The sequence below is a fragment of the Jaculus jaculus genome, chromosome 6 (genome assembly GCF_020740685.1).
Source record: "Jaculus jaculus isolate mJacJac1 chromosome 6, mJacJac1.mat.Y.cur, whole genome shotgun sequence".
Taxonomy (NCBI): domain Eukaryota; kingdom Metazoa; phylum Chordata; class Mammalia; order Rodentia; family Dipodidae; genus Jaculus; species Jaculus jaculus.
In genome coordinates this window covers 28340022-28411283 of record NC_059107.1, presented here as the reverse complement: position 1 = coordinate 28411283, position 71262 = coordinate 28340022, and the positions used below count along the sequence as shown (strand labels likewise).

The window sequence follows — 71262 nt, the reverse complement described above, 5'->3', positions numbered from 1 at the left end:
TGGGATAGAGTGAGACCTTACCTCAGAAGAAAGAGAAAGAGGGAGGGAGGGAGGAAGGAAGGAAAGGAGGAAAAAATGGAATGTTTTGAAGCTGGAAATAAGTGTCACCTGAACATCTCTGTTCAGTGAAAGAAGAAAACAGCATCCTGAGCTCCAAAATGTCTTCCCTTATCAAGGGCCTGAAATTTGGGCATGGCGCATGTATATCAGTGTGTCACTGAGAGCATATGAAAGAGTATGGAGGGAAAATGTGTGAGAGGGAATGTGTGTGAGCATGGAGCATATGTGTAAGGATACAAAAGTGCTAAGGGTGGGCTGGAGAGATGGCTTAGCGGTTAGGGTACTTGCCTGCAAAGCCAAGGGACTCAGGTTCGATTCCTCAGTACCTACATAAAGCCAGAGGCGCAGGGTGGCACGTGCGTGTGGAATTCATTTGCAATGGCTAGTGGCCCTGGCATGCCCATTCTCTCCTTCTCTCTCTCTTTCAAATAAATAAAAACGAAGCATTTTAAAAGTGACTATGAAAGTATGCATGTGTGCAAGTGACTGAGATTATATGACTGATTATGGTGACTATGCGTGTAGTGACTGGGTGTGTATATGTGAGTACAGAATGCGTGTGCGTGTGTGTGTGTGTGTGTGTGTGCCCAATGGTACATAAGTGAGTATATAATGTGTATACAAATTTGAGTTGGAAATTTGATTCCTCCAACCCCACCAACCCTCCAGCAAATTCTGTTGTCTCTGCCTCAAAATGTACCTGCCCAGCAATGGTCTAAATGCCTCTATTCCTCTTAACCCAGCTCATAAACTGAAACGCTACCATGGGTCATAGGGCCTTTGTGGGGTAATCATATAGTGAAGATGGACCCTTCACAAATAGAATTAAAGTATTTACTAAAGGAATGAGAGAGAGAAAGAGATTCATGTCCCTTCCAGCATGTGAGATCAGAGTAAGAAAATCTGCTACCACCTTATCTTCCTAGCCCAGAGCTATGTGAAGCCAGTCTCTGTTGCTGATGAGCTTCCTGTCACACTCCAATGGTCCCTTAGTGTCTGTGGAGTGATGGTTCCAGGAGGAGGCGCTCAAATCCCCTATGTAAATAGTGAGGTATTTGCATACGACCTACCCTCGTCCTCCTGAACACATCACCTCCCATCACTCGTCCCTCCTAATGCAATGCAAATGGTATTTAAATAGTTGTTATGCTGCATTATTTAGGGAATAATGACTAGAAAATTCATGTGTGTTCGGTACAGATGAATTTTTTTTCAAATATCTTCAGGTTGTGCTTCATTGAATCCATAGACACAGGATCTGTGGATATGGAGAAGGTCCAACCTTATTCCATCACAGGAACCAAACCAACTAAGATGCTTCCTCTATCCACTCGAGTCTGTGGGGCTCCTACCCTCTGTCTGTGCTGGGACTGCTGTGAGATGAGCGCCGTGGACCAGGTTCTAGGAATGAGAAGTGGATGAGATACACCATTCTGCCTTCCCTCATCTTCCAGCTGGGCAGGCGAGACGGCAGTCCAGAGAAATGTGATAAATGCTGTGAACAGACCCGAGGCTGCCTAGTGTGGACATGAGGCGTCATTCTGACTAAACAATATCTAGACTGCGGTTTAACGCAGATCATGCGGGCTTTGCAGAGCCTGACGTGGACCTTTTAGTATGAGACTCTTTAAAGGATTCTAAGCCTAGGAATTATGTAATCTGTTTTACACTTGATGACGGTCCCCAACACCCCCAGTTGCTGAGTGGACAGTGACTTGGGGCAGGGTAGGGTCTAGTGGAGGCAGGAAGCAGTGGCTGGCACAGCTGTTGGCCCAGGGAGCTGAGCTGTCTGTCTGATCCACAGGGAGATATGGGGTGAGGCGGCTGCCCTGGAGAAAACTGAGGTACTGTTTTCAAAACCAGGGGAAGGGCTGGAGAGATGGCTTAGTGGTTAAGTGCTTGCCTGTGAAGCCTAAAGACCCTGGTTCAAGGCCCAATTCCCCAGGACCCACATTAGCCAGATGCACAAGGGGGCACATGCATCTGGAGTGTGTTTGCAGTGGCTGGAGGCCCTGGCATGCCCATTCTCTCTCTCTCCCCCTCCCTCCCTCTCTCTCTCTCTCTCTCTCTCTCTCTCTCTCTCTCTCTCTATCTCTATCTGCCTCTTTCTCTTTATAGCTCTCAAATAAATAAAAAATAAACCAGGGGAATGACAGCCTGGCAGGAAAGAGAGATCTGCGGTTGTCCACTTCAGGGCCTAAGGTGAATATGTGTCAAAGAGAATAGAGGTGGTCCTTTTACTACTCATGGGTCAAGCAACTAAAGGTCAAAAACATCTTTTTATTTTAAACTGTGCCTGACCTGAACATGGGCAGGCTTTCCTATCTTTCTTCTCTAAGTAATGCTATGAGGCAGCTGTTTCCACAGCCAGCAGAGTGTATCAAGTGATCCCCTAACATGGGGCACCTTCCAAGACCCCCAAATGGAGGATGAGATTAACTGTCAATATCTGTCCTGGTTTTCCCCTGTGCCCTGTAGTACTTGCACAGAGCACCAGAGCTCACGTCTCTTGTCATGGCTAAGGCCTAGGGCCTCCTTTCCCTCATGACTCTCATTCCTTGAAGCCATGACTAAGTAAAATAAGAGTTACCTAAAGATAAGCACTGAGGGGAGATATGGCAAGGGCTTAGCTGATAAGCAAGATGGCTCCTAAAGTGATTAAGGGGCAGGCAGCACATAGTGTGGACACTCTGGAGAAAGACGCATCACATCTAGGCAGGAGGGAATGGGACACCTCAAGCATTCACCCCCATAGACTCACATTTAACTCAGTTAGTGGCACTTGTCAATGCAAAATACAATTCTCATCTCAAAGGGGATAAAAAGAGATCGTTTACTTTGGAGCCAAATATGAGTGACTGTGGCCCAGGAACACAGATATAGGTTACCCCAAAATTCATGTTTCAACATGTTAACCATTCCATGAAGGTTTTATAGTTACAGAACAGAAGAAAGTCAGAAATCGGGATACTTTCAAATATATTGGCTGACCATCAGGTAGGCAGGGTATAGCAAAACGGGGAAATCTTCACCATAGACCTCAGATGCTCTCTGATGACATTCTTAGCCTTTCCATGGTGGAATCCAGTGGTCTGTTTGTACATTTCAAAAGTGTAGCCAGGCATGGTGGCACATGCCTTTAATCCCAGCACTCAGGAGGCAGAGGTAGGAAAATCGCCATGAGTTCAAGGCCACCCTGAAACTACATAGTGAATTCCAGGTAAGCCTGGACTAGACTGAAACCCTACCTCAAACAAACAAAAAGAAGTGTTTAGCCTTGTGAACTGATAGTCACCAGGATGTTAGTTCAAACACAGAGGTGGGCAATAAATGGCTATTAAGGGGCTAAAGGCAGACCAAGGTAATCGTCCTTTGATCTTGCAACATTCCATCTCTCTGTGATCACAGGAGCTTTATCAGTCCATTCAGCCTTGTTCAAAGTAGATGTATAGCTTTTAGGGCAGGGGGGCTTCAGTTCCCACATTGTTTAGGAAGATTGTAGAATAGTTAAGAGGTAGAACTGTACTGGAGGAAGAGTTTCACTGAGGAAGGTCTTTGAGGTATTACAGCCCAAGCTCCACTGGATTGTTGCTTCCTCCCTGATGATGTGAAGATGTGATGCTTGCTGCCTGCTCCCTCCGTGTTTTCCCCACTGTGATGTAATTTTCCCCTTGAAACTTTAAGCTGAAATAAGCCCTTCCCTTCCATCAGCTGCTTCTGGGCAGGTACTTTGTTCCAGCAATGAGAAGGTAACTAATACACTCATCCACTGGGTACCCACTTGCTTAAGTGAAGAATTAATTGTAGAATGTGTCGCGGGCACTGTTCTGAGCATTAGGGGTTCAGTAGTAGCAAACTAGATATTGTTCTTGCCCTTGAGCTAATGGTTTACTGGAAGAGACAGAGGAGAAATTAAATGATTACAAGTTAACCCAGCCTGATGTGGTAGGTGTTTGCTGGAGCCTTCTAGGGAGGACTTCTAGAGTGAGTCATATGGAAAACTGGCCAATGGTGAGCAGTGAGCAGAAGAGACCCAGGTAGTATGTGTGTGAGCATGCACACACACACGTACATGTGGGCAGCAGGTATGACTCGATCCATCAAGCCAGGCATGCGTGACATTAGCTTCTCTCCCCAGCAGCTTAATTTGTATTTAGAGTCTCCATTCCACTGGGGCTCTCCCCTTTTCCACAAGGTCACAGCCAAGGGCTTGGATAGTACTGTGGGCTGACAGAGAGTAGGCAGAGAACCCAAGAGCCCCTTCCATTGCATCTGTTGTCACAGTAACCCAGACTGGTCGCAGGACATCAGTCCTGCTGTGAGTCCTGTCTTCCTGTTTGCTTTCTGTCCTGGGGTGTCTTTCCATGGAGTTGGGAGGAAGGAAGATATTCTAGATAACTACATGGAAACACCAGTGGTCACAGAGTTCAGTTAATGTTGAAAACACAGGAGCCTTCCACATCTGCAGACTTGTCCTGGCTGGGGCGTAGCAAGGTGTAGCATGGCTGTGGGAGCCAAGGAGGAGTGTGGGGGAGTGGGGAAAGTCAAAGGGTCAGGCCTTATGCATGGGAACGTGGACTTGACCTTGACTCCAAAGTCTACACTATCCAAATGCCATGGGGGAGTTCTGCTTTACAGAGTGGACTTGGGCCCCTCATGTCCTGTCTTCCTCTTTACTCATGAAGCTGGGGCTGGGCTGTTCTCTCCAGCACAGGTGAGCTCTTCCCCACTATCTAAGGCCCTCACCATTGTGAAGTGACGTACTGAAAGGCGTTCTCAGCGAATCGCTGCTCTACTGCTAGAGAATCCAAGGTTAGCGTGTGCCCATGACCACAGGGCTGGTAGAGCATCCAAAGCCTGCATCTTACCCACAGCCCAGGGCATGCTCCGTGTCTTACAGACAAGCAGGGAATTATGAACGGCCCTTGGAGACTCTTTTGGTTTAATTTGACTTAACTTCTTACCGTAAGCAGGTCAGCTTTGCAATTTATCAGGCAAGTTACAGCTCTGGGGAAAAGCCCAGCAGATGAGCCTGAGATGGAAGAATTTTCTGATTCATGTTAAGGAGGAGGGGCAATTAAAAGGGATTATTAAAAAAAAAAAAGACTTCAAAAGCAGCCTACAAAAGCCATTCCCCAAGATGGGTTTCGAAACCTCTCTAAGTCAGTCCTCTTCCAGATCACTGCATGGGCCGTTCCATCCATCTGCCAGGCCCCTCCTCCTTGACTACTGGAAAACATGCATTCACACTCTGAAAGGCTTCTCAAGGTTCCCTCTTCTAGAAGCCTCTCTAGACACACTCAGGATAGGCCAGGGCTCCCTCACTGTCCTGGGCTTACCCTGGCCACAACACTGACCTCCATTGTGGCATCTGGGTTTATTTCAGTCCTTGCTTCCCTGACAATGAAGGTGGAGGTGGAGGTCTGTTAGTTAATCACCTGACTCACTGTTGTTTGTGGTCCTGGGGATTGACTCTAGAGCCTGGTACAAGCTCGGCGAACACTCTATCCCCAAGCTCCCACTTGAATATCTTCCTTTAGAAGATGTCTTCTCTTGGGGTTGGGACTTAGCTCAGTGAGAGCCAAGTACAAGGCCCTGGTTTCTGTCCCCAGCATTTAAAATAAAAGAGAAGACAGCTCTTCTCTTCTTGTCAACCATTTCTTTAGGCCTATGTCCAGATCCTTCTTACATTAAGTAATAATAATTTTATTATGACAGCAGTATGTGCTCATAATAGAATTATACATCATACACACACACACATACACACATACATATATAGAGAGAGAAGAAACTAAGACAAGTCCTCATTCGCTTCCACCATCCCTCTTTCACTACCACTTTTGTTAACACTTCAGTGCTTTTGCTCCCCCCAAACCTATTACCCATGTATTTTTATGAATACGTGTATTTGTTTTACTTTTGCAATGCCAAGGATTGAACTCAGGGCTTCCAACATTTCATCCCTGGGCTACATCTCCAGCCCTATATTTATTTTACTTTGTATTTTATGAATATATTTATTTTAATGTATCATGTTACAATGTGCTTTTGTTAACCTTTTTTTTTTCTGTACTTAAACAACTTGTCAGGGACATTTATCTCATGCTACAGCTAGTCCGATAAGATTCCAACCTGAGTCATTTACTGTAAGAATCAGAGAGAAGCCCTTGACTTTAAGCTGGGAGGACATGGCCCAGCGAGGTGAGGGCACCATGCGAGGGCCATTGAGAGAGATCAGGATGGCCCGTCACTGTTCAGTCCCCACCTGTTTGGTCCCAGGAGTTTCCCAGCCCTAAGCTCACTGGGACACATCTTCCCCTGAGGCCAAGATACAGGCCAGTGGGTTACCATCCTCGAAAGACACTGGCTTTGCAATCCACAGAACTCTCACACGCCCAGACCAGACTGAGTCACAGATACCTCCAGTGCTAGGGATTCATTTATTCTGATGGCCAAAGCTACAGTTTCAGCATCCTCACCATTGCTATCTGTCTGTCTGCTTTTGCCTTTTCATGTTACCTCTTCTATTTTTTTAAACTAATTTAGTTATTTATTTATTTGACAGAGAAGAAAGGGTGGGGGAGAGAATGGGCATGCCAGGGCCTCCAGCCACTGCAGACAAACTCCAGATGCATGCATCTCCTGGTACATCTGGCTAACATGGGTCCTGGGGAATTGAACCTGGGTCCTTTGGCTTTACAGGCAAACGCCTTAACCGTTAAGCCATCCCTCCAGCCCTGCTTCTATTTTGATCACCACAGGGTTGGTAGTATGAGTTAAACCAGTCTGAGGTTGGGGACCAGATTCAGGTAGCATGGCAGACTGGGATTCTGGGATCTTGTTCCTAGCCACAGCTCACCCCAGTAGGTCCCCGCCCCAGCTCTAGGCCACCCCAACCTCAGATATAACCCCGGCCTCAGTGGGCACTCACACTTCAAACTTATGCAGACCCACAAAGTCACTCATAGGATCCTGCTCCACAGGCCTGGTGACTGCTGGAGAGGGGATCCAGAAACACTTGGACCTGGACTGCCAGGAGGTACTTTTTTATTTTTATTTTTTGGAGGGAGGATGTTTGTTCTTGTAGTTACCTTCTTGTTGCCAGGACAAGACACTGGACCACAAGTATTATATGGGAGGAAAAGATTCATTTGGGCTTACGGTTTCGGGGGGGAAAGTCTCATCATGGGGGAGAAAGTGCGGCAGAGCAGAGGCTGGGCATCACATCTTGTCACATTAGCTGGGAGATAGCAGGAAGAGGGATTCAGGTAAAGAACACCAATAGGGCTGGGCTAAGAAAACCTCAAGGTACCTCCGGCCAGTGACATGCCTCTCCCAGTGGCATGCCTCCTCCAGCAAGGTTCCATCTCCCAATGGCTCCACCAGCCAGGCATTGAGGGTGAGGCTTAGCCACAAACACATGAGGCCGTGGGGGGCGTTTCACACTCACACCACCACAGGTAGGTGTCTTTGCCATTTCCTCACCACGGCTGCAAGACAGTGATTATGTCACATCTCCTGGAAGGAAATCAGTAACACCTGCCCGGGCCAGAGAATCTCAAAAAGTCTCTTCTGAACTTCAGGTTCATTGCTTTCTTGTGATGTCCGGAGGGAAAAGGAGCTCACCCAGCGTCACCCAGGGTGGAAACCTGCTCAGGAGTCACCAGACAGCTGTGCCTGGGAGACTCTTGGAGGCGCAAAGCTCGGTGTGGGCTGAGAACGTCCACCAGGACCTTGGTCCCCCACCTCAGCACCTCTGCCCCCATATTTCTCCTTGGCCCAGGAGCTCCTTGCTGCAAGAAGTCCTCAGGCCTGTCTCCCTGGGGGCCAACAGCTGCTCTGCCCCAAGGCCAGGCTCCCCTGGTCTCAGAGAAGGCTTCATCAGCCTTGGGCCTTCCTGAACCGGCAGCTCAGCAACTAACGCAAATGCAGCGTAAGAAGATGACAACGTGGCCTACTTGTCAGAGAACAGCGGCAGAAAAAAAGGACCAGATAGTCTCAGAGCCTCTGTGAAGGGTAGAGTGACCCAGAGAGGGACATGTGAGTGAGAAGGGGAATGGCTGGAAAGGCTGGCTGCGGAAGGTTGATGAATGCCTTTGGGGAAACTTCGGTTCGTCTGTCTGCTGCTGGCAATAGGAATCTCCCCACACCACCTCCCCCCAGGTTGGCGCTATCCCTGAGGTAGTCTCCCGGGGGAGGGGGTGGTCCCAAAATAGATGTGGGCTAACTGCAGAGGCTGTAGGTGGATGGCGGGCTGCAGGCAGCTCCCCACTGGCTGAGCCGGGGAAGGCCTGGCCCTTCCCACGCCTCTCCTGGAATGCAGAGCTGCTTCTGGGAGTTGAGCAAAAAGTGTGACTTTCCCTCTGGAGTCAGAGGTCAGCCTCCCAGGCCTGGACACGCATTCTTGACAGGGAGCCAAAGCAAACAAGGGGCAAGGGGCCCGGGAAAGCTCAGAGACAAGCCTTGAAAGCCCCTACATCTCAGCACCCCCATTTTCATGGCTTTTTTTCCTCCGGGGGCAGGAGAAGGAGGTATCACTAGTGCAAGAGGTTCCATGTTGGATGCAATAGAATTATCAAGTCCTATGGTGTGGCGGACACCACGCTGGGAGCCAGGGATGTGGACACAGCTTGAGCAGTCAAGCCATCCAGGTTTTGCTGAAGGGAGGCCCAGAAAGCTGTGGTAGGCAGAGCCACTCCTCTGGCGGGCACAGGGGAGGGCATGGGCTGAGGGAAGACAGGGTAGGGTGTGGTCAGTGATAACTGCATAGTCTGCCTTATCCATGAGGACCTTCCAAGCCCTCTCGTGGGCCCATACTCCAAGTCTCTGCCCTGTGGCGCCTCCATGACAGTTTGCTCCCTGGGGTCCCTCTTCTGACTCACTGGTCTCGCGTTTGGGGCGACTGTGAAGTGCTCAAGATCGAGTCCTATATGACCACCACTGAGAAACTGCTGCCACACGACTGCCCAGTGACCAGAGACCAGGTAGCACACACGTGGCGTGGACATGGTACCCGACAATGGACTCACTGAGTAAGGGGGGGAGGTGGGTATGAGATTTCATCAAGCCACTCAAAAGAATGCACAAGTTAATACTTTTGTCATTACCTGAATGATTCATTTCCATTGAGTATTCAGACCGAGGTTGGCTATGAGCATCTAAAACCACAGAGAGGGCCACTGGAGACAAAGGGGACCACTGGACTTAGCACCGGGTGAATGACAGCTTCTCACTGACCCGTTTCATGCAGACTTAACCCACGGGGTGGCAGACACCCTCTGACCTTGGAGATCCAGGCGTTGGCGCTCCGAGGGAAGTGACTGGTTCAGGGGCGCCCCCACCCAGAGGCAAGGCTACACCCATCTGCACGTCAGCAGGAGGAACCTTTCTCCACTAAACTCTGGACTGGCTGAGGCGCCAGGATGCCAGGAGCCCTGATCTTAGACCATGGAGAGGTGAGCACATGCTTCTCCCCACTGCTCTGCTTCTGGGGCTCCGTCATAGGGAGAGTGATCTCTGAGGCCCCTTGGGAGGCCACACCTCACTGTGAGGAGACAGACTTATCTAAGGGCTCCAGAGTCAGCCCACTGTGCTGCCCAGGGCCTTTGCTGGGCAAATTGGTGAGGAGGAAGGAAAAAGGCAGGAAGGGACTCAGGCTCAATCTTAGGAGCAAGTTCCAGGCCTGGGTAGGCCAGAGCTGGGAGAGCAGGCAGAGGAAGGGGTCCAAGCTGCCACAGCCTCCTCCAGGCTTCTGGAAACTTCTCCCTGGTGCATTTAGCAGCCAAGGTCAGGTTCTGTTCCCATTGCGGGATGCCTGGAATACTCGTGTTCTCCAAATCCCTGTGTGGGAGCCAAAACCAGCTAGCTTCCTGGAGTCAGGCTGAGGCTGCAAGCAATGGAGATGAGGACCCCCCCCCCCACACACACACACCCCGTCTCCAGACGGGCACAACGGCATTGTGCGGTCCAGGAAGCAGCCAGCCGCTGTGCTCTGCCCACTGCATGCTAAGAGTTTGAGGTCCTTTTTCTCCTATCCCTTCCTTCCTCTTCCTCCTCTTCCTCTCTACAGGAGATTTATTCCCAGACAGACTGTGGTTCCAACCCTTCTGCACAGCTCAGACAAACAACATGATTAAGGCAGCAACTGTCCCCTCTGAGCCTCCCTTCCTTCAGCTGGAATAGGGGGCAACAACACCTGCAGAGGGGTGGTTTGTGATGAAATGCCACGTGCAAACAGTCCAGGCCTCTTTGCCCTTGGAAACCACCCAGAGAAGAAACCCTTTGGTCTTGAGAGGTCTTACCGTGTAAGGTAGTTACTGACTGTGAGTCTTGGCTTGCTCTCCTATAAAATGCAAGTGAGGAGGAGGAGCTTCTTCAGAGAAGCCTCTGGAAAGACCTGAGGATGTACTGGGCATCTTTCATGAGCAGTAAATGCTTATTAAATGACCTGTTATGACTATCTATCGCTATGCGAGATTGTTTGGCCTGCAGGACTGGAAGGGAGGGAGGGAGGGAGAAAGGGAGAGAAGAAGGGAAGAAGGAAAGGAGGGAGGGAGGAAAGGAAGCCTGTGTACTCATACTAGGGCCAAACTCCTGTGAGGCTGGCTCAGCTTCAGGCTGACAGGTGCTGGAGGCCAGGACACTGACTTTGCACACTGCTGTAGTAGAGGAGAAATGGGAGAGGCCAGAGAGCACGTGGCCATGAGAAATAAGGACACTAATAACCTCACGAAATTATCCATAGGCTTCCTACGTTGAATCTGTCCCGGCATCCTTAGAACTGTCTAAACACGTGTGTTTAGGGGGTGTGCCTTCCCCTTGAGGTGGGTTGGCTCTTGAGGGTAAGGTCCATGTCTGACCTGGTTTTGTGGCAGGTGTAAGCATGTGACAGAGATTGGGTCAGGCATTGGGTTTATGGTCCATGGTGTCAAAGGAAAGAAAGCCCTGAGACCTTTCCTGAAACTTCAGTACAGGATTACTAAGCTAACATGATGCACATTAGGAAACTGGGGCCTTCTTGGTTACCCCAAAAGAAGGACCTACCTGACAGTGACACCAACCTAGAGGGAAGTAGAAACAAGAGAAGCAGATGCATGACTGATGTCACACAAGACACCTGGAGCCAGCCACTCCAAAGCCAGTGGGAACTGACCTGTTCAGGTATGTGAGTCTGCCTCCCTTCATTTTGTCTGAGTTTTCCCTCCCTCCCTTCCTTTCTTATTCCCTTCTTCCCTAAATGCATATGTATTAGAAAGGGGCTGGAGAAACGGCTTAGCGGTTAAGCACTTGCCTGTGAAGCCTAAGGACCCCGGTTCAAGGCTCGGTTCCCCAGGTCCCACGTCAGCCAGATGCACAAGGGGGTGCACGCATCTGGAGTTCGTTTGCAGAGGCTGGAAGCCCTGGCGCGCCCATTCTCTCTCTCTCCCTCTATCTGTCTTTCTCTCTATGTCTGTCACTCTCAAATAAATAAATTTTAAAAAAATGAAAATTGAAAGGGAGAAAGTCTCACTGTGTAATCCAGGCTCAAAGAACCTAGATTAATATGGTCACTTTTTCTTTTCTTTCTTTTACCTATTTTTTTTTTTCAAGGTAAGGTCTCACTCTAGCCCAGGCTAACCTGGAATTCACTATGTAGTCTCAGGCTGGCCTCACACTCACGACTGTGCTCCTACCTCTGCCTCCCAAGTGCTGGGATTAAAGGTATGCGCCACCACGCCCAACAGGTCACTTTTTCTTTATTAAAATGTTCCCCGGATCCAAAGAAACAGGTGGCATTCAGCCTGGGTTCTGAAAGGACAGCAAAACATGTCTCTAAGAGTAGGTCCAACTCCACTTCTCTCCCAGGGGACCCTGGTCTCTTCTCTGGCAGGTGAGAACATTGTGAAGGTTTGCCGTCGAGAACACATGATAAGTGTTGCTTGATAAAGGTTGGTTCTGGTTTCTCTTAGCCCAAGTCTCCCAACACTTAGGGTCACAAGCCCAGCTGTTTTGCCAAATCAGGAAGAGCAAGCCTGGAGAGTTCACTCACCTTCTCCATCCCACTGCTAGTGTGTCTGCAAACTCCACCTGTCATCTGGACCCTAAGCCCTGGCCCTGGCCTGCAGGAAGCCCCAGGGAGCAGGAGCAGGTCAGCCTAGCCTGGTCTTATCTCCACCATGACAGAATACGGATCTTAGGCTCACAGACCATCCTCCTGGGAATTTCTGACAAATTCCAGCTGGGACCAGCTGTTCTCTTCCGATCTTACAGAGTGGTAAGATTTTTTTTTTCTTTCCAGACATAAGTTTAAATAGAAGTTCATTCTTGATCACTATAGGAAAACACAGAAACCGCAGAGTAGTCACTATATATCACTCAGGCCCAGTAGGCATATTGTACAACTTTTCTGTGGTGGTCCCAATACATAGACAGGCTGTTTACCTACTCCAGGTTAGACCATAGGTGACTTCATACCTTGTTTTTTCCATGGCTAGCCTGGAACTTACTATTTATGCCAGGGTAGCTTTGAATTTGTGGTGATCTGCCTGCCTCTGTTCCCATCATTTAAAAAAGCTATTTTTATTTATTTGAAAGAGAGACAGAGAGTGAGTATGGGTACGCCAAGGTCTTCTGCCACCATATAAGAACTCCAGATGCATGTGTCACTTTGTGCATCTGGCTTTATGTGGGTACTGGGGAATCGAACCTGGGCTTCCAGGCTTTGCAAGTAACCACCCTTTACCGCTGAGTCATCGTTCCAGTCCCCACCATTTTTCTAATATAAACATGCTTCCAGGTTATGAATGCTTCTACCAATTGTTCTCTGTTGGCCATAGCACATCTCCAGCATGAGCGCAGTAGTATTCACACCCACCCTAACTAAAATCAGGAGCTAGTGTGACTTGCTTACAGACGAAGAAACTGAGGCACAACGAGGTTCAGCCTCACCCAGTGTCACAGTGAGGCTGCCTGGCTTCACAACATACCTCCACAATATTGTTCCTCTCATGATGTGCCCACCCTTTCCCTGAGGAGCTATCTGTTGTTTTGTCTGCCCGGCATGCCCTTTCATTGTTCAGATTTTTCTTTGGGAAAAAAGATTACCCATTCCAGCCTGTAGAATTCAGGAGATGGCTGCTCTCCTCAGGGCAGGGAGGCATACACACATCCTGGGTCTGGACAATCACAGCCGTATTTCCCTGGTGTTAGGGTCCCCAAGGAAGGGCTGGTAGTACGTGAAGGGCATGTTTGATGGCAGAATCTAGGCTGGACCTGCAGACAGTCTCAAGAGCCTGCCTGGGAAAGGGTGAGAAACAAGGAGGGCAGAGCAAGGGGCAGAGACCAAACCCCATGGAGTGTTTCAAACGCCAGAGCCATTCAACCTATGCCACGCCCGGGTTCTTTCTGTCTACTCTCCTCTGAACCTGCCCCAGCTGGCTCTCTGGGAGACTTGGGGTGAGCGTACCTTGTTGGGTGATCATTAGGGGTGCTTAGCTTCCTGCTAGTGTAAGCTGTGTTGTAAGAAACATCTTTACACACCGAGCTCATCTGAATTAAAAAGGACTTCCTGGGGCTGAAGAGATGGCTCAGCAATTAAGGCACTTGCCTGCAAAACCAAAGGAACCAGGTTCAATTCCCCAGGACCCACATAAAGCCAGATGCACATGGTGGCACATGCATCTGGAGTTTGTTTACAGTGGCTGGAGGTCACGGTGTACCCATTCTCTCTCTCTCTCTCTTTCTCTCTGTCTGTCTCACATGCACACATACACAAAATCTCTCAATAAATAAAAAATATATTTTAATTAAGCGAAAAGGACTTCCTGGGGCTGGGAAGATGGTTTGGCGAGTAAGAGCACTTGCTATCCAAGCAGCTCCCAGTTACGAGAGAGACTCCGTCCCAAGGAAATACGCAGACAAGTGATGAGGAGGACACCCGGCATGTTCCTCTGTTCTCTGCACATGCACACTTGGGGTGTGCACATCTGCACACACACATGCACACACCACACACACCACACCACACACAAGTAAGGATCTCCTTGCGATATGTTATCAGAGCCAGGTTACTTGGCAAAAGCACTAAAGATTGTCAATGCTCTATAGACATTGGTTTTTAAGGCTAGCAAAGATTTGGATTTGTTACATCTACTTCCCAATATTAGGTGCCAGTATGATTGTGTGTGTGTGTGGGTGTGGGTGTTGTGTGGATGTAGGGTCTGACGGTAACCCAGGCTGACCTGGAACCCACTCTGTACTCCCAGGCTGGCCTTGAATTCAAGGTGATCCTCCTACCTCTGCCTTCTGATCCTGGGATTAAAGACATATGTACCACACCCAGCACCAGTATGATTTTTTAAATTGAGTTCTACAGAGACTTTTTTTTTTAAATCAAGCCAAAATTGTATTTGTTTTTTTTTTTCAAACAGGAAAGTTAATGTTAATATAAAACAGATAAAAACAAACAAATATCTGAACACACACAAAGACCAGTGCAAACCCTTCCCAGCCCACTCCCCAAGCTCTAAAACCATTAATTAGTACAATCGATCCCCCCAAAGACTAGATGGTATTGGAGAGTCACAGTATTGAATCAGGAAAGTCTGAGTAACAGACACGTTTCAAAAGGTCTGTACACAGGTGTGCGGGGGGGGGGGGGCACTGGGTGAGGGATAGACACTTTCATCACTCCAGCCAAGACAGTGGAAAGAGGTGTTAGCCATTCCTCATGGGCTTCTGGAACCCCGCTGCATCTACTAGTTCCTTGTCCACTTTGAAAAGTTGCTTTTAAAAGGAGAGAAAAAAAAAGTGCACAGACCCTTTCATAAGGCACAGACAGATTGTCACACAGGTCCTTTCGTTAGGGATTTAGATAGGACAGTGAGAAACACCAGAGGCCACATGTTCCTGAGCCTGTCCCCCCACCCCCACCAGGGCAGGATGGATACAGTGGTGAGAAGTCATTGCCTCACACTGCACAATGCCATTCTCAACGGGAACTTGGGGGCTCCCATGGGGTGGAAGGGGCAATCGCCAGTGACTGGAAGAAGCAGATAGTCATCTTGCAAGTAACATCCTACAAGACCCAGGGGTGAGGATTAACCAGGGGAATCCTGGCATCTGGCAGGAGCTCACTGACCACAAAGGACCCTGCACAGTCTAAAGTGAGTGTGGGATGCTCGGTGGGCACTTGATTACCTAGATGGTACCCAAGGCAACAGGATGTTCAAGAAAGCCATGTGTCCCTATGTCCTACACTCTTATCATAGTACCACCCTGGCATCAGAGCAGGGCACACCCTCTCTCATCATCCTCACAGCAGCCCACATCCAGGGAGCACTCAGCTAACATCTGCCGAGTGAATTTCTGCCGACATATCCATGCTGCCATTTGGGCGAACCTGAGTGTCCCACCTGGCTTCTTCTCTGGTCTGCAGTCCTTTACCGTGTACCTACCATGCTCTAGCACAGGACCTCACTCCGAAAGGGTCAAATCAGCTCACGCCCACTTTGTAGTCTTACTGAAGCCTCGATATGAGAAGTGTGATTGCTGCTTTTTTGTCCCTCACCCTATTACCACAGCTGCCTTTGTGTTCGTGTCAATAAAAAACCAAACCCTGGAAGAAAAAAAAAAAATTAGCTTCCGATCGGGCCACCTCCCCCCTGGCTGCACATTCCCTGCTGGCTGTCTCTGGTCCCTGTCCTCACCCCCATGCCCGGAGAAAGGGCCACGCTGATGCAGGGGTGTCAAGCGAGTGAAAAAGCTTATAACAGCTCAGACGAAGGCAGTTGCCCGAGGAGCTAAATCCCAAGGTTTTCTGCCCCAGGAATGCTGTAGGAGGAGGGGCCCATTTTGCCTGGCATATAGCTGTTTTCTGAGAGGTGCCAACTGGACAGGGACCGGGTTGCCTTATAAATGGGCTGTCACCTGCCCTCCTATATTCCGCTCTCGGCCTCTCCGGAGCTTGTGAGGCACACAGTGGGCAATGCGCCTGAAATTCTGGAAGGCTGGGGGTGCTGCCTGGCAGCAGAGTAGCCAAGAGGCCCTGGAAAGGCCTGGCCCGGGCCCTGGGCCACCTCCCAGAACTGCTCCGCCTGGAGCAGAAGACCTTCGGCTATAGCCATGATCTCACACAGCCCTGGCCCACCAGGAGCAAGTGGGAAGTGAGCACGTGAGCCTTAAATGACACTTGTCACTCTTGCTGCTGCCCGCGCACAAGTGCCAGTGCCCGGGCCCTCCAGGTGGGCTCCGGGGCAAACACTGGGGCAGCTTGGAGTCTTCTGAGAGCCACGGCAGGCAGTGGGGGTGCAATGACCCAATGACCGGGACAGCACATGCTGGGCTTCACAGCGAGCCCGGCCCCTGCCCGTTGTGTGACCTTTGGCACACAAGACCTCGGCTGTCATCTGCCAAATGGAAACAACACTTTAGTTTCGGAGTTCTGTGCGTGTGGGTGTGGGTGGCAGTGTTCCTCAGCTGAACATCTCCAACTGGGATGCTAAAAGGCCTGGCATCTCACAGCTAAGGAGGATGGGGCTCTCATCAAGGCCCACAGAAGCTGTGCTTCCTAGCCAGCACACTCTTCGATGGGACTCGATATGGCATTAAGACCTGCACACAGGTTGACGTATGAAGGCGCCTCTCTGGCTCCATGTCAAAGCATGTGGTAAGCCTAAACAGAAGATGCCGACTCCTCTTCCTTTCTCGTGCCCCGGTTGAGATGGCCCAAAACACATGTATTGCCCCATCATTCAGAGCACCAGAAAATGTCTGAATTTTAGGACATAAATACCTGCCTCGCTCCTCTGAGGAACAGGGAATCTATTTATAGTGACGGCAGAGCAGGTTAAACAGGCTCTGGCTCTTTCTACCCAGGTAACAGGTCACCAGGAGCTCAGTCACTATATGTCCCTGGTGGTGGCTGTGAGTGTTCCCTGCTGCAACTCCAAGGGCAGCTAGCCCCAGGAGGGTGACAGGCAGGAGAGGAGCTGGCTCCCCTGGGGTGCTGAGACCACAGCGGTTAGCGACTGCATCTCGATCCAGTCAGCAGCAAGGCTTCGTGGAGAGTCACAGTCACGGTGACAGGGTAGCTCTGCCCACACCCAGCACAAAGGGAAGGCAAGTTCAGCTGGGCACCCAGGACTGTGAGATGTTCAAACTCTTGCCTAGGTAAAAGCAAGGGCTCATAGAGCTCCTCAAAAGGTCCATGTACAAAGTTAAAATTCCCTAGGGAAAAATCTCAGGCTCTTGCTGGGGACTGGAGGGGGGAGGGGAGAAGGGGCTTTGACACCCACACACTCATAGCCAGACAAGCAATGTGGGCCCAAGAGCTCAAGCCTCCCAAGGGAACTGTCCAGGCTTGGGGGGCTGCTTTCAAAGAGTTTTGGGGGCTGGAGAGATGACTTAGTGCTTAAGGTGTTTGCCTGTGAAGTCTACAGAGCCATGTTCCACTCTCCAGATCCCACATAGGCCAGATGCACCAAGGTGAGGCAAGCTCAAGGTCACACATGCCCACTAGGTGGCGCAAGCATCTGGCAGTCAATTTGAGTGGCTGAGGCCCTGGTGTGCCAATTCTCTCCCCGGCCCCCTCATCCCTCCTTCCCCCCCTCACTCTCTCTAAAATAAAAAATATTTTTAAAAGGGGTCTGGGAAGGCTCAGCTCCCTCCAAAGACTGTTACATGAATGTGTTACCCCCCTGAAAGTCCCCTTAGCAAGAGATGGCTAGATTAGGAGTTGCAAGAAACACAGATGCTCTCTGCAGGGTGCCTTGAGCTTTTGCAAATGTTGAGCAGGCCCTCCCAAGAGTCCCTGGACTGCTCTGGCACCAGGCTTCCTAGCAGGAGAGAGGCCAGGGAACCTCCCTATAGGTAAGGCTCAGGACAGGCAGAGCCAGGAAGAAGGGGTTCTTCAGAAGGAAAGAGAGAGTCTGGCCAGCACATTAGCCCTGAGATCTGGGGCAGGAGTGTGGGGGAGGGGGCCACAGATATAGACCTGGCTGAACTAGAGAGGAACATAGCCAGGGTCCCAAGAAGTACGAGCAAATAGGCCAGGGAAGAGGAGAGTTTCAATAAAAAAAAAGAAAGAAAGAAAGAAAGCGTTTTCAATCAGTGCCTCATGACTAAGCTAACAGGCTTATTAGTTAACCCCTTAGCAATCTGCAGAGAAGATGTGGGCCAAAGCAGGGACCAGGTGGGATGTCTCCTGCTTCTGCCAGCAGGTCACCTAGCCATGCCCACGGCCCTTCTTCATTCCACAGGCAATGCAGAGTGGTGTTCGAGCTCTGCCATTTCCAAGTGCAAGGGAGTCACCTGCCTTTAGACCTGTCCGCTGCCCGGGGAGCACCCCAGAGGACAGGAGGGACATCACAAAAGCCTAACGGAAATGGGATGGGGCGGAGAGGCGAGGTGCTTTGTGACGGTAGCTGGGGGTGAAGGAATCTGAGATGCTGCCATCTCAGCTGCCATAAATACACACCTCTAAACATGAGTCAGAAGCGACAAGTGGCTTGTTCTCTGATGTTCTCCGCCTACCTTCCCCCTCACCAGGAACCACGGCTTGGGAGGCGTAATCAGTGAAGTTCGTCTTTGCCTCCCTTTTGAAAAATCTGAATGTCTCTTTCTATACTATTGACGAAGTTCTGTGTAGGTTCAGGCTACATACATTCAAGGCCAGCCCATCCCAGAAAATGACGACCCCAGAAAGCAGACAACCGTCACACTACCCTTTCAGTCCCAGATTGCACAATCCGTAGTGTTAAATACCCTCCAGGAGACAGATAGGTCTCTGAATAAAATACCCATGCACTCTCTCACTCATTCTCTCAATGTTGTTCCTCAAGCCCGCACACACTCAACCCGACCTGGAAAGAAGCGCTGCACAGACAGAAGGTGCCCATTCTCAGCTGAACGTCAGTCACCAAGGGGTGGGCAATCTGCCAGGCAGTTGCTGACTGGCTCTTAGAAAGAGCTTTGGGGGGAACAAAGCTTTTTTTTTTTTTTTTTTTTTTTTTTTGAGCCAGAAGCTTGAGCTCAGGCCCATGAGGCCTTAACTCCACACTGTCCTGCCTTGCCCGTCACTGCAGAGTGGCAGAGGAGACATGGCTCCTGCCCCGTGGTGGCCATGATGTTGCCCAACCAGTAGGGGTTTCAGAAAGGTGACCTTGCTCTGGCCAAGCCAACTGCCCAGCTACGGCCTGTAGATCTTAATGACGTCCTTGATGGGCCGCCGGCAGATGGGGCAACAGGCCCGTGCTTGCCTCCGGAGCCGCAGGCCACAGCTGTAACAGAGGCACATGTGTCCACACGTGTAGATGACCGTGTCCACCTCGCCGTCAAAGCACACCGTGCACTCGCCGTTCCTGCTGCCAGCTGGCTCCGGTGGAGAGAAGACTGGGGACAGTGGGGGACTCAGAGGGGAGCTGGGGGCCGTCACTGCCAAAAGGGAAACAGGACAACCGTTAATGACGTGGATCCCGAGTGGATTCTGCTGGGCAACGCCAAGGACCCCGAAAACAGCGCTTCGATGGTGGAAACGGCGGGAGACAATTTGGAGAGATGCCAGTTTGGGTTTAATCTTCTGGACTCTGTACCTTTTTCTACCCTATTCCACCAAACACAAAGATAAGGCGCCACTTTGGGGATACCAAACCTCAGTATTTCTGCCCCCAGCTGAGTATAGCAGAGGGAAGGGAAGGACGCAAGGATGCAGACAGCTCAGCCACAAAAGACCAGAGCCACTATCATGGCCAAGGGAGCCAGGCTCCCAGCCCTTGCCCTGCTCTCCCCCTCCCCCCTCCCGCCCATGGGCTTGCATTTCCTTACCCAGCGATGACTCTGACGCTGAGGAGGAGTGGTTGACACTGTAGGTCATATCTGAATCACTATCGTCTTGGGAGCCGCTGAAAGACCCTGATGGAGTTGTGGTCGCAGGACTGGATTGCAGGGTACCTGAGAGCCACAGAGACTCTGTGAGGACCACTGGGAAGCCACGGGGCCCTTTGAGCCCCTGCTTGTTCATTACACTGAACTTTGGTTTTCACTGTCTGTCCAGTGACAAGAGTGGCCTCCCAGGGTTGACTTTCCAGGGTTCTGCTAAGGACGGGTGACCTCACATACCTGTGGAAGATGTCTGTGTTGTACCTGCCCAGTTTGCATTCCTAGTGCAGAAATGGCCTTGAGGCTTAGGAATTCAGGGAATAATAGAAGAAGAAAAAGAATTTCAATCTAAAGGCATAAGAAGCTTCTCTTTTCAGATGGTGGCAACCACTGCAGAGACTCAAAACTCATGAAAGTGCTAAGAAGAAGGGACAGTGGAGTGTTCATCACTAACTGAGACATCTCTATCACACCCTCCAAGGCTCAGGAATCATGGCAGAAGGAATGGAACAGAGAAAGTAAGAGCCAAAGGAAGGGGAAGATTGCTTTGCAATACTGTCTTTCAGACACAAAGTGGCTGTGGCACTCATGACCTCACAGTGGCTGATACTACCTACACAAGACCTGCATAATAGGAGAAAAAAATTATGACATCGAAATAGAAGAGAGATTAGTTGGAAAGAAGGGATTCAGTGGAGGGGAGATTTGGGATGGGGAGGCAATGGTAGGAGGGAAATATGATCATGGTATATTGTCTATATGTACGGAAGTTGTCAATAAAATGTTTAAAAAGAAACACGAGGCCTGGAGGGATGGCTTAGCAGTTATTTGCCTGCAAAGCCAAAGGACCCAGGTTCCATTCCCTAGGACCCATGTTAGCCAGATGCACAAGGGGGCACACGTATCTGGACTTCGTTTGCAGTGGCTGGAGGCCCTGGCACACCCATATTCTCTCTCTCTTATTCTCTCTCTCTCTCTCTCTCTCTCTCTTTCTGTAAATAAATAAATAATAATAGATGTTTTAAAAAATGAAAGAAATAGCTTTGGGCTGTTCCCATGGGGCCCTACTTTACTTCCACACATCCTGGTCAGGCCATTAAGAACGTCCACTCCTTGATTCCAGCATGGTTCTCTAGACCTACTGTGAAAGGGAGGAGTCAAGCCACTGAGAGGTGAGCCTGCGTCTGGAGGAACCACGCCGTCATGACAAGGGCCTGCCTAAAAGTGAGGCCAACACAGGGGACACACTCATGATATCCCATCAATGCCTTGAGGTGTCCAACACCTCCACGCATAGATCCAGCTTTCATGAGTCCACTTAAGACACTCCGGGGCACTTAGACTCACACTTTGTCACTTCCAAGATCCCTGTCTGTGGGTACAGTCAAAATGGATCAATGTTCTCCACACACGAGTTCAATGCTAGTTCAGATAGTGACATATAACTACTTAGGAGAAAGAGAAATGCGCCTTCCTCCACCCAGCTAGAGGGAGGAGGGCGTGTGTGTCGGGGCTGGGCCAGAGGAGCAAGTCTGCTGATGCTACACAAGCAGTCCCTTCTCTTGTACTTTCTCTTCCTGAGCAATCAAGGCTCCTCTGGGTTCTTCCCAGGGTGCAGGGGACGGGCTGGGTGGGGATAAGAAGGACTCTAATGGCTGCAGAAATGGCTCAGCAATTAAGGCGTTTGCCTGCAAAGTCTAAGGACCCAGATTCGATTCCCCAGTACCGAGCTAAAACCAGATGCACAAAGTGGCGCGTGCATATGGAATTCTTGTGCAATGGCTACAGGCCCCGCAATGTAAATGTGCCCAGCATCTCAATTAGCCGCATGACTTTGGGTCTACCGCTCTCTCTTTCAGTTCTTATCTGTCGATGGGGATAATAATACAGACTCACAGGGTTATTGGGAGTATAAAAGGCAGTGCATGAACTGCTGTGATCTACACCAGGAGAATGGAGGTGCACCTCCAGGAAGGCTTCCCTCACTCCATCACGCTGGGAGCGAAGCCCATATGGGGCAGCAGATGTCACACAGATGCAGTCCCTTCCAGCATCTGAATTTCTCATGTGTATAGTGGGTGTGTCCTGTCCTTGGGGAACCCTTGCCTTAGAGCCTGGGGCCTGGCCCACACCTTGTAGGCTTTTTGTCAATAGGTGGTATGAGCAAAAGCAAGACCATCTCAGAGCAGGATGGCTCAAGCCTCTGTGGCATTTTGTGCAGATGTCACCACATTTGTCTCTACACTTAAGACGCATTACATATGCGTGACTTCTAACAAGTAGCAAGGTGATCGCATCACAGTAAATCCCCATCATAACAAGGGCAATATAAAAAAAAAAATCACACCTACCACTTAATCGATGGAACACTGGCTATCAAGCCCGGAAGACACCAGCCTGTGACACCTGAGCAGCTGAGTGGTTCACTGTGGTAAAGGGAGCACTCCCCTCCACCCCCCACCCAGGGACCTACTGATAGAGGAACTCCTAACAGGTGCTCCAGGTGGGGGGGGGGTGCTGGAGAGGCCGGGCCAGGGACAGAAGGGACTCACCAAGGAGGCGCAGCTGTCCCGCAGCGCCACCACGCACGGCGAAGAAGGCCCAGAGGGCCTGCGTGGTGTCCACGCACAGCAGGCGTCCTCTGGGACGCCCGTTGACCGCCAGCAGCACGTCGCCTCCGGGCCGCAGGGTGAAGCTGAGCGCGTCGCCTCCGCTGGGGACGGGCCCCGCGCGCGCCACCACCCAGTACTCCTTGCGATCGAGCAGCGCGTCGGGCTCGGCGGGGAGCTCGGAGGGTCGCAGCGCGCCCGGGTCACACGACGTGATGCCGAAGGCCAGCGCCCCGGGCACCGCGAGCCCCGGGCGCCCCACCTCCACGAAGAGGCTCTCCCCGGGCCGCAGCGGGCGCTCGGAGAAGACCAGGGTGCGGCCACCGCCGTCGGGCCGCGGCGCGCAGGCCACCTTGCGGTCCGCAGACAGGCTCACGTCGGGTCCGCGCGTGGCGTGGAAGCGCAGGTCGGCCTCGAGCAGCGCGGGCGACGACGCGGGCCGGGGCCGCTCCCGGGGTCCGCAGGGGATCGCGGCAGCGGCCGCCGCAGCGGAGGCGGAGGAGGAGGAAGATGCGGCGGCGCTGGGGTCGGACAGGGGCGGGCCCGGGGCGGTGGCAGGGACGGCGGCGCGGCCCAGCGCCAGGTGACCCAGCTTGGCCACCACCTGGTTGTTCTCCAGCTCGTTGTTGTCGAAGTTGGCCGCGTCGTGGCTGGCGGGCGGCGGCGGCGGGCAGGAGCTGAAGCGGGCCTGGCCGAGACGCGCGGGCGTCAGCGTGTCCGCGAAGGTGCTCTCTGCGCAGACAGACGGAGGATGCTTGGTGCCCAGAAACCTCCCCCCACCAACCCACACACAATCTCCAGACCCTACATCTCCATCTCACAGACCTCCCTCTCCACAGCTCACCTCTCCATCTCCCGACCCCGCAAGTCCACCTCCCAGACCTCCAACCTCCTCCTCCGCTCGCAGGCCCTGTTCCCCAGGCCCCCATCTCCAGATCCTGTCTCCAGCACCCACATCTCCAGACTCCAGCCTCTCCCATATCCCTTCTCTAGCCCTCATATTCCCACCTCCTCTCCAATCCCTAGACCTGACTCTCCAGACTCTGTCTCCAGCCCCGCCCCCAGGCCTCTATCCCCCCAAAGACCACACCCTTATTTCCAGACCCCACCCTCATTCTGTTCTGCTGCAACTTGGAGAACCTTTGGACTTGTAGGTAGGGAGGCCTTCTTGCTTATTATTATTATTGTTATTATTTGGAGAAGGGGTGGGGAATGGGCACACCAAAGTTTATTATCACTGCAAACGAACTCCAGATGCATATGCCACTTTGTGCATCTGGCTTTAGTGGGTACTGGGAATAGAGCCCAGACTGGTAGGCTTTGCAAGCAAGAGCCTTTTTTAACCGCTGAGCCATCACCCCAGCCCAGAGGAGGCCTTCTCTCCCTCTGCTTGCTTTCTTTTCCGGGCCTCATTCTGCTGGCTGTGAAGCCCTGATCCTCCTGCCTCAGCTCCTCCCAAGAGCTGAGATTCCATGCGCAGACCATCACACCTGGCTTCCTTCCACATTTCTTCTTCCCTCTCTCATCCTTCTCTCTCCTTACCTTTGTTCTTTTTTTCTCTCCCTCCCTTCTTCAAATGCTTTTCCTCCTTCCCTTCCTCTCTCCCTCCCTCCAGAAGTTTTCATACATAGGGACATTTAAAGGACATTGAAATTCTTTGTTTCCCCAATGAGAACATAAGCCTCAACTGAAAACCCTGGGTTTGCAGCCCAAGCATGTGAGGAGACTAGCATAGACACCTTTCACTTTATCTCATTCAATATTCACAGCAGTTCTGTGATTGTTAACTACTGCCATTTAGCACAGGAGGGAGCTGGGGCACAGAGTTTAGGGGACAGGTCTTGACACAGAACCCCGGCTGTCGGCTGTCGGGTCCAGACTCCCTGCTCTTCAATACACTGTCTGTCCTCCCTAGGGAGTGTGCCAGAATGCATGCGCCACTCCAGCTTAGAGCCTGGGAGGGGAAAGGTCTCCATAAGCACAGAATGAGTAAAGTCTGCAAGCGATGGGCTCATTCTAAAGAACAGAAAACTCCAGGAACATCTTTTAAAAGTCAGGCATGTAACATTTTTGAATAATTCCCAGTACTATAAAATGTTCTTGACATCGTTATAATAAAATAAAAATATGGTTGGGGCTGGGGAGCTAGGCTCAGAGGTTAAAGATGCTTGCTCCCAATGCCTGGGGGTCCAGGTTTGATCCCCCACTACCCACATGAAGCTAGATGCACAAAGTGGTGAATGCATCTGGAGTTTGTCTGCAGTGGCAGGGGGTCCTGACATGCCCATATTCTCTCTCTCTCATAAATAAATATTTATTAAAATACTATTTATTATTATAATTTATTTGACAGCAAGAAAGAGAGAGAGAGAGAGAGAATAGGTGTGCCAGGGCCTCTAACCACTGCAATGAACAAACTCCAGATGCATGCACCACCTTGTGCATCTGGAATTACATGGGTCCTGGGGACTCAAACCAGGGTCCTTAGGCTTTGCAGGCAAGTGTCTTAACCACTGAGCCACCTCTCCTGCCCAATATATTTTTTAAAATAAATAACAATACTGTTTATCATTCAGAGAGTGCAGGCCTTCCTACTGTGGCTGACTATGTGTTTTGTCTTGTTTTCTCTCCCTAACTAGAATGAGAGTCCCTGGAAGGCAGCCTGTGACACTGCACTCCACCATGTGACCAGAGCTTAGCAGCACACAGGGCAACAGTTTCATTGTTAATAGTCTGTCAGATGGATGGATGGATGGATGGATGGATGGATGGATGGATCATCTCCAGAAAGCACTGCCACACTGAGGAGGAATCTGAGAAAGAGGCATTCATTAAAATTATCTTGAAGATTTTTTTTTCCAGTGGCAAAAATATTCTTTTTAGCCATAGCAAGTACACAAGAAAAATATTTCTCAAACTTCAATCTAGTCCCCCTAGCCAAGATTTTGTTGAATGTTACTATTCTGCAGTTTGTATCATGAAATTTTTTTTTCTCCTGTTTATTTGCTAAATATATACTGAAACTATAATGAACCTTTTCTTTTTTTTTAAACTGTACATTCCCGACCTGGTACAGCTGAGCGCATTCCCCAGGTACCTTCCACTTAAACTGGTCTCCAGCTTCCCTCAGAAAGTCAGAGGCCCTGGCGCACCCATTCTCTCTCTCTGCCAGGTATGGTGAAACACTCATTTATTAAAAAAAAAAAAAAAAACTGTTATCAAAAAAATGGGCTATGGAGCTAAATAGAGCATTCTCAACTATTTTTTTACTCAGAAATAGCTATCATCAAATTATGTTTTTCTCCATATCTGTTTCATTTCCCACAGAATTAGAATCAAACCATATTTTCAGTTTTATAGGCTCTTTTGGTTACTTGGTGTTCTATCATGGGCATTTTCCCACACTGTTAAAGAAGAACTGTAAATGTCATTTTCATAACATGTATTGATGCTTTTCTGATAAATTTGCAGTCATCTTGTAAAAATCTGAATACAGAAAAACTAGAAGTATCTAATAATCTCATCCCAAGATAATTATAATTAACAGGTTTTTTAAAATATATTTTTTTCTTTTCACAATTTTTATTAACATTTTCCATGATTGTAAAAAATATCCCATCAAGGATGGAAAGGAGGCACTGCAGGGAGGGCTTAGCAGTTAATGACGCTTGCCTGCAAAGCCTGACAGCCCCAGCTGGATTCCCTAGCACCCACGTGAAGCCAAATGCACAAAGTGGCAAGTGCATCCAGAGTTTATTTGGAGAGGCAGGAGGCCCCGGCAAGTCCAAACCCTCCCTCCTTCCTCCCCACTCCTGGCAAATAAATAAATAATAAACAAATAATTAAAAAATAATAATAATAAAGAAGGGAAAGGAAATATCAAGAGTTCAGGCAGGCCCAAGTAGTAAATCAAGAGTGCTCAGGTTCACACATCTATTTTCCTGAGCACCAGCGGATGCAGCAACCTAGGCTGAGCGCCCCATTCAGTTCTCACCACCCTCCTCTGCACACCGTAAAGTGGTAACATTACTCAGAGGCCCTGAGGACCAGTGAATACTCAAGTTCTCACAGCCCAGGGACTCATGACTCAAATTCCAGGCTGGTGACTCCATAGCCAGGCCACTTGATTCGAGCAGTGTAACTTAGTGGATGTCTCAAATACTGCACAGGACTGGGATGCACTAACGGTTATTGTTGTTGTTAATCTTAAATTAATTTGAAATGAGTGTCTCATATCTTTATTTGCTAAGTTTGGCAACCCTTCCCAGATGCCAGTTTTCGTCTCTGGTTTTTATCTGGGTGGCAGGGGGTGGGGTGGGGGCGGAGAGAAGTGAGGGGGAGATGTAGGTCTCCTGGGTTTTCTATTATGGGACTGCACAGCTGGGAATCTTAAAACAACTATGTCACCTGCTTGTTCCTCCTGGTGGCCAGGGGTCCAGGGCCCTCCAGAGAACGCAGACACTCGTTTTGAAGCACTCCAGTTGGGCTGGGCATGGTGGCGCATGCCTTTAATCCCAGTACTTGGGAGGCAGAGGTAGGAGGATTGCTGTGAGTTTGAGGCCACCCTGAGACTACATAGTGAATTCCAGGTCAGCCTGGGGTAGGGAGAAACCATACCTCAGAAAACCACAAGAAACAAAACAACAAGAAAAGTGAAGTACCCAGTTGGTTCTTGAGGCATCTCCCTCAGGAAGCCAAGTTCTCCCAGGAAGTGGGAGGCTTCTGGGGGAGTTTCTAAGGTTCTTCCATTGTAGCATCAGTGGGCAATACATCCTGGATGCTTAACTAACATTTACACGGTGATTGGTTTTTCTATCGATTCTGTGCTGCAGATCACAATAGATACCCCATACCTGCTTGATAAGTGTTCTGTCATGGCACTCCATTCCAGTCCATCTTCTTACTTTTATCATCTCACCTCCCCCCACCAAAAAAAAAAAATCCTTATCAGAAAGAAAAAAAGAAGAAAAATCACCCAGACTGTTAGTAACCACTGGCTCCACGCTGGGCATTTTAGCCTTGTTTCCCATGTTTTCTGCTCTTTTCCATGAAATAAAATTGTTGTGTTTCACCTCCAGAAACTGCAGATTTCCAATCAAGCCCTCGCCCCAAGTCCCCAGCACTCTTTACTGAGGCTCTTTATTCCGAAAGATTTGGGATGCCTTACTCCCTGTTTGGCGGCCCCTTTACCCAGATGTAACCAAAGTCAACTTTCTTTTCTCCTAGGAAGGAACTGAACATAAATGGAGTCAGAAACTCCACCTCATGTAACCTGCAGCAAGAAAAATAATTTCACTGGAACTGGAGAGAGAGCTCAGTGGTTAAGGCGCTTGCCCGCAAAGCCTAAGGACCTGGGTTCAATTCCTCAGTACCCATGTAAGCTAGATACACAAAGTGGTACATGCATTTGGAGTTCGTTTGCAGTGGCTGGAGGTCCTGGCATGCCCATTCTTTCTATCTATCTATCAATCCATCCGTCTGTCCACCCATCTCTCTGCTTGCAAATAAATAAAAATATTTTTAAAAGAAAAATAATTTTATTGCTCTTTCTAATTGTAAAAGAAATACAACCTCTCTTTTTCTCTCTCCATATATACTATACAATACATACCTTCCTACTCACGCACATACATATAAAGCTAAGGTAAGTCTTAGAGCTTTAAGAAGGAAGTGAAATTAACCCATTGCCCCAAAACCCCAGAGATGGAGCTCCCTCTGATCTTGGTTCGCCCATGTCACTGTCCTGCGGTACCAGGACATGTGTGTCCCAACACTTAGCACAGTTCAGGGACATCATGCAGATACAGAAACTGAAGCTCAGGCCTGCTATGTTACCCAGCAGGCTCTGCCACCCCCCCCCTCCCGTGAAGGGGCACAGAATGGCCCGCAGGGGTTCGCTGCAGAGCAAATGAATGTGTGGGGAGGCTGTGTCCCTGGGGCACATGCACCCTCATCAAGTCATCAAAGGCAGCTTTCAATTTGTATTTTTAAAAGCCCTAACCCACTTACACTGTTTACGAGTGGCTGTGATTTCCCGTCTGCTCCTGGGGGGTGTGGGCAGGGGAGTAAGGCATGATTACTTCCTGGCTCTGTAGGAATCAAGAGTGATGTGGGATCTAGGGGCTTAAAGAAAAACCGCAGTTTCTGGAGGTGATGTACCAAAAGCTTTCATGGAAAAGAGTGGGTGGGAGCATGGTTAGAACGTCCAAGGAGGCCCCAGCGAGGAGCAGGTGTTATGCACAGTCGGATCCGCTGGCCCACGTGCAAGCCAGTGGAAATCACTCCTTCTTAGCTGCCGTTGTCCAGGCGTCTACAATGCGCTACACCCTTCCAGACATTGTGATGGTTTGAATTTTATATTCATGTGTTTGTGATGACACCTCCCATTCAATGCCCAGCTAGTGGAGCCTCTGGGCGCTAGAGCCTTGAAGATGTGTCACTAGCGGTGGGCTCTGACATTTTTATAGTCCAGCCTAGCTTGTCAGTGCTGGCCAACGCACTCTCTCTCCTTCTTGCCTGCTGATGAGGTGTGTCACCCGCCTGTCCTCCCCTGCCACAGTGATGTCTTCAGACTGCAAGCCGAAATAAACCCTTTCCCTCCATGAGTTACTTCTGGTCAAGGGTTTGGTCCCAGCAATGAGAAGGTAACTGCCACAGACATCATCCCTCATAACCCTGACAGCAATCCTATGAAGTGTAGACCATCCCAAACCCATGTTACAGACGAAACAAACTGAGGCACAGAGAGGCTCTGTCACTGGGCCAAGGCCATGTAGCTGGCCATGGAAAACCAGGTCTAAGCAGAAGTCTTGGTGACTCCCAAGCCCCTGCATGCTTTTAACTACTCAAAAATTCGACTGTCCTGATTTCTGGGTGTGTGTATGGGGGGGGGGCGGTGGAGGGAGTCAGCCCCTGGATGCTAAATCTTCCCTTGATACTCAGTGGTGGGGTGGAGGACCAGGAGTCCAAGGTCAAGATAAAAGGCCAGGAAACCAGAAACCACCCAAACATTTAGATACGGGAACCATGTCTTCCATATCATGGAATGCTACCCTGCAATAAAAATGCACAACTGTGACACAGCAACCACGTGGGTGGTCTCCAGTAAATAACGCCCATCTACCACATCAGGCCATTCGTACAATGCGAAGTTAACAGGCTGGCCAGCCTGTGGAGAAAGACCAGAACAATGGTTACCTCTGGGGAAGAAGGAGGCAGGCTCAGGAACAAGGGGAGCCTTCTAGGTTACGGATGGGTGAAAAAAACTGTCTAAACCCATCCATTTTACCCTTGTGCGTTGCATTTCAGGCAAGTTACATAGCGCTGCCATCCAGTGGTCCTGAGAAACACCGCCAAGTCAAGGCTGGGCTGGTTTAGGTGGAGGTCTCAAGAACAGGTGGGCGGTGGCCTCTTAGTCCGGTATGGACTCTCTTTGGGGTGAGTAAATACTGTGGAACTGGAGTGAGGTGAAGGGCACTTTCAATTAGTCACTTTCCTGTTTATGTGAATTCCACCTCAACTCTTTTTTATTTTTCTTTCTTTTCTTTTCTTTCTTTTTTTTTTTTTTGAGGTAGGGTCTCGCTGTAGCTCAGGCTGATCTGGAATTCACTAGGTTGTCTCAGGGTGGCCTCGAACTCACAGCGCTCCTCCCACTACCTCAATTTTTTAAAAAAAAAGTAATACATGAATATCTCCCCTCCATGCCCATACACACACACACACACACACACACACACACACACACACACACAAAAGCACAAAATGGTCTCAAAGAGAGGGGACCAAATCTCATCTCCAGAAGATTTGCCACTGTGTTGGTGGCCCCTGCTCACACGCATGCGCCCCTCCAGGGGACCTGACAGCCTTCAGGACTAGCCCACGTCTGACCGCTGTAGCCAACTGCTTTCTCACTGGCTGCCCTGCGCACACTCAAATGATAGGCACGGGTTCATTTGCTGGGTGAATAAATGAGTGACAGCCAGCAGAGTGATGCTTGTGAGGGTCCACGAGTGACGAAGTGAGCAAATGAACAAGGGAGTGATTAAAAAGGTTGAGTGGATGAATAAACGAATAATAACCGAGAGGAAGAAGGCTGGGCGCAAGCATGGATGCTGAGCCCAGCCCGTGTGGTTTCTCTCCTAGCTCTGCAACATGAATGTCCTTAAACTCGCTCCTTGCCTCAGTTTCCCTTTCTGTAAAATAAGGGTGGGCAGCTGCAGTGAGAAGAAAGTGACTCCAAATGCCGAGGCGCTGGGCACCAGGGTGCCCAGCTGTGAACGTTAGGGACAGGTACAAGCTATAAAGGAGACCCCTGGGACCCCCCTCCAGTGGCTGCCACCTACCAAGAAGCTGGACCTCGTCCGTGATGCCGTAGACGTCAATGAGCGCCCACAGCGGTCCTCCCACGGCCACGCCGCAGTGGAACAACACCGGCTCGCCATCGTTGACGCTGTAGAAAACCCGGCCATGGCGGTCTGCCCAGTAGGCCAGCACCGTGTCCCGCAGAGCCAGATTCTCGGGCAGCGCCTTGGCCCAGTAGCCTGGCCTGGTGACCAGGTCAGGGCAGGCATACTTGGGGATGTCCTGCGCGCTCATGAGTGACGGATCGTGCGCTGTGAAGCCGAAACGCAGAGCCCCACTCCAGCCTGGCCGCACGGCCACCAGGCGCAGCCGCACCTGCTCGTACAGGCGGATGGGCCGCTGCGTGAAGGTGACCCCATTGCAGAAGCTGTTGCGCCGCGTGGCCCTGCGCGAGTGGCCGTCCAGCCGCACGTTCTTGCCCTTGGCCTGCGCGTGGAAGCGTGGAGCCTCTCCCAGGACCGCGCGCCGCTCGGGGCCTGGGCCACAGCAAGGCCTGGTGGCCAGGAGGCGTGCCTGGGGACTGGAATCTGCACGAGAACAAAGATGACACATCAGTACCCTGAAACTCCTTGGGATCCGAGCATCTTTTTTTTTTTTTTTTTAAGGCAAGGGTTTATTTTGTCTTATAGTTTCAAAGAGAAGTCCATTATGATGGGGAAAACCCACAAAGAGCAGACAGCCAGTGTGATATCTTCACATTAGCATGGAGGAAGAGTGGACTGAAAGCCATGAGTGGGACTGGGCTATAACACCCCAAGTCTTCCAGTAAGGCTCCCGCCTTAATTAGATTGGTCACGGGTCAATGGCCAAGTCACGATACCCACTTCACTGAGTGTGCAGCTATTCCAGACCAGCCAACACCAGTGCATGTCACCCAACCAGAGCTGGGGGTCAAATGACTTCTCCATTCAGTGTAAATTCCTTCAATTCTAGAAGGTTCCTCCAGAGCCACCTCTAAGCTATAGTCCCTGGATTCCTGGGGAGCAGAGCAGGGGTGTGTGTGTTTGTGTGTGTGTGTGTATGTGTGTGTGTGTGTGTCTGTGTGTCTGTGTCCCTCTGTGCAATGTGCCATCAGCGAAGCAGGCAGGGCCACAGAGAGCACAAATTCCCTTGGGATCCCTAAAGCAGCCTGGAATCCCAGTGCCCTGGCTGGTTGATATGGGGGGGAGGGGACGGGGGAAATGAGGGGTGAGACCCTGCCGCTTCTCCAGCTTTGGTTTCTTTGCTTGTAAATGGGGGTGGCAATCAGCCCCACAACTACCAGAAGATGTTGTAGGACAAGTGCCTAGATACCACCTGGGCACAGGGTGTCTGTGTGACGGGCCACTGGTAGCCTCATGATCTTACTGACGACGGTCTAGGGCAGATCCCATGCAAGACGCTACGACTTTCCCTCACCCTGACTGAAATGAAGACACCGACTGCAATGTCATCCTAGACCCTAATTTGGGTGTTCATGTCTAAGGAGCTCCTGGGCTGAAGGGCCTTTCAGAGGACCTGTCCACTGGTCCACAGCCAGGCGACCCAGAATGGAGTAGGAGTCATCAACTCCTCCTCCTCATTCCTTTGCCCACCCCACGGGTAGGTGGTCGCTGTGATTAATTGCAGCAGCAGCTGGGACCATTTTCACAGCAAGCTCTCCAAAGTCACAGGCCACCAAGAAACACACTGAGAAAAATAAAAGGCCATCCTGGAGATGGTCCTCTCGCACCTAGTCCAGTGTGCACCACCCCCTCCATGCTCCGGGCCCCCTTGGGGGTGAAGGTGGAAGGGGACAGCAAAGTAAGAGCCCTGAGGTGAGATGGCCAGAAAGACTGAGAGACAAGGAACCAGCAGGACCAGGATGAGACAAGCAAGCAGAGGAGCGGGTTCTGGAGATGGGCCCGGAGCCAGGAGCAGGGATCTCCTGTAGCCGGTCGGTTTTACTTGAACCATTTCACTCTGAGGGAGAACCGTGATTGGAAGCTCCGAGCAGAGAGAATGGAAGGCCCGCTCTGGCCACTGGGGTACAGTGGGCTGCCGGGGGAGGGGCCCAAGGGGTAGGGCTTTAACTGGCCTACTGGATTACAAGGTGAGGCAGTGAAAGGGGTCAGATTCTGGGTGTGTCTTGAAGGTTGAAGAGATATGAAAAGTCTAATAGAGTTTCCAGACAGAAATAAAAAACACTTGACATATTTGCTTTGGTTGTTTAAACAATACCCAACCAATAGAAACTAAAAGGCAGACGCGTACTTGAAGGGGACTCGGAGTGGGAGGGAAGGGTAGTCAGGAGGCAGGTGTAGGCTCAGGGTGCAGGGCTTCTACCCACCCTGTGCCCAGCAAAGGCCTGCCTCCACCAGACCCTTGACAAAGGCAGGCTAAAGCTTGTTATTTTCAGGGTTGGCGTAACTCAGAGGTCGCTTCCTCCAACAGCCCACGTTGCAAACAGAGAGGTGGGCCAAAAGAGGAATAGAGGGGTTAGTTGGTTCAAGCTCAGGTCATTTAGGGTCAGGGCAGGAACCCCTTCCAGAGACGCTTCTGGATAGGCTACTCCAGTTCAGAGAGCGAATGTCAGAGACGCAAAGATCAGGGACACTTTTGCCCCACAGGGTAGGGCCAAGGGCAGTCAGATACACCTCCCAGGCCTGGGTCACATCAAGGCTACGTCTCTCTCCACGTCCCCCAGCAATGGGTCTTGTGCTCCCATAGCTTCTGCCTGTCACAGTAGGTCGTCCTTCCCCGATGCCACATCCAGCTAGCAGGGTGACTGCACTGACTCTAGAAGCTATAATGTGACCCCAGCAGTGAGGACCTCTCAGCTTCGGGAAACCTCTTTTGCTTCTAAGCTGGACAGTCACCGTGCACTCAGCAAACCTGCAGGGGACACTTCCCCTGGGCAGTTACTTGTCCTGCATCCCTTATTTCATACTCATAGGAAACCCACGAAGCACCCACCAGGCTGGTGCAGGAGAGCAACAGGCAATGTGTTCTCTCCACTGCTCATTGAATCATTGCTCTCATCCATCCACTCTTGCTTTCTGCAGATCACACACATGAGTCTCCCTGTGGTCACAGCCTAATTCATGACGACAAGGAACATGATGAAGGCCACCTCAGTCAGGCCCCAGCACCCAGGGGCTGTGGGTGGTGACGAGATCTATCAAGCCAGGTCCTGAGAGAGTATAACAGCCAGGGCAGGGGCGCTGGGCTCCGGCAGGAGACAAGGGGACACAGTGGTCATGGTTGAGGTGTGCGGGGGCTGGACAGTCATTCCTGCGCTGGCTGAGTGTGGCTGCTGCTGCTGTACCAGCACAGAGGGCTCCGAATGCCCAACCAGAGGCTCAACCCACATGGCATGGGCAAGAGTAGGCTGTGCAAAGGCTCCAAGCAGACTGACACTGGGTCAGCCAGCACTGCCCACTAAGAGAGGTGACCTCAGAGCCGGGCTGAAACCATCTTGGGAGCCAGAGGGGTGAGAGGAAGGACTGGCTGTAGAGCTATTTTCAAAGACCAAAATTCAAGCAAGAAAGATCCCCAGAGTCAGCCATGAGCAGAGGCAGACTCAGGGGCAGGGTGCACATGGTAACCTTGGACAAGTCACTGGGCATCCAGCAATAGCTTCGTCCAGTGCTCAAAGGCCAAGGACTCCTGCAGCTGGCAAAGTCTCCAGGAAATATTAATAGGGCCACAGATCAAAGCCTCTGAAGCAAAGAGACCTTGGGTAATTGGTTCTATCTCTTGGCCTCACTCCTGCTCAGGGCTCTGGTCTTACGTCTCCATCCAATCTTAACTCCCCACAGCAGCTTCCTATCAAACAACCTGGGGAGCCTGAGCCGATGTTTCTGGAGTACAGTCTGATGGCTTCAATGGGCAGGCAGGCAGGCAGATGGACAGATAGATGCCAGGTGGGGAGATACCCTGCTTCTTTACTGCAATGGGAAGTCGCTTGCATCCTCCTCTTCCATGGTATTTCAGATAACACACAGCCAAGGGACCCAGGGTGACATAATTGTTTTCTCTGGACTATAAGACTTAACTTCCTTCAGAAAATAAACACTCCATCCCTACCACAGACACATACGCATACCAAGGCTAGAGCCCTGGTGAGACATAAAGCCACAGTGAATGAGGGTAGGATGCGTTATCAACACAAACTGAAGGAAAAAACAATAAATAATCTCCAAGTCACTTAAGTCTTCACTGGGTGCAGGGACAAGGCTTTCTCTGAGCCCAGCAGGAGGTACACTGCAAGGGCTTGGGGATGTTAGTGGGACACAGAACCAAGGTCACTTCAAAAATGCAATCCAGTCTGGAGGGATGGCTTAGCGGTGAAGGCGTTTGCCCACGAAGCCTAAGGGCCCATGTTTGACTCTCTAGATCCCACATAAGCCAGACACACAAAGGTGAGGCAAGTGCCAGGTCGCATATGCCCACTAGGTGGTGCAAGCATCCGGAGTTCAATTTCAGTGGCTGAGGCCCTGGTGTGCCAATTCTCTCTCTCTCTTTTTTTCTAAATAAATAAATCAACAGCCTCATTCTAGAAAGTTTATGGGAAAGGAGACAATCCTGCCACTCTAGCCCAGCCACCTTGTTCCCTGGTCCCACCAGAAAGCCACTGTCTACACTCAACCCTGGGCTGGGTTCTGAGAATGAATGCTCACTTACAGAATCACTGTCTCCAGTTTCCAAGAGAAACAAGGCTCCAGGCAGTCAACACTGCCCCCAGTGCATGGGTCGGCCCTGCGACATGAGCCCAGCTCACTGACCAGACCGCGTCCTTCCACTCTTGCCTCCTTTCCGGTACAGTAGGCAAGAGGACCCGGTTGCTCTAAGGGGTTCTGCTGATTGCTCTGCCATCCTGTGTCCTGCCATCCTTCCTCAACCACACGGCAAGCCACCACCCCACTGGAACCTTCACGGCACCTCATGCGTGGCTGCAGAATGTTTCATCATGAGTTGGAGTAGTTGTGTCTGTGGCAACAGGAGTCCCTGCGGCTGTCACTGGGACCCGAAAGATAATTCTGCAGGAACAAGGTCCCTGAAGCACACCAGAGACAAATTCACGCACCTTCCTCCCATGCATTGCCAAGGACCCTGGCCAGCGAGGCCCGTCCAAGACCTGTAAGAAAAGTCATAGAGGAAGTTTCTTTCTATGAGGTGGGACCAAGACTTCTGCAGCCACCCTTCCAGTTGACAAGAGAGAGAGAAGGGACAATCGCTACCCAACTCTCACGTCAACCTTGGCAGATCTGGACCCACCCAGGGGTGTGGGTCTTTCCCAGCATTTGGGCAGAGGAACAATGCCCTGACTTGATGACTGGGGCGGGAGGAAGAAGAACGGCTGTCACCACGGCCCAACCTTGCACAGACCTTTCTCAGAACCTCTGGCTGCGGCTCTGGGTACAGCCTGTGCTTTGCTTCTGATTTGTCTAAGGACCCTCGATCAAGTCACTTCACCTCCCACAGCTCTAGTTATGTCATCAGCAAACAGGAACTTCAGACACCCCGCCCCCCCCAAGCTGCTGACAGAAGCAACAAGAACACACAGACAAATCGCAGGTGAAATCCTGGCAAGTAGTAGATACCCCACAGCACCATAGCCAGCGGGCAGGGCCCTCACCCCTCGCATCCAGATCTTGATGTAAGTGGCGGCTCCGCAGAGCACAGTCTGACCTCACACAGGCTTGGCTTAAATTGGTTTCCTTGTTTCTTTCTTGTGTGATCTTAAGCTTCCTGATCAACAACCCTGGGCAGACCATAAGCAGACCTAGGAGACTAGTTAAAAGTCATTTCAGGGCTGGAGAGACGGCTTAGAGGTTAAGGCACTTGCCTGTGAAGCCTAAGGACCCGGGTTCAATTCCCTAGCACCCACATGAGCCAGATGCACAAGTTGGTACATGGTCTGGAGTTCGTTTACGGTGGCTAGATATCCTGGCATGCCTATTCTCTCTCTATCTGTCACTTTCTCTCTCTCAAATAAACAAATTATATATATATATATATATATATATATATATGTATATATATATATATATATATATATACATATATATATATATATATATATTTTTTTTAAGTCATCTCTACCCTCCAAGTTGCCATCAGGATGACACGGGCAGGCCCTTCAGAAGTGCAGTGTGCAGCACACAGTAGGTGCATGTGGGACATGTGGCTCCTTCCTTTTTTAGTTCCCTGACCAGGAAAATTTTATTCCTGGGTGTGAGACACACCTATTAGTAGTGCTAAGGACACACACTTTGGCAGGTTTCTCCCACCAAGGGCCCAGGATCATAGCCAGGAAAGGTTGCCCCCACGCCTTTGGGTTGCCTCCTCTGGTTATTCAAGGACAGAAGCCTATTTCTAAGCCAGCTCAGGTGGCACCCAGAAGCTCAGTAGGCCACGCTCTCAAATGATCCTCACTCCATCTCGCCTTTGATCTAAAGCAAGCCCCAGGAAATGACATTTACTGCCAGACAGTGCAAGAAGCTACCTGGACAGCTTCTCTGCTCGTGGCCTGGAGGCTGTCAGCGTGCTGGCGGCAGCAAAAGGCGTTCTGGCTCAGATTGGCATTGGGCTTCTCCCCGCCTGGAGCAGTACTTGCCCATGAAAGAAGGTTTCAAACCTCCCCTCCTTTGACAAGATGATTGCACTGGCTAGGGCTCCGCCCAGCTCCTGCTGGGTTCTAGACACAAGCCTTCATTTCCAGAGCATCTTAGGTGCACCTCGACAGTCAGCCTTCATCACCTTTTCTCTTCCAGGAGAGGAAATGTGAGTTCTGTGAGGAGCAGGCCTGGGCCTCTCTCCCACCTGCCCATCTTCAGACGGCCATACAAAACTCTGGGGTCTGGGTAGGGTGGAATCATAGAGCAATGAGGCTATGCAGAACCCTCTCCCCCAAAATCTACCCATGCCCCGTGCATACAACTTGACACTCAACTTCAGGGGCTTTCTGGATCCTTGGAGCATCTATCTTTAGACTGAATAGGTGTTGAATGAGAATCCCTGGTTCAAGTAATATTTGCTCAAGTCCAAAATGCAAAGCACTTGCATATTGGGTGTGGCGGTGCACGTCTTCCATCCCAACACTCAGGAGGCAGAGGTAGGAGGACCGCTGTGAGTTTAAAGCCAGCCTGGAACTATATAGCGAATACCAGGTCAGCCTGGGCTAGAGTGAGATCCTGCTTTGGAACAAATTTTTAAAACAAGCAAACAGGGCTGGAGAGATGGCTTAACAGTTAAGGCGTCTGCCTGCAAAGCCAAAGGATCCCGGTTCAATTCTCCAGGACCCACATAAGCCAGATGCACAAGGCGGCGCATGCACCTCTGGAGTTCGTTTGTAGTGACTAAGGCCCTGGCATGCCCATTCTCTATTTCTCTTTCTCCCTCTTTCGCCTTCTCAAATAAACAAAATATTTTTTAAAAAGCAAACAAAAAAAAAGTCTCCAAAGTACAAAGCCCCTCCGCTGTTGGTAGGGAGCGCCACGCAGTGTGTGGGAAAGGTTGCTTCAGAGGAAAAGCTTCCTGCCCCACCAAGAGAACAAGGACATAGGTGTCCTCTGGCAACAGAAGGTGCCTCTCCATTTGGTGGGTTTGAAGTAGCTCGCAAAAGATTAATCCACCCCAGCCTCCCCTGTGCCAAACACACAGTGACAAGCTCCCAGGGGACAGACGCGGTCTCAGAGGCCCGACTGGCCAGGCCCCAGGTTGAAGAGGGCCAGCCCAGCCTGTTGCTTTGCACACTTCAGCCATTAACAGCCAGCAGCCATGCCATCTCTCTGGGCTCTCCAGCCTGGTGCAGGGCGCACTGTTAGCTGAGTGAGCTCTGTCCCTCCACCTGGGATTGCCAAGTCAGTCCCAACATCTGGTGGGCCCCTCAGCCAGCCAAGGTCACTTCTTGATAAAGGGACCCAGGCAACTGCAGTCTCCCAGATGCCAGCTCCCAGGCTTAGGGCCCGAGTGCTTGTGAGGGCTGGTGGGAATGTTGCTCATTACTTCCTCAGTACATCACTTCCTCTTCCATGTGACAGTTACAGAGCATCTGCTCCATGCCAGGGCCTGTGCGGGTTTCAGGGTGCGTGTGCCAAGGAGGCACGGTGCGAGGCCCAGAGTTGAGCTACTACAGCAGGAGGAACAGACAGACAGACGAGCCACCCAGGAGAGTGAGGAGGCTGGCTGGGGGTATGACTCGGGATGGGGAAGTGTTAGTGACAGCTTCCGCACAGGCCCGGAGGTGAAGGTGGGGACCTTCAGGAGGTCTGGGGCAGAAGGGAGCGTAAGTGTGCAGACAGAGTCAAAGACTACTCACAAAAGGTCTTGAAGGCCAGGCCAAGGAGGTTAAATCCTCAAAAGGGCTCTGGGGGCTGCTGAAGGGTTTGATGCTGGAAGAAGCCAAGATTCAACCTTGGCCCTTCCTTTCTTGCCTGTCAAAATGGCTCAGTGGGATAGGACTGAGAGAGGCAGCTCAGATTTTGAACATCTGGTCCAGGGCCTGCATATTCTTGCCTGATCAGGGCCCCCCCCCATTGGTGCTTCTCCTATAGGCAGCCCGGGCAGCGGCCCATTGATAAGCCAGCTGGCACTGTCAGACCTGTGTTTCTCTCTTTCTCACTTCCACGGCTTGGGTGGTGCCCAGAGCAGGGCTGGTTCAAACTTCAGCAAGCCCTTTCAGTGTGCCAAAGCGCCAGGACCTTGTGGGAACAACAGACCTCTGGTCCCTTTCCAGAGGACAGAGGAGACATCCAGCAAGACTGCTTCTATCCCCACCCCACAGTGCTCAGGTTACTCATTGGTTTCTGCGCCCCCGCCCCCCCCCAAGACCTCACACCCCAATCTGCTAAAGGAGCCAGCACAAGGTGCATTGCACCCGGACCAGCTAAGCAAAGGAGCTCTGGTGAGGTAGATGAGGTGGGGGACAGTGGTCGTGACATGCACAGAGGCCATGGTTTGGTGGAACTTGGGATAGACCGAAGCAAAGGGAACTAGAGTAATTACTGGGAGGTGTCAGTACCTCCAGCCCTGTGGTCTGAAAAGAACTGGGGGGCGGGGTGATAAAAGTAAGGCAGGCCTCCCAAGGGCCTCCCAAGGGCCACCCACCCCATGAGACCAAGTGTATTTCTGATGGGCCTGGAGGAGGCGATCAAAGAAGGGAGAGAGGCTGGGAGAGAAACTGCCTAAGGCCCTGTAGCCTGGGTATAGTGAGGTTCTGAGCAGCCTTCCAGGGCACCCTGCAAAGAGGGGTGGCGCCAGAGCCCAGCAGACAGCCGGCCAGCAGCGTGTCACCTCTCCCTTGGCTCCAAGACCCAGGAAGTGACTGAGGAGGACCTATCAGGTGGCCCCAGAATGGCTCCTCCAGTGCCTTGTGGGCCCCCAAGTGCAAGTGAGAGTGGCTTCATGCTCTGGGTCTGATGATCCTTGCAACCTGGAATGCTGGTGGCCTCGACAGCCCCAGAGTCCATGTTACTACAGATAAGAACAATCAGATCCAGCCCAAGGGTGCAAGCATGCCACATCCGAGTGAAAGTCTTGCAGCACCTCTCAGGCAGGTATGCCACACAGGGCAGGACAATTTGGTCCTAATGGGATGCCTTGCCTCCAAGAAGACAAGTGACAACTACTCAGAGTCCTCACCTTGCACTGGGCTCTGACTTCCAGCACATTCTATTGTTCATTATCACAAGCCATGGAAGAGATAGCACCATCGCTATCCTCATTCTAAAGATTATGAGAGAACAGAAGCTCAGGGAGGGGAACTGACTCACCCACACATAGGTCACACACATAGGATTTTGAACTCGGGACTGCTTCTAGAACCAGTGCTCTTTCCACCACAGCTCTTGGGATCTAATCCAAAGACTATACCTGTTAGCTACAGCAAGACCCCAGCCAGTCTCCCAACTGCCATGCTCCAATCTGACCCATGAAAAGTGAGGCAAGGTGACTAGGTTCTTGGAATAAAGTCCCCAGGTGACTTGTTTGCCGTGATGGAGTTCTTCCCGTATCCTAAACCCATGGAAATTCCACTCTTCTATCTCCTGCCCTTGAACAGCCCAGAACCTTGCGAGGAAAGGAAGCTGTCCCGAGCCCAAGGAGCGGCTATCTGCAGTGGAAAGTTACCGAGCGGACCTTACTTTGGAGGCCCTGGAGAGTGTGTTCCCACACTTCTCATAAAACGCATCATCCTCAGGACTGAGGGGCGGGGAAGAAAACACGTGCCCAAGGGCCATCACTGTGATATAAACAGGGTAATGTTGAGGGTGTAAACAAAATGCCCCTGGGCACTCTGCCAGCCCACAACCCAGATGCCCTGGCCCACCCACTTCCCCAAATGGCTTACTCATTAAAGAACTTTCCCCACCAATCCAAGGGGGAGGCCAGAGCTTGCTCTGCCACCCGAGTGTCGCTGAGAAGAAGGTATGGAGGAGAATGTGGGGACCGCCCTGCGTAGCCGTTTCAGAAGTGTCCCAAACACCTGCTGCTGGCATGAACTTTGTGGAGGCTGGGGGTGGGGCAGGGAAGGGACCAGCTCAGACTGGTGGCTTCAGTTCATGCCTCAGCATCCCAGTCTGTAAAATGGGGCTCAGGCCCACAGACCAGCATGAGGACCATATGGGAAAGGCTGCTGGGAGGGCTCTGCAAAGGTCCCCCAGGTAAGAGTAGGCAGTATTTCCCAGACAAGAATGCAGGCTCAGAGGCTCCCAATAAGACAGTCCACTAAGAATTCACTGGACACAGGTCCATGCCAAGGGATCAGAGTGACAGGCACTTCCTCCTCTTTGCACTGGTCGGCAGCTCCCACCATGACAAGTCCTTCCTTCATGTGCTGAAATCTTCCTCCCTGGGCACAAATGCTGGGCACAGTGGCCTCAACCCGTGCTCCCTGCCCCATGAAGTCTGCTGACAGCTCATAAGCCATTCTGGGGGGACACTGCGCCAGGAGGCCCGCATGACCCTCGCTGTACTGTCCACGGGGCCCAGGACAGCAGCTCTCCCCTGAAGCTGCCTTGGCTGGGGTTGGAAATGTGCACACTGAGCCTGGGGGGGACTCTTGGACCAAGACCCCTCCACAGTGAACCCACAGGCCACCTGGAGAGAAGTGTCATGGCTTCAGGTGGGATGTGGGACAAACAACCAAAGGCCTCTGGGAGCTGCTGAGCGTTACTGTGCAGAATTTCTGAATGACATTCGGAACGGCTCAGTGCAGACGCCCCTACCCCCGCATCGCTCCTCTCAGAACAAACATCTCTTCCCTCAGCCTAAGCTGTGTGGCCCCTGAGCAGGTGACTTTCCCTGTCGGTACCTTCGTTTTCTCACCAGCTGTACGAGACGAATCATAGCTGTCTCGAAGGCTTGTCCGGAGGGTTCAATGTGGGAACCTGCTTAGAACAGTGCCCAGCACAGACAGGTCATGTAGTTAATATTATTACTCTTTTGTGTCTGTCTACCTCCGGAGCGGGGCAGGGCTTGCTGGCCAGTGAATTTATGATCCCGATGGGAGCACTTCTCTACCCAGAGCCCGTGGGTAGTGGCAGCATTATCCTCTGTGCAGGAGAGGAGGGGCAGTTTGGGGACAGACTGTTCCCACTGCCTGAAAACCCTCTCCACCATACCCTCTGGGCTGGGAGCTGTCTGAAGCTCAGATTGGCAGAGATATGAGCCACAGACACTGTGACGTCTGCAGAGGAACTGAGAGGGGGCAGCTGCCCATAAACAGGCAGAGACACCCTCAAGGCATGACCCCGGATGTCCACACCACCTTCGTGAATGCACAGCATATTACAGGCCTGGGTGAAGAGGCTGGGAGAGGGCAGTTTGCTACAGGCAGTAGGGACACAGGTGAGTCACCTTCAGAGGCCAGAGAAGGTGTGTCCTGGGGTTTAGTGCTGAGGGTGAGGACAGACAGAAGAGGCCTCCAGAGGGCCCGCCCGGGGATCCCATTTGTATCGGCCAGTTCCAGACCATCTACCTAAGTAAGGTAGGTCTCACTCCCACACTGAGCCTCGGTTTCCTCATCTGTGACATGTGAGACCGGGAGGGTGAGAAGTGGAGGGAACAGGATCTTAGCATGGGGTTAGTAAGCCGGGGCTCCGGCTACCCAGCCGGCTCAGGTGAGTGTTCCCAACTTGGTGGTCACCCCTTCCTCTGCTTTCAACAACACACTGGCCTCTGGGCTTCTATTTTAAACTCTCAGAGTGTATTGCTGAATACAGAAGGGAGGCCCAGAGCAGCCTCCACTGCCCATGGGGGATTAAACAACCTATTCTTCAGGGCCCAGTCCTAGCCTTGGCAGGGAGCCCAGGCAGTACCCTGCCCACAAAAGACCTCCCTGCCTCCCAAACCACCCACCACTGTGACCCTTTGTGAGGTCCCCATTTTCACTGGCCTCCAGAGCTCCTTAGCACTACTCAGATCCTCTCCCCAGCCTGGGGTCTTTGACATGGAAGCCATTCTGCCTTGAGAAGCCTTTCCCACTTCTCCTGGCCAAGTGTCCTCTCCTCTGGACAGAGCACACCTCCTCCAGGAAGCCTTCCCCCCATCTTCCTCGGGCTCCCCTTTCACCACTGTTTCTACCGCACATCTGCTGGTCTCTCCCGCTAGAACCAGACTCCATAAACTCACCTGCTTTCCTGGCCCATAACAATCATGCAAACTGCCCAGTGCAGCCTATCAGGCATCTGTCTTCCTGTCATGACAGCGGGTATCCAGGCAAGGGCCTGAAGAAGCCTTGGGCACTCCCAATCCAACTCCTAGTGAGAGGCTGTGGGTCACCTCGGTCATCTGTCAGTCTGCCCCTTACAGCCCCAGAAGCAGGATTCGGCCCATCTTTCCCCATTGGCACTCACACCTTTGACAGCAGTCTGTCCTGTTCACCACTGACCATTCCCTGCCTGCTCTGTTCACACATCATGGACACATCCCTGTTTCCTGCTGAGGAAGTCAGGGTAGGAACCGGGGGGGGGGGGTCATACCACAGGGAAAAGGACAAGCTGGGATTTGAGCCCATGTGCCTGATTCCAAGATCTGTGTTCTAAGGCCCAGTACCAGCTCAGTGGTCTTCCAACCGTTCACACAGGCGACACCCACCAGAAATACTCCTTACACTACCACACAAGGCCCCAGGCATCAAACACAAGCGTATACACCTGCACCTGCTCACTAGCCCGGGTGGGGACACTCACCCACGATGCCAACCCTTTGAAGGCAGAGGCAGGAAGGCTGCTGCAAGGTCAAGGCCAGCTTGGGCTACACAGTAAGACTCTTTCTCAGAAGACTTCTCCCATGCTGGAGAGATGGCTCAACACTTAAGTGTGCTTCCTGCACAAGCATGACGGTATGACACCAGCAGGTCCCACACAAACAGCTAGGCGTGGCCACATGTGCCTGGAACCCCAGTCCTTCACAGGGGACCAGAGCCCAGGGAATCACCAAGGCTCATGAAAAAATGCCAAGCCCCGGGATCAGTAAGACACTCCGGCTCAAACAAGAATGGGCGGGAAGGCAGGGGAGTGGGGACACTCAGTGCTCTGCTCTGGCCACTGGAGGTGAGCAGCACCCCTCTGCTCCCCCCTGCCCCTGGCCCCAGGCAAGCAAACCCTGCCACAGGTGAGCACATGGGGCATCTCAAGGGCACATAAACACTACACACTACACACACATAAGCCAAAAATATCCCTCTTATGTGAATACACACTGATACTTTTTTGCAAAGGATTTTTATAGATTCTGGTGCTGACCACAGCAAGCAGGTCACTTTGGAGACTTAGCTTGGTAGGGGACACTATGCTTTCCAATGATGGGACCAACTGCCTGGCTCAGGCTATGAGAGAGGAGGTAGATTCCTGCACCCCCATGCCTGGGCACCCAACAGGTATCCCAGGGTGGCCCAGCCACAGAAGACCCTAAGGATAGGGAAAAAGGAGATGACATTCAGGTAGGGCAGGCAGATACTGAAGTGGACTTCTCTTCAGAGATAGCCTCCTCCAGGAAGACTTCCTGGGCTCCCACAGCAGTGCAAAGAATGAAACAAGAACCCTGGTGCCTTCTGTCCACTGGACACAGACACTGGATAGACTCTGTCTCTCATGTGCCCACCAGTGACACAGCCTACATGACTGCTATGTCGCAGCATCCTTCCATGACTGTCACCAGGGGCCTCGGATGACGGCTACAAGTCTCAGGGAGGCTAGAATATCTGTCCCATAAATCTTAAAAGTTCCGCTTAGCCACAGAAGAAAATGTTTAATGACCTGGGTAAGGCAGGCAGGCAGGGTACAAGGAATGCTTCACTCCACTCCAAATGGGGCTATGTGAGGGAAGAGCAATGTATGAAGAGAAAGGGGATGGTCACTTGCTGGCCTCTGGGTGACCATTACTATGGTAGCACAGTGACTAAGGCTGCTGTCACCAGTGGCTGCCATCACCAGCGCTCACATAGGATGCCAGGCTGATCAGCCCAAGTGGGTCCAGAAGCCACAGGGCCTCACAAGAAGGGCTCTGTGGGGGCATTGGAGGCAGGTGCAAGGTGGGAAGCCTAGCTCTCTTCCATTATACTATGTGTCTCTGTCCCTGAGCTCTCTGGGCCTTCATTCATTGCCCAGGGAAATAGGGCACAGATGGCCCCTCTGCGCATAGACAATGTGGGTCCGGCCTTGGTCGGGTCCTGTTTGCCCAGCACAGGCTCAACACACTCTCAACACACCCGAAGCTCTCAGAGGCCGGATCACAGAGCCAACACTGAAAGCCGTTAGCTTGGTCAAGCATGGGCCAACTTAATGATTAAACCCAACATGCAGTTTGAATTCTGCCTCTTCTCCAACCAGCACTGTCGGTGAACCCCAGAGGCGGGTAAGGAAAGGTCTGGAATGTGCTGGATGACAGAGCAAGGGGAGAACCCTTCCTCCCACCCACCCGATCCTGGAATGCTGCCCTCTCCCATTTCCACCTGTTATGTTTCTTAGTTCCCCTTGCGGAACCCAGGTGAAGGGCCACAGAGTAGAAAGACGCGCACCGTGTGGCATCAGGAACCTGACAGAACCCAGACAATTGCGTTCCAGCCTTCCTGCTGCCTGTGTGAGTCAGGTCAAGGGTTGTGACTTGTCTGCGCCCCTCCTCGGTAGGATGAAGGGAGATGGCACCTTACACTGTAGGACTGCATTGCCACTGGAAAGAGGGGGTGAAGCACACAGTAGGAGCTTAGCAGATGCAAGTTCCCCTGATGACCTGGGCGCACTCCTGGGTCAAGGGTATTCACCCTTGGGCTGGTGTGTGCTTTGTGAGAACTGCCACGGGGCTTCCCCCGCTGTCAATCACAAGGGAACTCCCTTTCTTTGGCATTTCCTTATTATACCCTCATTATACCCACGAGCTAGGTGGGACACTCAATAAATGCTATCTAAGCCATGGGGGGGGGGACACCTCGTAAGTGTTATCTAAGCCCCAGGCTGGGAGGATCCCACCGCCTGTCAGGGAACTTGGAGGACTTTGGAGCTAAATAAACCTGGATTTGAATTTTGGCCCTGCCAACTAGATGCGCTGTGTGGGCTGGGACAAGCCACTGCCTCTCTAAGCCTTGACTTCTCACGCATACAATGGGAATGATGACTCTCGCCTCACAGAGCTGCCTGCAGAATTAAACTCCTTTCACCCACTCCACTTCTATTCCCTGGGCATCTACTGGGTCCTGGCCCAAATTCCAAGTACTCGACATCCAGCGATTACCACACAGACAGAATTCGATAGCTTGAGCACAGGTAGTGTTGAACAGGCAAAGGGGAGCCACAGAGTAGAGGAGTCAGGGCCAAGGCAGGACACCCCCACCGGAACAGGGATCTGAGGGGGAAGAGGAAGCTCTGTGAAGGTCTGGGTAAGACTGTGTGCCAGGCAACAGGACCAACAAGTAAGAGCCTTAAGGAGAAACACGCTTGGTGTCTAAATGCAGCCACATGATGCAGGGAGCCTGGCATGGAATCCAGGTGCTCGGCAAATGCCAGCTCTCTATTTCAAGTTCTGTGGAACAAACCCCACGCATGTGTCCTTTTGCTGAGAAGGAAAGCACGAGACTTCTTCAGGGCAAGCCTGAGCCAAGCATTCCTTCAAAGATACAGGCAACCATGTGTGCTCCACCACCGGGAACGGAGCTCCTGCCAGGCCCCAAGCTCTGAGACGGGCAATGCCAGGCTCCAGATGATCAAGACCTGGGCCCCGGGGGGGGGGGGGGAAGGGTCAGTCGCAACAACAGGCCACGGTGGTGGAATGCGGTCAGATGAACAAGCGGAGAGGTAGGAAGGTGACCCGGCAACAGAGCGGAGCTATGGGTGATTGGAGAAGACTTCCTGGAAAAGGTGACCACTGAAGTGGACAGTGAGGGATGGACTAGGCAAGGAAGGACATTCCAGGTATGAGGGAACGGGCACAGTGGTATAAGAAATAAGTAATAGGCCAGAAAATAATACACAACCCTTGGCATTCCTGACACCTTCTTTCTGCTATGCCTCTCTTCCTCACAGGAGAACCCAGTGGAACACAGACTTAGTGCAAATCTCTAGTAATATGTGGCTACCTGGCAAGTAAGTGTGTGTCTGTCTGTCCACTCACTCCAAGGCTGACCCACTTTGTGGCAGAATCGCTGTTTGTTTTTTTTAAAACTAGATTAATATACACATTTCTGAATTAAGAAACTGAGCCCAGAGCAGTGGAGCGATGCCTTACCCATAGCCTTTGGAGGCTGTCATCTCGGCTGACATCCAGGGCTCCTCTGGATGGAAGTGGGGGGGGCTCCCCATCCCACCCCAGCAACAAGAAGCAGAGGTCACCATGCAATACCAACCCAGGTTTCATTGTCAATTCTACTACCACTGACCAGCTGGTGACTCCGTGTCATTGAGAATTGGAAGGTTCCAACACAGTTGCCTGAAAGTTGTCCTGGGGCTTATTGGTAAGAAGGGGTCAGCGTCTTCCTTAGAAGGCTGTGAGACTCAGGCTGGGGACCATCAAAGCAAGGGCCTCTTGGGCATGAAATAAGTCTTCTCTGATAACTGCATGCAATGGAGCTGCGCGAGAGGGAGGGCTACCCGGGCGTCAGAGCAGAGTTGGGTGACCAGTCAGATCCTAGACCCGCACACTAAGTTTGGCCTACAGGTGACTTACTTCTTCAGAGCCCTCCCCCCCCCACACACACACACATACCTACTTCAGCCTTTCCCCTAAGGCTGCTGTAGACGCCCCAGCTGTGTGTTACAACACTTGTAAAGACTTGGAGGAGAGGGGCGTGGGGAGAGGCAGGCAGACAGCCCAGCCCGTGCACTGTCTCCCACCACTGACTGCCTGATCTTTCGGTGAATCACTTCCCCTCCTCTGAGCTCCAACTTCACGTGCAAAACGGGGGTGCATGCGAGTCTTTATGGTAAAAAGGCTCTTTGCAGACAGTGGCCTCCGGTCTGTCAAGTGGCACCCAGAGCCTCCTCCGAGCGCTGACTCGTTCCCGAGATTACCAGGTATTTTCAGAAAGGAACTCCCCCTCGGCCTCCACACTCCATCCATCCCCTGGTCTGGGAAATTCTAGGGGCTGTTTTAACTAGGGGGCGATGCGCTCCACAGCAGGAGAACCCCCAGTTGAGCAGACACCAGAGGAGGGCGCAGCCTGGGTGCGCGCGCGTGGGGACATCGCCCAGGCAAGGCACAAGCATGTGCCACAGGGGCGCTGGCCCGCAACACCCTGGGGGTCCCTGGCGATCACCCCCCCCCTTCCCTCCAACAGCTGCAACACCCAGGCCCAACTGGCAGCTCTGACTGGTGGAAGCTCTGGCGAGTCCCACTCCAGTCACCCCCCCACCCCCAACCAGGACGCCCCAGGCTCGTTCATCAGGGGCTGAAACAAAAGCGCGCGGGGTGGGGTGGGGTGTGTGCGGGTGACGCGCAGGGTATCCTCCGAGCGGCCCTTTCACCACCATCCAGCAAACCCCAGGAGGACGAGGATGGAGGGGTGGGGGGTCCCCAAGGTAACGGGGAATCGGTCCCCGCCCTCCCCGGAGCGCAGAGCCGAGCAGACTCCAGCCGGTGCGCGCCGCGGGAGGGTTCCAGCAGGCGGGAGGTGGCTCGCTGGGAGTCGCCCATGGGTGTCCCCCCCCCCACCCCGGGGCGCGGCTCCCGAGCCTACCTGGCAAGGTCCGGTGCACCGTGTTGCCCATCGCGGCTCCGGGGAGGTCGGCGGTGCGCGCGGCGTGCGGAGGTTACTTCCACGGCGGGCCGGGGGCCGGGGCCGCGGCCGAGCTCCCGGGCATCGCCGCTGCACCGGCGACCGGCGGGCGGCAGCTGGGCGGGCGCGGGAGGGAGGCGGCGGCCGCGGCGGTGGCGGCGGGAGGAGGAGGAGGAGGAGGAGGAGGAGGAGGAGGAGGAGGAGGAGGAGGCGGAGCCACCGGCCCGGGCGCGCCGGCCCCGCCCCCGCCGCCCGCCGCCAACCGTGCAAGGGCGGAGCTGTCGCCGCCGCCGCGTCTTTTGAAAGTTTGCACCGGGCGGGAGAGGCACGACCTGGCCTCCTGCCCTCGTCGTTCCCGCTCGGGCCCCGGAAGGCGGGGAGAGGGTAGGAGCGCGGTGCCAGGCTCGCCCGCTGCGAGGGGTCCCCCTGCCCGCATCCGAGAAGGTCTGCTGTCCGCTAATGCCAAGTTCACGGTCATACCTGGCTGGGGGTGGGGGAGCCCGTAAGCGGTGCCCGAAGCGAGCTGGGTGGGGGGCGGGGGGGGTGGACGGGGCATGCCCACTGGCAGAAGGTCATCTGAGACAGTGTTAACCGGCTTGGCTTGGTGGCTGTCCAGCCAGGATGCCCAAGGTAAAACTGGGTACTTCATTCTCTAGGCCATAAGCGTAGGAGGAAAGACCTAAGCGGCGTGTAAAGACGGGTAAGATAGAACCCACAGTCATGAATTCATTCAGTCATTTCCTCACTAAAATACTTGTGTGTCAAGCACAGACAAGGCCACCCCGTTCACATGGAAGGGACAAGCTAGTGGTAGAGACAGGCAATTAAGATCACATTATATGTTGACAAAAAAAAAATGCCAGCAAAAGTAAATAAATAAACAAAAAATAGAGCCGGGCGTGGTGGCGCACGCCTTTAATCCCAGCACTCGGGAGGCAGAGGTAGGAGGATCGAGGTGAGTTGGAGGCCACCATGAGACTCCATAGTGAATTGCAGGTCAGCCTGGGCCAGAGTGAGACCCTACCTCGAAAAAACAAGTAAATAGGGCTGGAGAGATGGCTTAGCGGTTAAGCGCTTGCCTGTGAAGCCTAAGGACTCCGGTTCAAGGCTCGATTCCCCAGGTCCCACGTTAGCCAGATGCACAAGGGGGCGCACGAGTCTGGAGTTCATTTGCAGTGGCTGGAGGCCCTGGTGCACCCATTCTCTCTCTCTCTCTCTCTGCCTCTTTCTCTCTGTCGCTCTCAAATAAATAAATAAAAATAAACAATTTTTTTTAAAAAAAGAAAAACCAAATATATAAAATAGAGTGACAGAGTGGGGGCAAGGTTTGGGGCATTAGGGCGAATGGGGGCGGGGGTTAGCTCCTTGTAATGTATGACAAGGAACTGGCCCTAGAAAGAGGTGGGAGTGGTTTTTGAAGAGAGATATGACAAGCATTCCTCTCTCATCGACACATCTTTTCCTGATGACCTCCCTGCTTAGGGTTCTGATCACACTGGGAGACGTGAAGTTGGTTGGTCCTTGTTCTCCCTGGTTCAGTTCACCAAGACTTGGGAGGTGCAATGACTTGTTCTAGAAGGAACAATTCCAAGCTTTCCTTGGCTTCTCTCTCTCTCCCTCCCTTTCTCCCTTCCTTCTTTCCTCCTTCCTTATTCCTTCCATCTCTCCTTCTCTCCCCCTCTTCCTCCCTCTGCAGCTGTGTGACTAAGGCAGGGGAGTTCACAGTTGCCCTTGGCCTAAGGTGTATGGCCGGTCCCAAACACGCTCACTTTTCAAGGTCAGTTTAGAGCTCCCTCCTCCAGGGAGCCATGCCCAGACCTAACCCAAGTTGGAACATAGGTTGGAGTTCCTAATTTCTTGCATTACAAGTGCTCTAAGTTAGTTAGCCTTTAAACCAAATTCTGGCAGGGAAAAGTACTTGGGCCGGATATGCCTTGGGTCTCTGTGAATCTGGGATGCATTCAGGGGTCACCATTGCTGTAGAAGAAATGGAGGAATTACAGATAAAGCAACAGGTGACAAGGGGACTTCGTGACAGCAACGTGGAAGGCTGTTGTCAATGGTCCTGGTAAAAGTCATGTTCGGAGCACTCCAGAGAGTGGCTGTGCTGGGGTCATGGACGTCCATTGAAGCCCCAGCTGTCCTGATGTGATGCGGGGGCCCAAGGGGAGGGGCGTCCAAAGGGTGCCTGGATTTGAAGAACTGAGACAGAATCTCATCCCTGTGAAGTAGACATGCTCGGGGGAAATGCTGCTCCTTCCACGACGGGAGCACTGTCACCAAGTGGCACAGAAAAGAACCAAATCAAACAGCTTCTTGAAGTCCCACATTAGCGTATTACATAACAATTTAAAATACGGATGTGCGACTGAGGTAATAAATTAACGATTATAAATAGACATCTGATTATTCATCTCTGTCTTGTAAAGTTTATACTGTGCATTTTCTTCTGGAGAGGACAGGGGGCTTCCGTCTGTCTATTTGGATCGTCATTTACGGTATATACGGTAGTTGCTCTCCTGAGAGGCCTCTACATCATGTCCAGTCCCTCGGTTACACCTTCCAAGCAGGTGCTGTAGCTGTTACCTTCCTGTCCTTTACCGCTCTCAGGTGGACACTGACTACATTCATCTATGGGTCCCTGGTCCCCATACAGAGCCGACCCTGCTCAGTGCTCATTTTAATACAGTGATGCATTTAGGCACGCATGGCTCTGAGCTGGGGTCAGGCAGAAAAGAAGGAAGCAGGTAAGAGGAAGGTAAGAAGAAAGGGAAGGGCTGGAGAGATGGCTTAGTGGTTAAGTGCTTGCCTGTGAAGCCTAAGGACCCCGGTTTGAGGCTCAGTTCCCCAGGGCCTAGATTAGCCAGTTGCATAAGGGGGTGCACGCATCTCTCTCCCCCTCTTTGTCTGTTGCTCTTAAATAAATAAAAATAAACAAAATTTTTTTTAAAAAAGAAGAAAGGCAAGATAAAAGGGGAAAACATGTGAATGGATGAGTTTTAATGACAGTAACCTTGCCTATTCAAGAGAGTGACATGTGTGTAGACGAGAGTCTCAAATAAACAAACAAAATAGCATTGCAGCAACCAAAACACAGTCTTTAGAACCAAGGGCAGAGCTGTTTCCACACAGGCCTATGAGCCCACTGCAGAAGTCGCCTTGGCTTTGGACCCCACTCCTAAGGAGGAAGACCTTGATGGTGGGGCTTTCCCCATAGGGAGGCCCCTGTCACAGGTGACTCCCTGGACGTGTGGCTATGGGGACTTCCGGTTTCATGCATCTCCGGAGGTTCTCCTGTTCCCACCACCCCCCTCGTAGGCCACATGAGCTCTGGGAGTGTGCTGTGGTTGGCAGTCCTGAGTCCTGTGTGTCTTTCAGGCCGTCCTTGCTGCACCTATATTAACTCCTGTTGTCCGTACCAACCTAGCTCCCGAGCACAGCCAGCTGGGACAGGTGGGACCTCTGTCTGCATGTGTTAAGGGACCTGGGACCAGACCTAGGGGTGGATAGCACGAAGGGAAGGGAGGAAGGCAGGGGCCTGACCATCTGCTGGACCCAGATCTCATGACCACAGCTGTGTCCTGTGACTCTCTCCCTCCTCCCCAGGGTGATCACACCACACCAAAGCAAATAGCTTGTGCAGACCTCAGGGGATGGAGTCCCTTGATGTAGGCCTTTGGCTACTAAAAAGACTGTCTCCAAGCACAGCTCTCTGAAGTGAAGACAGCTCTGCCAGGGCCACTGGGACTGTGGAGGAACCATCTCCACAGACACCAAAGGGCTGCCCAGGGCCTAGGAGACAGAGAAAGGATGGGGTGTCTTTGGACCTCGGCCCCAGCTTTCAGTCTTAGCTGCTCCTGGACTTGACTTACACACACACACACTCGGTGCCACCCTCCTCAGTGGCCGCAGACCCTGAGTGAGGTGACAGCCTCGGTTGTGCAGTGTCAGGGGACCTCCCAAGCAGAGGTGGCCCCAGCAGCAGTAAAGCGCACCTGTGAAGGGCCACCTCAGCTGGGGCCTGACCGCTGCAGACACCTGGGTATGATGGCTTCTCCGCATGCTCCCTCAGCCCCTCCCACAACTCAGGAAACTAGAAGCCAGGCTGTAATCAGACCACTTAACTGTTTTTAAATCGGCACAGAAAAACTCTCCCTGGGGTTTATTTTCCTGGGTCAAGAGTTCCAGGCCATCCCTCCCCCCATAATAACTGACTGTTGCTCCCATAGCACATAACCCACAATCCCATAGGGGCTACCTGCAACCCCACTGAGGAGGGTCCACAGAGGAATGGGGACAGAGATGAGGGAAAAGAGAGCACCAACACATGATGCAGCCATACAAAATATGTTGTTGCCAGGCGTGGCGGCGCACGCCTTTAATCCCAGCACTCGGGAGGCAGAGGTAGGAGGATTGTTGTGAGTTCGAGGCCACCCTGAGACTACATAGTGAATTTCAGGTCAGCCTGAGCCAGAGTGAGACCCTACCTCAAAAACCTGACACTACCTACCTACACAAGACCATCATAAGAGGAGGAAAAGATCATGACATCAAAATAAAAGAGAGACTGATTGAGAAGAGGGGTATGATGGAGAATGGAGTTTCAAAGGGGAAAGTGGGGGGAGGAAGGGTAATTCATAGCAAGACCTTGTCTCATGATAGGCTGGGGATCTAGCTTGGTGACAAAGCACTTGACTGGCATGCACAAGGCTTTTGATTAGGTTCCCAGCACAGAAACAAACAAACGTGCCTCCATCTGCAAACTCAGGGTCATAACCCTGTATGTTTCACTTGCTGGTCTCCACAAGGTAGCAGCTCCGGGTGGCACCCTCTGAGTCCTTGTTATGGTCTTCCCAGTGGCATGAGGATGACATTCGTCTCCCGGGAAAGGAAATAGAATCTGAGAGAGAGAGAGAGAGAGAGAGAGAGAGAGAGAGAGAGAGAGAGAGAGAGAGAGAGAGAGAGGAGCTCCTGTGCTCACCCAGGCAGGAGGACGTGGAACTCGAAGGGTTCTCCTATCGTTCGTTCTTTTTACAGAAACGGAGGCCGGCTCTGAGGGAACAGAGGAGCCAGACGCCTGAATTTCTCCAGCCTCATGTTGCACAGCCTTCAACAAGCAAATCGCTTCTGCATGGAACAGAAAACGGCAGCCAAGGTCAAAAGGACACAAGCCCATGCCAGGGTTCTCCTTGTCTTGCTTGCTGCAGATGAAAGTTTGGTCCTGAAGACCGTTAGACAGGGAGCCATCTAAGACTGTGTGGACAGAACTTCTTCCTGCATTTACCCAAAGACACTTCAGTGCATTCAGATGGGTGGATACCATGGTGGCCATTGGAATATGTCTTCCTTTTTTTTTTAAATAAAATATTATTTAGTTGCAAGCAGAGAAAGAAAGAAAAAGAGAGAGGGAGAGAGAGAGAGAAAGAAAGAAAGAGAGGAAGGAAGGAAGAAAGAAAGAAAAAGAAAGAGGAGAGAGAAAGAATGGGCATGCCAGGGCCTCCAGCCAATGCAAACAAACTCCAGGTACATACGTCGCTTTGTGCATTTGGTTTTATGTGGGTAGTGGGGAATAGAACCCAGGTTGTTAGGAATTACAGGCAAACACCTTAACCGCTGAGGCATCTCTCCAGCCCAGAAGTTTTCCTTTTGGCAGGCATTTTTCTAAAATCCGACAGAGGCAGCTGGGGTCATGGGTGCCCAGACTCAACTTTCTCAAAATACAAGGACAGAGCGTAGGTGGTCTGAAACACATTGTGTGAGCGCAGGGCAGAAGTCTGAGGCAGAGGCTGAGCTAAAATCAATCCATGATCTTAATACCTTACATTGGCTGTATAATTACAATAATTATGACACAAAAATAAACAATAAATCCTTTGGATATATTCAGCTTGCAATGATGCAAGGAGGTTGTGCCAATGCGCCCATTTCCCAGATGGGGCAAGTAGCTTACCCATGGTCATATAGGAAGAGAAGTCTGAACACATCAAGCTCTGATGCACTTGGCCCTCACAGCAACTCTCAACGCAAGAAAGGGACTAGTACCGCCTCTGCTTGATTCTGCGTGCCCCGAGCCTCAGAGAGAAGCCGCCGCTTGTCTACGCCACACAGTCAGCTGCGGCAGGACAAGGGCTAGAACCTGGCTCACTCTGGCCCAGTCCTCGTCTCCCTCCAATTGTCCCTCACATAGCTGAGAGCTTGCAAAGGGCCTGGCCCTTCCTATCTGGATCAATTAGGGTTCAGGCCTGGGCTAATCCATCCAGTTCTGTGCCCAGCCCAGCCCGACCCTGTGAAAATCCACTGCACCCCTCTGGCTTCTTTGATCTGTAAAGAACCAGCAAGTGAGGGATGTGGAAGTTATAGGGAACAAGAGCAATGGCCTGTGCAGTGCTTAAAATTCTAGACTCAAGGGCTGGAGCGATGGCCTAGCGGTTGAGGTGCTTGCCTGCAAAGCCAAAGGAACCCGGTTCAATTCCCCAAGACCCACGTAAGCCAGATGCACAAGGTGATGCATGTGTCTGGTGTTTGTTTGCAGTGACTGGAGGCCCTGGTGCAACCATTCTCTTTCTCTCTGTCTCTCTCTCTCTCTCTTTCTTAATAAATAAGTAAATACATATATATATATATTTTAAATCTAGACTCAAATCCAGCTTTGTATCTACTGACTGGGCAGATCACAAGCCCTGTCTAGGCCTCTGTTTGCACATCTGTGAGAGAGAGCTGGGATGGTGTGTATGCCTCTGAATCTTGGGAGGCCTGGATCACCAGCCAGCCTAGCTGCTGCTATTGTACACAGCTCAGAAGGGTGGGCCACCCTTCCATTCAACCCTGCACGCCCCACTCGCTGCAGCTTCATCAGCTTGGGGATCAGATGAGACAAATGGGCTGGTTCTAGTCTTGATTCTGCCCTCTCCTGGCTAGGAGACTGGCCAGGCTATCTCAGGCCTCTGAGCCACACTGCTTCCTACAAAATGGGAGAGTCCCCCATAGGTTTGGGAAGATGGCTCAGTTGTGAAGGGGCTTGCCTACAAAACCTAACGACCCAGGTTTGAATCCCCAGTGCCCATGCAAAGCCAGATGCACAAAGTGGCACATGCATCTGGAGTTAGTTTACACAGGCTAGAGGCCCTGGTGTGCCCATTTTCTCTCCCTGCCTCCTACCCCCTCTCTCTCCTTTCTCTCCTTGCAAATAAACAAAATAAAAATATTTTTTCAGAACAGACATTTAAAATGGGAGAGGGCAGCTACAGGCAGCAGAGATCTCTGGCTTCTTTGCCCGGTATGCCAGGTCCACTATACTGTGGTACATGCCACTTTCTGCAGCCTGTGTACTCATTTTCTCCATCCAGGGACATCTCACGGGCTGTGTCTTTACACACTTTCCTAAGCTCTCTAAATACCCGTTGCCTTGTCTGTAAATCGAGTATAACATAATCCCTACCTCATAGGTGATATGAACTTGTAATGAGATATTGCATACCTTCCCAGCTCGCCCCACCATTTCTGCCTCTGTCAAACCCACTTACTCTGCCACCTCAGGTCTCTGAACTAGGTGACATCCCAAGAACACCATGCAGTGGCTGTGGCTGGAGCCTGGCCCACTCTGTGCTGAGCCTGATGTCAGAGCCTGGAGACATGAGGTGAACCGTCCCCCACAAGGTCAGCCTTGGAAGCTGGTCAGGTGGACTCCATCAGGGAGGGGAAGTGGAGCGGGCTGGGGTCCTGGGTCAGTAGGGTGGGTAACCAGAAGATGGATATTGTCCCTGCCCAGCCCTGAGAGCTCATATGCACAGACCCCAGGGACCGGCAATCTGTGCATTCACACACTCTTCCACCCCTGGCCTTTCGTCATCACCAGGTAAAGACAGTGCAGCTCAGAGAGGGGCAGGGCCTGGCTGTGTCCACACAGCTTGGATGCAGTGAGATTCCTGGGGACCCATCAGCTGGGTCCCACCTTCACCTCCCCTCAGCTACAGAGGAAAGAGACTCCTTCAACCAGGATGCTGATGAAGAGTGGGAATCTGGACCCCGAGTCAGGTACCCAGAGTGTGGCCTTAGCCTGGTCCTAGACCCTGTCTACGCCTTGGGTTCTAGCTCTATCGAATGAAACAAATAAACAAACTATCCGAGAGGAACATGAGGATTTCATGAGCATGAGGTGAGGGCAGGTACCTGGTGAATTTATAACTGTCTTGCGTGGCGAGTGTCCCGGACAGCCAGGCTGCAGGAGCCAGGTCCCGCTACACATCTCAGACAACTTCAGCCCAGACCTCCAAATGGGAACCCACAGCCAGGATGAAGCCCAGGTAGAAAGGGACAGAGTTAGTCAATTCCACAGACGGCCAGGCTACATACCAAGTGGCAGGTCACAAGCCTCTCCTACAGATGGGCGGCAGGTCACAGAAATGACAGAGCTGGCTGCAATGGTTCCAGAGTTATCCACAAGACAACGCTGGCATTTTAACATTGGGGGAGACAGGCATGGATGCCGCTCTACACTCAGGAAGACATCCAGCTTGTGGAAACATAAGGAGCCGATCTAGGATGTGTGGAGAAAGGAGAGGCAGGAAACAGCCAGACAGCCACGATGAGCTCTGGGAGACTGGAAGAGGGCGACTTTCCCTCACCTTTTCCCACTGCTGGCCACTTCTAAACACCTTATAGTGAGGGTATCTAAGGCTGTGCAGTGGTAGAGAACTTTTGGGAAATGCAATTTGAGTCGGGTTGGATGACCAGTGAGCTGAGTGAACATCGTGGGATCAAGGCACGACTTGTTTTTTTGTCACAGTGTATATTCAAGGTGGCCACCTCTAGGTGGACAAGGAGTGGGCACAAGAGAGGGGCCAGACACAGGTGCACCTTGAAGTCCCTTTGACAACACAAAGAAGACCTGCAGGTAGCACGTGCAATTTTTAAATTTTTTTTGTTTATTTTTATTTATTTATTTGAGAGTGACAGACACAGAGAGAGAAAGAGACAGAAAGAGAGAGAATGGGCGCACCAGGACCTCCAGCCACTGCAAACCAACTCCAGACACGTGTTCCTCCTTGTGCATCTGGCTAACATGGGTCCTGGGACAGTGAGCTTCAAACCGGGGTCCTTAGGCTTCACAGGCAAGCACTTAACCACTAAGCCCTGCATTTATGATTTTGCTATATCCAAATACCACCTGTTCCATCTATCACATACTGAATCTTTTTTTTTTTTTTTTAGAAAATTGGTTCACCTGAAAAATATACAAACTATGAGACATTACTTAGAGGATTACAAGAAGGCTAAAATAAATAAAATAAAATAAATAAAATAAGATGATTCAGTATTTTTAAGAAGTCAGTTCTATGTGAGTTGGTTGACCGGTGCAATGCATACAAATCTTATGAAAGTTCTGACAGGGTGTGTGTGTGTGTGTGTGTGTGTGTGTGTGTGTGTGTGTGTGTGTGTGTTTGGTGGAAAATAGATTCTAGCTCTCCAAAATATTACATGGGAGTCAATATAGTTCACTGGTACAGAGCTTGCCTAGCATGGTTCTGGGTTCAAACCCAAGCACCACCAAAAACAAATTATATAGACACAAAAAGATAAAGGGTAGCCATTTTTAAAAAATGAAATGGGAGAATTTGCTTTGCTGGGTAATTTTGTTTGTTTGAGGTAGGGTCTTACCCTAGCCCAGGTCGACCTGGAATCACTATGTAGTTTCAAGCTGGCCTCGAACTCACAGCAATCCTCCTACCTCTGCCACCCAAGTGCTGGGATTTAAGGCATGCACCACCACACCTGGGTAATTTTTGCTTTTAATTAGCATAATGGGTTTCATTTGTGTGCTTTCATTCGTACTTTGTTTTGCTTGACCCTCCTCTGTAACCCCCTTCCCTCTTCTGCCCTCCTATCTTTACTGGATATCAGTACCAATTATAAACCTAACCACGAAAGCATAGTATTGGGTGAATGACTAGACCAGTGTGGTAGAAGAGAGAAGCCAGATATATGGACACATGTTTTATGCCCGATAGTCTTTTCAATGACTATAGCTATATATCAGAAAATCAAATGTGATCCCTACCCAACACCATGGCAACTCTAATTGCATAGGGGAACTATTGCAGGAGAAATGTATAACACAAAGGAATATCTTCATGCGCAGTGTGGTTGTGAACACCTATAATCCTAGCATCCTGAAAGTAGAAGCAGAAAAGTCAAGAGTTCAAGCCCAGCCTAGGCTAAATGAGATACCCTGTCTCAAAACAAAGTCCTCATGCTCACTCCTATCCAGAAAAGCAGAATTGACCAAATCAACTACATTAAAATTTAAAATCATCAGGCTGGAGAGATTGCCCAGTGGTTAAGGTGCTTGCTTACAAAACCTAAGGACCCAGGTTCCATTTCCCAGTACCCACTTAAAGCCAGATGTACTGAGCGGTGCATGCATCTTGAGTTTGTTTGCAACAGCTAGAGGTGCTGATGCACCTATTCTCTATTTTATCTCTCTCTCTGCAAATAAATAAATAATTTTAATTGAAATTATCTTTGTCAAAGACATTAATGGGGGAAAAGCAGATTGATTATAGAATCAGAAATTATATTTCACACAGAAATAATCAACAAATAACTTACTTTTTCATGAATAAGCATGAGAACAAATTGATATGAAAAAGATTAATGATGCGATGTAAAAAGGTGAGCAAAATACAGGTATTTCTCAACCAGAATATTTCAGTGGTCAAAAAATACACGAGGAGGTGATGAAATTCATCAGTAATCAGTGAAATGTAAATTAAAGTAACCAAGAAATAAGTACAGCATCCCAACTGACTGGCTAAATTTTTAGATTTTTGATAACATCAAGTGTTTACAAGGCTGGAACTCTTCACCATTGCTAGTAAAAATAAAGTGGCCTAAAACTCTTGGGAAAACCATTGAACAGTCTCTATTATAATTCTATTTAGCAGTATCTAATGTGTATCATATATAGACAGACAGATGATAGATCTAGATTGATACCTAGAATCCTTTTTTCATACCCACTTAGTATGCATTGATATCTATCTGTATTGACTAGATACCTACTCAGCATTATCTATCATAGCTAAACCTATCTACATGATCCAGCAATCCTCTTCCTAAGTGTAGACTCAGCTGAAATGCTTACTCACATGAACCTAGAGACCTGGTGGTGAATATTAACAGCAGTTGTATTTGAACAGCTCCAAACCAAGAGTCAGACAAGGATCCATCATTGTTAGAATGTGTCAGTCAATTGCGAAGGAGTCATTCACTGGAACACTACGCGGCCATGGGGAAAACAAAAGGCAACTATACTCAGCAGCTGGTCAATGCACAGACATCATGCTCTGAGGAGAAGCCAGAGAGATGAGATGTATCTCCTCCAGCCCACTGCATTATACTCACACGCAGGCATGGTGGTTAACAGAGAGATGCCTGGCAGAGCCTCAAGGCAGTGGTCAGAGCCAGACAAAGGAGGCTTCTGGAAGCCAGGAACATCCCCACGTCTTCACCCAGAGAAATTACAGAGCCATATACTCTTTTAAAAAATCATTTACTTATATGAGAAAGAGAGAGAAATAAAGAAGCAGGAAGAAAGACTGTGTGACTATATGAGAGTCCCAGGGTCTCCTGGCCACTGCAAACAAACTTGAGACACATGCACCACCTTGGGCATCTGGCTTAACATGGGTCCTAGGGAATCAAACGTAGGCCATCAGGCTTTGCAAGCAAGTGCCTTTAACCACTGAGTCTACTCTCCAGCCCCTCAGACACATTTTAATTTTATTTATTTATTTATTCATTTATGAGAGAGAGTATTTCAGGTCCTCTTGCTGCTAAAAATGGCCTCCAGAATCATGCACAGCTTTGTGCATCTGGCTTTAGGGGGGTACTGGGGAACCAAGCCCAGGCCAACAAGTTTTGCAAGAGAGTGTCTTTAACCTGTCTGTCACCTCCCCACCACCCCAGCTATACATTTTAGTTTTCACCCGAGTTCAGAGGGCACACTATAGTGTGCTGAGTTTCACACTGAAAAGCTTGAGAGTATAGCCTGCCAGGGAACCCAGGAGAAAACAGCCTGAGGTCTCATAGTGGAGACCTCCTCAGGCCGAGAAGACAGACAAGCTCTGGAGAAGCAGACAAGGCACACGTCTTATGTCCTGGCATCATGGTAGGCAGTGTTTGAAAGCTGCAAGATCAGCTCTCCCAGCATCTATCCTGGCCACCGGGCAGTGCCAGGAGGCCAAAAGGGAACTGAGCAGAATCATAGCTCTGGGAAGCCTGTGTCCTGCAGGGGCACTATTTACATTCATGCTGAAAATGTTTAGCTCCAACTACAAATGTTTATGTGTCTCGTGTAGTTTTACAATTCCCTTAGGGACCATGTGACACCCCCTCCCCCAAAGTCTGGAAAATGAGGAGGTCAGAGGAAGCCTATGAAGGATCAGGCATGCCTCTCTTCTTTTTTTTTTTTTTTTTTTTTTTTTAATTTATGAGAGAGAGAGAAGGAACTGGCACATCAGGGCCTCCAGCAACTGCAATCAGACTCCAGACATTTGTGCCCCTTTGTGCACATGTATGACCTTGTACGCATGCATCACCCTGTGAATCTGGCTTATGAGGGAGTTGAATCTGGGTCCTTAGGCTTCACAGGCAAGGGCCCTAACCACTAAGCCATCTCTCCAGACCTACTCCCTTTTTTTTAAATACACTTTTATTAGTGTATATTAATCATACAAAATAATGGGCTCCATAGGTCAACTTCATGTAGAAAATATACTTTTATCCTACTTACCCCTCTGTAGTGGTTTGATTCAGGTGTCCCCCATAAACTTAGGTGTTCTGAATGCTAGGTTCCCAACTGATGGAGATTTGGGAATTAACATTTCCTGGAGGCAGTGTATTGCTGGGGGCGGGCTTATGGGTATTATAGCCAGTGTCCCCTTGCCAATGTTTGGCACACTCTCCTGTTGCTATTGTCCACCTCATGTTGGCCAGGGGGTGATGTCCACCCTCTGCCCCTCTGCTCATGCCATCATTTTCCCCTGACATCATGGAGCTTCCCCTCAAGTCTGTAAGCCAAAAATAAACCTTTATTCCCACAAGCTGCTCTTGGTCAGGTGATTTTTGCCAGCAACGCGAACCTGACTGCAACACCCTCTATTACCCTTTCTTTCCCTCCTGCCTCCTTCCCCACCCCCTTCCTCTTCCTAAGCAGTCTGCCTTTTACCACCTACCACTTCACAGTGCTAGGGATGGAAACCTGGGCCTGGTGCATGCTAAACAAGGGTTCCTCCACCCCTATTTATACCCAAGCCACCCTCTTCTGCGTTTATGTCATTAAAATATTTTCTGTACCCCTCCCTAGCCACCCAGTCTGGAAAGTGGCCCATGGAGACTCTCTGCTTTCTTGTTTCTTTCTGGCCACTAGCCGTAGACAGGCAGGCAGGTAATGATGGCCCCATCCCCACGTGACCCAAGGATGCTCCTAGGCAGAGCAGATCTGCTCACAGCTGCCTTCCAGCCTCACACAACCCAAGCTAGAAGCCTCGCAGGGGTCCAAAAGGTAGATGCTGCTGTCCTTACCCTCTGGGAAGGAAGCCCATTTTAGACCCAACATCTGAGATAAAGGTCACATATAAAGAGACAGAGGAACTCGGGTACCAAAGACCCTGGCCTGCATCCTGGAGGCACCAGGAATGAGCACATACTGAGTCTGTGAATTCAAGGAGCAGCTGCTCAGCCCCAAGGCAAGACCCAAAACCCTGAGCTCTCAGGTTCTCACCAGGCGAGGCTCCACTATGAACTTCGAAGGTGCTCAGCTGGAGCCAGGGGTGGGAAAGAGAAAGGGCTAAGATTTTGGGATCCATCACATGAAACACACCGAGGAACCCCCTATTTTTAGCCACAGAGCCGCACGTACCTGTTTCTCCCCCACTGAGACAAAAGGCTTCCATAAACATCCGTTCACACCAGCCCAATACATTCCTTAAATAAAGCAGCTACATTTTGGCATCCCCTGCACTAGAAATATACAGTGCCTGGGGTTTTAATATCATGTGCGGGGCCTGCATAATTTTAACCTGAATGGATCAGCTGCTGTCTCCTTCCATGAGTCACTGTTTGGGGTGTCAGGATAAGAAGAGATCGGTGGGCCCCGTGGGTGTGCAGGGTCCCAGGCATGTTCTCAATCCTGGTGCTCTGTCTCAGGGGGCTGGGTTCTTTTCACCCTCCAGGGAGGGACAGTGTCACAGCAAAGCTGAGCAGCCGCTGGAACTGTACTTCTGGTAACCCCCCCACACACACACACACTCTGTTCACCAGACACAGATTCTCCTCCATGGCCTGCCTCTGGTCAACAGTGGCATCCTCACACAGTGAGTAAGGCCCACTTTCCCACATGCCCCTGAGCTCCTCCCTGGCCTGGCTCCTGGGCACCCCTCCACCCATCTCCCATCATAATGACCTGTGCTCTCAGGTCTGCAGACACTTAATCAACTGAGGGTCTCTGTGTACCTGTTCTCTGCTCCCCCGGGTCTGCACAGTGGCTTCCTCTCAGGACTAGGCTCTTCCCTGGAGTGCCACCTCCTCTGAAAGTCCCCCAAATCCTGAGCATTCTGATTAAACATAATCTTTTTCTCCTGCCTCCACCAGCTACAGGTACCATTTGGCTTTCTTCCCAGGTCTGGAGGCTTGACTGTGACATGTCCCCCATTCCCTTCACATGTTTTGAATACTCGGTCCCCAGCTGGTGGCAATTTGGGAAAGTGGTCGACCCTTTGGAGTTAGAGCCTTGCTGGAGGAGGTGTGTCACTGGAGGTGGGCTTCGGGGCGTCTGCTGAAAGCCCAGGAATACTTCCTTCCTGCCATGTGGACTTGTGACTCAGGCTTCCTGCTCAGGCCTGCCATGTTCTCCCACCATGATGAAACTTCTCCTCAAAACACTGTGAGCTGAAAGCCGGGCGTGGTGGCGCACGCCTTTAATCCCAGCACTCGGAGGCAGAGGTAGGGGATGGCCATGAGTTTGAGGCCACCCTGGGGCTACATAGTGAATTCCAGGTCAGCCTGGGCTACCTCAAAAAAAAAAAAAAAAATCAACTGTGAGCTGAAATAAACCCTTTCCTCCCTTAAGCTGCTTCTGATCGGGCACTTTGTCCCAGTAACTGTTATACCAGACTTTCTGACATGCGCTGATAGGTTGCTAAGTATATTGCCTTTTGTTTCCACTTGAAGGCCAACAACTTGAAGTTAGGCATCTCATCTTCCCTGTTCATGAGTGTTTTCTTTGGAGCCAATTCTGCTCTTAGTAGATGCTCGGTGAAGAGCTGCTGGAGGACTTCACAACTCAATGATTCCTCACAAGGACTCTCCACAAAGCTGGGCCGTGTCTCCTGCCTTAGAGATGACAAAACCAAAGCTGAGATGTTAATGACTTGCATAGGTTCATGCAGCCTGAATATAGGGATTTTCCTTGTACTCACGAGACCCCAAGTGGGTTCAGAGCTGTGCATCTTGCTCAACAGTGAATAAGCCTGTTCAGGGGAGGCATGAAAGAGCTGGGTAACTTTTGTTAATTAACCAGTGCCATGAGGACAGGCCTTTGATCATAGTCCACAAGACAGGAATGCTATAAAAATGAATGTATCATTCTGGCCAGCAGCTCACCCAGCTAGTTGTAAAATTTGTTTATGACAGGCAGGCTGTCACCATGAAGGGCTTGGGAATGAAAGGGGAGGAGCCTTTTTAGAAACTTGTAGGTCAACTCCAAAAGTCCGTCAGTTGCTGAGATGGAATACAGCTCACACGACTGGACTGCCAGGCTGCCACGTCCACTCCAAGATGCTCTTACATCCTCCCAAAACCCACGGGCCAAGATGTCCCTACCATGAAACGCACCCTGACCTCAAACACAAAGAGATGTAGACACTCGTGCTTTGGAGAATATATGAGCCACAGAGTTGCCCCCATCTTACAGACGGGACATCCAGGTCACAGTGGCTCATCTGCTCCCAGGGTTCCTCAGTATCTCCACAGAACTGCTTCTTCCACCTGGGGTGACACTCAGCCTGTCCAGCTACAGTCCACTTCCCCATCCCACTAGTGACCCGCCCTACCAGCCTGCCCAGCCACCGTCCACTTCCTCAACCCGCTGCCACAACCCGCAAGCTCTGTCGACGGGAGTCAAGCTTGCGAAGCTCTCCGAATTGGATGCAGAGTTCATCGTGGATGATCGTACCCCCTCCTTTCTGTTACCAGTGGTCTAGAAGGATTCACCCAGGGACTCTGGGACCTCAGAGGAGAGAAGAGTCAGCAGGGGTCATCTATTTGAGGTGTGAACTCTTGACCCTGCCCTTGGAGCTTCTTTTTTATTATTATTATTTATTTATTTATTTGAGAGCAACAGACACAGAGAGAAAGACAGATAGAGGGAGAGAGAGAGAGAATGGGCGCGCCAGGGCTTCCAGCCTCTGCAAACGAACTCCAGACGCGTGCGCTCCCTTGTGCATCTGGCTAACGTGGGACCTGGGGAACCGAGCCTCGAACCGGGGTCCTTAGGCTTCACAGGCAAGCGCTTAACCGCTAGCCATCTCTCCAGCCCTGGAGCTTCTTATTCTGTAGGTCTGAGGGAGGCCCATAGCTCGGGATCTTTTCAGTGTGATTCCGATGTGAGACAAGGGATGCTCTGAGCCTTGGGGTGGCAGCTCAGAGCTTGGTGGCCTTTTAGTTTTCCCTTGAGGTGAAGCTCAGCCCCCTTGTTTATCTTCCACTTGGAGCAAAACCTCATGCCTCACCTCTTGCAGCTCTGGCTGTCATAGGTTGACATTTGTCTCCCGTCCCCACTGCTCACCCCTCCCTGGGGTCTGCGTGTAAGCCGTGAGGCTTGGGTGTGGGTCATCCATCTCCCGTGTGGCCATGAGGGTTTGGGTGAGGTGACACCCTCATACAAGGGAGCGGCTTGATGCCAGACAGCTGCTGCCAAGGGGTGCTTGGGTGGTCTCCTAACAGTTTATAGGAAGATGAGCACTTGTACATTGCCCTGAGCTTGCTTCCCATATCTCCTGAAATGTCCTTTACCCGAATATGGGGCTGGAGAAGGAGAGGGAGAAGGACCTGGCTGGTGGGATCTCTGGGCCTGGAGGGATCTGCACACGTGAGGTGTGGGATAAGAAGACAGAGCAGGGACGTGTCTCCCAGTAAAGAGTCTTTGCACCCATTTGCTTGTATTTAGAGTGCCCCAAGGAAGGAAGGATGCTCCTTACCTAGGGAGCCACAGCCCCGCAGAAGCTGTGGTGCACCAGGCTTCTGACAAGCACATGTTTCTTCCTTCTGGCACTTCCCAGAAACCCCAGTTTAACTCCCAACCAACAGCAAAGCTGAAGGAACTTATCTACTGAGACATCCCTTCATTTTTTTTGCCCCACTTCTTAGAGGTCAGCAACCTTGGGTGGCTTTCTTCTTGGCCCTCAGACTCTACATCTAGCCTTGTGCATAGCATCAATAAGAACTGTCCCTGGCTCAGGCAATAAAACCACAGATTAATCACTGGGACATCATGAAATTACAAAGATTTTGCTCTGCAAAGGACACAGTGAAAAAAGCAAAGAGGCAACCTACAGAATGGGAAAAAATCTTCGCCAGCTATATATCTGATAGAGGATTAATATCTAGGATATACAAAGAACTCAAAAAGTTAAACAATAAGGAATCAAACAAGCCAATCAAAAAATGGGCTATGGAGCTAAATAGAGCATTCTCAAAGGAAGAAATATGAATGGCATATAAGCATCTAAAAAGATGTTCCACGTCACTAGCCATCAGGGAAATGCAGATTAAAACTACATTGAGATACCATCTCACTCCTGTCCGATTGGCCACCATCATGAAAACAAATGATCATAAATGTTGGCGGGGATGTGGAAAAAAAGGAACCCTTCTGCACTGCTGGTGGGAATGCAATCTGGTCCAGCCATTGTGGAAAACAGTGTGGAGGTTCCTAAAACAGCTAGAGATTGATCTACCATATGACCCAGCTATAGCACTCCTACGCATATATCCAAAAGACTCATCACATTTCCTTAGAAATACGTGCTCAACCATGTTTATTGCTGCTCAATTTATAATAGCTGGGAAATGGAACCAGCCTAAATGTCCCTCAACTGATGAGTGGATAATGTAGATGTGGCACATTTATACAATGGAGTTCTACTCCGTGGTAAAGAAAAATGAAGTTATGAAATTTGCAGAAAAATGGATGGACCTGGAAAGGATTATACTAAGTGAGGTAATCCAGGCCCAGAAAGCCAAGCGCCACATGTTCTCTCTCATATGTGGATCCTAGCTACAGACGATTGGGCTTCTGCGTGAGAATGAAAATACTTAGTTGCAGGGCTGGAGAGATGGCTTAGCGGTTAAGCGCTTGCCTGTGAAGCCTACGGACCCCGGTTCGAGGCTCGGTTCCCCAGGTCCCACGTTAGCCAGATGCACAAGGGGGCGCATGCGTCTGGAGTTCGTTTGCAGAGGCTGGAAGCCCTGGCGCACCCATTCTCTCTCTCTCCCTCTATCTGTCTTTCTCTCTGTGTCTGTTGCTCTCAAATAAATTAATTAATTTTTTTTTAAAAAAAGAAAATACTTAGTAGCAGAGGCCAGTAAATTAAAAAGGAGACATAAAGGGAAGAGAAAGGAAGGGAGGAGGGTACTTAATAGGTTGATATTGTATATATGTAAGTACAATGATTGTGATGGGGAGGTAATATGATGGAGAATGGAATTACAAAGGGGAAAGTGTGGGGGGTGGGGAGGGAGGGAATTACCATGGGATTTTTTTTTATAATCATAGAAAATGCTAATAAAAAATTTTTTTAAAAAAAAAGAACTGTCCCTGTGTCCTGGCTGCCTGGGAAATCCCAAGTCAGACACAGACACGTGCCTGGGATGCAGGAAAGTGGCCTGCAAGGGTTCGAGATGGACGGGGCCGTGGAAGAAAGGACAGGAGGGGCTAATGTTGCTGTGAAGTGAGTCAAGGCGCAGATGGAGGAGAGAGAGAGACAGCTTGGAAGGAGTGCAAGGTGGCCCTGGGTGACCCACTGCCCCAGGGCCTTCTGCTTCTGCCCCCCTGGACTAATGCAGTCAGCACCCCCATGCTCTCCTCCCACAACCCCTTCCCCCACAGCAGCTGGTCTCTTGAGTAGCTTCCCCTCCCTGAGGTCACACCACAAGGCTCCCCTTCCCAACACCATCACCTTGAGGACTAGATGTCAGCACACGAATCTAGTGGGGGACACATCAGCACTCTGACCACAGCCCGTGACTGTGGCTACTATTACAAGACCCCAAAGCTACAGGGACAGCATTAATGGGATGGCTCACATCCCAACACACTCTTGGGAGGCCCGTAACAGTGGCCGTGAAAAACAAACGAACGGACCCACCAGTGTGGAGCAAGGGGAAGGGAACAGAGGCAAAGTTACACCCACCCTGAGGTCAGAGAGAAGCCACCCAGGTGAGGGCCCAGGCAAGGAGGAAAAAGACCCCAGGTAGATCCAGAGTGGAGAACAAACCTGGAAGACTAACAGAGGCCAGACTGTGTGCAGGGACCTAAGAAGCAGCTTCAGATGGGCCACATGGCAGGGCGCGGTCCACCCCAGCTCCCAGGCCCACCATTAGGGCTGCCTTATGCTCACCATGGTCTTCAGAAGGCTCAGGAAACATAGCTACGTTGAGTCCCTGGAAGGCTCAGGTGTCTGTGTGTATTATGTATGGAATTGGAGATCCTGAGTGACCCCTATGAAGTATAACCTTCCTCTAGCCAACGGAAGAGAGGCTCTGAGGGGAAACCCACACAGGAAGAGCCCAGCAAGGACAGAAGGCTTCCAGCCAAGCCATGGGTGCTATAGAACAGCATGGCTGCGTGGCAGCCCTTGCCAGCACTTGGCCCTGATCCTCATGGCATCCCTGGGAGATCAGGACAGTATAGCTTTGCTATTGACAAGGACAGGGAGGCTAAGTCAGCTGGCCAGAACAGCGCTGGAGGTCAGCAACGGGGCTTCTAGGCACCGTGCCAGCTTTCTGCAGACAACGTGACGATCTTCAGCAAAAATCCTCAAAAAAAAAAAATGTGCTTACTTTTGACTTGGTGGTTCTATTTTTAGACACTGAGGTGAGGGGGGATGGAGAGATGGCTCAGCAGTTAAAAGCACTTGCCCGCAAAACCTGATGACCAGGTTCAATTCCCCAGTACCAACGTAAAGCCAGATGCATGAAGATGGTGCGTGTATCTGGAGTTTGTTTGCAGTGGCAAAAAGCCCTGGCATGCTATTCTCTCTCTCTCTCTCCTCTCTCTTCTTTTTCTCTCTCTCCTCCTGTCCCTCTCTCTGTTTGTAAATAACTAATTAAAAAATAAATTTAGAACTGGAGACATAGCTTGCCCGCAAAGCCAAAGGACCACGGTTCAATTTCCCAGGACCCACGTAAGCATGCACAAGGCGGTACACGCATCTGGAGTTTGTTTTCAGTGGCTAGAGGGCCTGGTGTGCCCATTCTCTCTCTTTCTCTCTCCCTCTCCCTCCTCTCTCCTTCTCTTTCTTTCCTTCTCTCTCTCTTCTTCTTCTCTCTATCTCTCAAATAATTTTTTTTTTAAGTTTAAAGATAAATAAATAAATGTAGGCACTGAGGTGAGGAATATAATCAGGCAAAGATAGTGACAACCTAGCTTTTTACCACGTTGTTTAAGCTGCATTTCCACCACGGGCCAGTTATTAAATAGATTCCAGCAACGATCATGAAAATAATGGGTGGAAGGGAGAGGAGGGATCAAGAGACGGTACTGGGACTTCCAGCCAAGATGGCGACCACCTAGCTGTGCTGCAAATCCCGGGGAAAGAAAGATAGATGCAGATCCTAAGGAGAGAGCCACGCCATCATACCTCAAAAGGGCCCCTGCTGAAACTAAGGAAAATTGGTGAAACAAGCAAGGGTGCTGTTTTCCTGATGAACCGGATACCAGCACAAGGGGGAAGGAGATCAACACAGAGAAAAATCAACTCCTACTCAATCAGAGAGCCAGAGCCTCAGAGGCCCCAAAAACCTCATCATTGAAGCAGACCAAAAATGAACCCAACATGGCTCCGGGAAATTTTGCGGAAGAGGGGACAGAAAGAGTGTCAGAGCCACATGTTGGGTCATGATATACAGAGACATATATCATACCAGTAACTGTGGGCTAACCCCACAATGCATGATCCATATACCTCAACAAGGAGGGGCCAATGGGAAGGGGGTAGGTCATGGATGAGCCTAATAATGGTACCAAACTGCCTGTATTTGCTGAATACAAAACTAATTAAAAATAAATAAATAATAAAAAAACGAGACGGTACTGAGGGGACGAATATGAGCAAAGTCCAGTAACATACATATCTAAACATCATAACGAAACTCATTATTCTGTACACTATCTAGAAATTAATTCTAAAAAAATCTGGAAAGGACATTAATTTACTGGTAATAACATTCACAAATGGTAGAAGCAAGATCTGAAGGGTTGCAAGTTAGCTCAGACACTTGTTAGTGTTCTTCCTTTTAAAACGTGACAAATCCTGGAGAGATTCCTCAGCGGTTAGAGGCACTCCTTTACAAAGCCTGGTGGTCTGGGTTTGCTTCCCTAGTACACATGTAAAGCCAGTTGTACAAAGTGGCACATGCATCTGGAGTTCATTGGCAGTGGCTGGAGGCCCTGGTGTACCCATTCCCTCTGTCTTTTATGCACTCTGTCTCATTTTCTCTGCTTGCAAATAAATAAATAAAATATTAACATGGGAACAAATCAAGAGTTATTGGGCTATTATAAGAACTGGAAGAAGTCGAGGAGTTAATAATCATAAACTCTTGTGTCAATGCCTGGCCCATAGTTAACAACCTATAAACATTGGCTATGGTTCTATCTGGGTGTGGAAACTGGAGCCATTACTTCTTCCATTATGTTTCCACCCATGGCCCCTCTCTTTACACATGTGTTAAAGCCACCCAAAGGAGTGCTGATCTCAATGAGACTCCGCGGATATTTTTGTAAATTATCTCTGAGGGACTGGGGCTTTCACTCAGTGGTACAGCTATGCGTCCAACACCTTGAGTTCAATCCCCAACACAGCAAACAAGCAAAAATAATCCTGTGTTACAGTTTGGATAACTTCTACTCCTTGTCTCCAAGCT

At 50.8% G+C, this 71262-nt stretch overlaps 1 protein-coding gene across 1 annotated transcript; it reads right to left on the bottom strand.

The window, feature by feature from the left end:
- Positions 1-18316: 18316 nt before the first annotated feature.
- On the bottom strand, positions 18317-49129 carry Neurl1b (neuralized E3 ubiquitin protein ligase 1B). Its single transcript, XM_045152322.1, has 5 exons — positions 49018-49129; positions 30869-31414; positions 22470-23258; positions 19864-19989; positions 18317-19473 (listed from the first exon to the last, which is right to left on the bottom strand). The coding sequence occupies exons 1-5, from the start codon at positions 49046-49048 to the stop codon at positions 19229-19231; spliced, it is 1737 nt and encodes a 578-aa protein (XP_045008257.1). The 5' UTR covers positions 49049-49129; the 3' UTR covers positions 18317-19228.
- Between the last annotated feature and the right edge of the window lie 22133 nt (positions 49130-71262).

Excerpts from the sequence above, each read along its gene's own strand:
- Neurl1b (XM_045152322.1), bottom strand. The coding sequence starts at position 49,048 with ATGGGCAACACGGTGCACCGGACCTTGCCAG. Across the intron at positions 31,415-49,017 it reads GGTGCACCGGACCTTGCCAG|ATTCCAGTCCCCAGGCACGC; the intron begins GTAGGCTCGGGA and ends GTTCTCGTGCAG. Across the intron at positions 19,990-22,469 it reads GGGACAGCTGCGCCTCCTTG|GTACCCTGCAATCCAGTCCT; the intron begins GTGAGTCCCTTC and ends TGTGGCTCTCAG.